This window comes from Nuphar pumila, chromosome 3 (assembly GCF_984573655.1).
Source record: "Nuphar pumila chromosome 3, dmNupPumi1.hap1.1, whole genome shotgun sequence".
NCBI lineage: Eukaryota > Viridiplantae > Streptophyta > Magnoliopsida > Nymphaeales > Nymphaeaceae > Nuphar > Nuphar pumila.
In genome coordinates this window covers 121,975,638-122,041,135 of record NC_143251.1, presented here as the reverse complement: position 1 = coordinate 122,041,135, position 65,498 = coordinate 121,975,638, and the positions used below count along the sequence as shown (strand labels likewise).

The following is a 65,498-nucleotide window of genomic DNA, read 5'->3' as shown; positions in this document are numbered from 1 at the left end:
ACTATTCTGAGGTGTTGATAATTCATGTTACACTACAAGGATGAGGATCAATAGCGATAACTCTTTTCTAACAAGAAAAAAACTCACAACTATTGATAAAACAATAACGACAATATTTTTGTCCCCGTTATTAGCTTCATCAATAACGGCGAGCCATGAATCTCATCGTTATTACTCTACTATGGCCATGAATCTCGCCACCATTAGCTTCATCAATAATTGTGAGTTGGATATCCCATGGAATGCCTTGCTCTGCACACATCTCATTGTTAAAGAAATGTATAACAACAAAAATCTCTAATCATTAGGTATTGTCATTAAAATACTTTAATAACTATATTTAACGGCCATAAGATCTTATGTCATCGTTATAGAGTGACGTCAATGTTAAAAATGTACCTCAAGGCGCAAAAAGTGTGCCTCACCTTGTGGCAAGGACCCTATCTCGCTGTTATTGATCTTTAATGACAGTATCTAATGACCAGAGAATCTCGCCATTATAAATCAATAACGGCGAGATCTGGCTTTGGCCATTATAGGATTTTACTCTATAATGACGACAACTATCAGACTTTTTTTTATATCTCTTTCTCTCTCTCTCTGTTGTCTGAATATAAAATGAAGTGAAAGAGGGAGGGTTTAACATTTCTTCAACTTCTCAGAATCTCGCTCGCATCAAGGTAAGAGAGAGAGCAAGTGTGCATTTGTATGAAGAGCTAAACCCTAATTTTTTTATTTGCATCTCTTTTGTGATATTTGTTTTTGTTTGTGATTCTCTTTGGATTGATAATGGAACCATTATTTTAGGGTCTACATATCGATTTTTCATTTTGATATTTTTGGGGCATTTTTAGGGTTTGTGTTTCTCACCTTGCTTTGCTAGCCTGCGAGCATTGTTTTTTTTTTTTACCCCTTCTCTTGATGGGTTAGATGGGATTAGGAGTGGTGAGATCGTCTCTTTTTGTTGTTGATTTTGGTTTTTTGATCAAAATGCTTGCTTTATGTGATTGAAAGTCATTTACATAATCGGTCTGGGTTGTATTTTTTATCGGAGTCTTGAGTTTCTTCTTGGGGTTGGTGTCTGCAGTCTCAATTTTATGTTCTCTACCTCTCATTTCTTTTTCGATTCATGTTTATTGGTTTCCAGTTTTAGTCACAACTTTCTTCTATTCAAATTCGGCGGGTTGGTGCTTCTCTTTCTCTCTTCTTTTTTTGAACCTGAACATTGGCTTTCTTTCACCCATGTTTCATCGAGATTAGGGATAGTGAAATGATTTGATTCCCTCTGCTTTTTCTTCTTTGTTGGTTGTTGAATCCACCATATTAGTGTTCAAGTGTACCTTCTAGGAGTACTTCTTTGGTTTCTTTTTCTTCTGTTGTTTTGTCATTTTCATTGTCGTCGATGCGAAATCATGGAAATCTAAATTTTATTGGTGGTGGAAGTGTATTATTTCAAGAAATCATACTCCTAAGTTGCGAGTATTTGTTATTTAAGAGAGTTGTGTTTAAAAAAAATTGTATTCCTAAGTATCAAGTATTCGTTGTTATTTTACTTATGAGTTATGACCTTTTAAGCAACCTTTGTTCTTTCGTAATGTTGGTGCTCCTTGTTTTGGTGGTTCTGATATGCTTGTTTTTTATGAAATTATGTTTTGCTTATATGTTTTTGGGGTTCATGTCTGATCTTTGTTCATTCACTAAGTGAGTAGAGAGGGCAAGTATAATTATGACAAAACTATCATTCCTTCTCGGGTTTCGATTTCATTCAACAGATGTAGAGTTGGTTTGTTTTACTTGAAAAGAAAGAACTATAGATTAAATATGATGTTATTTCAGAGTTTGACATCTACAAGTTTGTGCCTTGGAATCTTCTAGGTATTGGCCTTTATCCTCTTCACAATTGCATGCCTCCTTGTTTTGTTGCAATTTCATTTCATGATACAAAGATGAAGATGTTTTTGCGACTTTCTATATTTTGTTTCCAAAAGTGGTTGATTTTGTAAGTTTATGGTGCTTGTCCACTGGTGTTGTTAGTCATAATCTTGCATCTGTTAATTGATATATTTTTACAAATGGTGCAGAAAAATCTTGTCTTTAGAGCAGAGATCTTGAGTGGTATTTTTATTGCCCTTGAGACAAAAAATACGCAAATGGGCCTTGAACAAACAGGGTGACATTTGTTAATTTTTTGTTTTTATTGTTTTTGCAAGTTTATAGCCTAGATCAGCGAGATCAATGAGATCTCTATCTTATAATTATAGGCGATATTCTCGTCTCACTATTATAGCCTATAACGATGAGTCAATTCTTCCTATTATAGCCTATAACGATGAGATAGGGATCTCGTTGTTAAAACAACCACATCGTTAAATATTGTCACGTCACTATTGGTGTTTCTAGTTCTAGTGAGATTCTCAACGGTGTTGGTTCACCCTTGAACGACAAACTATAAATGTTATTGTTATTACTCAACAAAGGCCAATTTTTTTGGTGACTTGTCGGTAAAAATCCTCACCGTCATAGGACTGTAGTGGCGAGAAATAGGGCAACAACTGCAAGATATATCATTGCTATTGACCTGCATCCTTGTAGTGTTAAATCTTATTCACACTCTGTTTGTCACTCATCGTAGTCGAGGCGAGACAGTGCTGATCCAAGGTTTGACAAAAATTGATCCCTTATCTTGAGTATGTGATGTGAATGCAAAGGGTCCTCCGGGTACAACTAGTAAAGCAACTCCTCTAGCAACATCAACTACTCTCACCATAGCTATGACTCGCCCTTACAGCTATGATTAAAAGTACTATTCCTTCTAGCATCAGCAAGCTGATTTCCTTCACTATAAGCATGAAACTTGAATGGATTGAAATAGTTCAAAAGATGCATGAGTTCTAGCCATATTAGCAGCAACTTCAATAAGACAGAGGATGCAAGTACTGTCTAAAATGATTGGGCATCAAGCGTTTGCAGGTGGCTTTTCCAAGAAAGGACACCTTTAATTCAAATAATAGGAATTCAGATATAATTACCCTAAGAACATGCATGAAATAATAGGGCTTTTCTTGCTAGAAAACTAGTCAAATTACCCAACCCATACCATTTATACTTAATCTTTCCTAGCCCGAGTCTGCCCCCCTTTTTAGAGATCAAATGGATTTGGTCATATACATATGCCAGGAAGGTAGTAAGAGCCGTGTGAGATGAAAGTCTCATGCACAATTCATAGGGTTCTTTTCACTTTTTATACATGGTACATGTACGCTATTGGTCATTAAGGAATACTTTCATAGAGCTTTTCAATACCTTTGGAATGAGTTTCCATGTGCCCCATTGGACTTCAAATGAAAAAGATATGTCTAGATCAATGAAGAGAAACTAAGCTTAGATAAGTTTGACACAACTAAACCTAAGGGTGCACACAAGCTGACCTTGGGTTGTTCAAGCTCGGCTTAGCCAGAAATACCATTGCTCAATCTCGGCTCGAGCTCGGAGGCAAGCTTGAACAACAATGTCCCAGCTCGGCTCGGCTTCGAGCTCAAGTAAACTTGAACTTGATCGATATCCAAAGAATATATTTGATCATGCATATATTTTGCATTTTATTCATTCCTTTTTATGCATGATTTATCAAAAAATGGCATTAAAAACTCATTATTATCAGAGTTTTTGAGAAACTACTTTAAATTGAAAATAAAAGAAAAAATCTCATATTTCAAGTACTTCTTTGCATTTTTCAGTGTTTAGTTTTGTACAGAACTCTTTAATTCTTAGTCTAATTAGTTTAGAAGTGTTTAATTAGTATTTTATTTGGTTTAGAAGAGTTTTTTTTGTGAAATGCGTTTTTTTAGAAGTACTATTTTGAAATTTTTGAAAATTAATTGGAGTTTTCTAAAAAAAATGTGTAACCTAATTTTTTTAGTCTAAATAGTATATTTTCAGCCATGGAACACGTTTTTTGTTTTGAGAAAATGCAGGCCTCTTCTCCCTTTTTTCTTCTCTTCCTCCTTCTTTTCGTTCCCAATCAGTTCTCCCTCGTTATCTTCCTTTCTTCCCCATTTTCGTCTTGCTTTTAGCCTTTCTCTAGTGATGGTTCTTCTTACCCCCTCTTGATGGAGGCACGTGCAGCCCAAAGGTAAGACCATATTTTTTTTCTCAACCCCTCCATCAGAAATGAATCATGAGGTACGTTTCTTCTCCCCCATCTCTCTATAGTTTCGTAATTATATTCATTTTATTTTCTTCATAGAATACATACATCATATCATTGCATATAGTTTCATTCATTCATTGCATATAGTTTAGTTTAGTCTCATTTTTATCATCTGAAAATATAAAAAGAAAAAAATAAAATTGTTTAATTTAGTTTAGCCGATTTTCTTGATTTTCATGTAGAATAATATTATTTTATTCAAATCAACAGATTTAGCATAGAGTTTTCTGATATTTTAGTGATTTTAAATTCAGTTCATGTTAGATCTAGGTTAGTTTAGTTTGGATTAAATTCCTGGTTTTAATTAGATTTAATTTAGTGATATTTCTGAAATAGTCAATTTAAGGTTTTTATAGTCTTTTTAATTATTGCTAATTGTCATAATTAGATCTGAGTATTTTCTGATTATTTCTAGTAATAGATTAGTTTATTCAATGCCTAATTCATCTTCGTGATTTTTGTTAATTGCTTTAGTTCATTTTATTCAATTATTAAATTAAATTAAATTAATCAGTAGAGTAATTAGATATTGTAATTAATTTTTGTTTCCATCAAATAGGATAGTTTGATTTGTTGTCTTTCTCAATAGTTAAAGTTAGTTTTAATTCTAGAAAATTAATTTTAGTAATTAGTTTAGATAATAATTATTTTAAATTAATTATCATTTTTTATTTAATTAGATTAATTCTAGCCGATTAGATAGTTGTATTTTATTCTTTTAATTGCAGTTTTTGATTCACGTCAAATTCTATTTTTTCAGTAATTAGATTAATATTAGTTTTAGTCTAATGACTGTAGATTAATTTACTTTAATTCACCATTAGTTTAGTTAATTAACTTGTCTGATTTACTTTTTCATCTAATTATCGTTTTCTTTAATAGTCGTGTGTTTTCTTTTAATATTTTAGCTTAAGCATACTTTCTGTAGATAACGTTATTTAGACTTACTAAGTTAGATTAGATTTATTTACGTTAATCTTAGTTAGCTTTGATTTTTAATTTTGCATGTAAAGTAGAATAGTTAGCTTAAATATACATTAGCCGATTTAGATGTTAGTGCAACTATCATTTTCTTTCTAGCATAGTTAATATTTTTTTATGCAGTAGTATTAGCTGTAGAGAGGTAGTTTTTAATTCAGTTAGATCAGAATATTTAATCTACGTCAACTTAGTTCAGTTTTAATCTTGCAATTAAATTAGTTAGTTTGTTAAAAATTATTAGCCGATTTCTTGCTTTCTTTTTAATTCATAGTTTTAATTTGATTTAATTAGTTAGATAGGTTAGTAGGTTAGCTTTTATCTTATTTCCAAATTTTGTTATTATCTTATATTGATATTCCGTACAGCATATAGTTTTTGTTAAATTCATTTAGTTTGTTATTTGTTTTTTTTTTTGTCTTTTAGTAATTAGATTGTCATTAGTTTGTTGCACAAATTAGTTTCTTTCTTGTCAGTTAGTTTTGCTATTTTGGCATTTAGTGCTTTAGTTTGTTGCATGTTAGTTCATATTTGTTACATGTAGTTAGTTTGTTATTAGTAGTTAGATTCTTGTTTTTATGATTTTTCTTTGAATTAACATTGAATTTCTGTCTAGTTCTTTTGTTTTTTCTGATTCTGTCTTACAGAAAAGCGGTTGAACGTACGATAGGCTCTCAAAAAGTACCCCTGAAGAGCTCTCTAAAGTCCCCCAAAGGTCCCCTCAAAAGACCCTTTAAGCTCCTCAGGGAGCCCTCAGAAGAAAGAAAACTAGCTAAAGCATAGAAGAAGAAAGGATGGACTAGAAGCTCAAGCACTAGAGACCCTTTTTCTCTTTTCTTTTAGATTAGTGTTGTTTATTTTATTAATTTGAACTTGTAAAAGGCCTATAACTAATTATTGTTTGTTTAAGCCCTCCGCAGAGGGCCGTACTCTCCTTTGATTAATTAATTAATTATTATTTTTAAGGCAATTAAGAGCATATTTCTGTGGAATACAAAGTTTTCTCTCATTCCCTGAGTTCAACCCGGATCTCATCCTAGTGTGAGCTGGTTTTTATTATTTGGTGTCTGCCTTGCATAAATCATTTTCATCAAAAATATCCTTTAAAATTCTATTTCATAAAACTTACACCAATATTGTTTTACATTTTTCAAGAGGCGGGCTTTGAACCTACCACCTCTGAAAAGGTAGGTACAAAGCCTTATTACTGGGGTAAATTATATAAACTATACCTCATAGTTGGATTGTGGATTGTCTAAAACAACACACCTTGTCAGTGGCGGGATTTACAGAACTAGATGATTGTTAAAATCAAAACAAATTTATTTGATCCTATCATCTATTGATAAAGAGGCTATTGCCATGCCCATTAAGGTAAAAATACTTTTTATATCACATGACAAACAAATATATAAATACTACATACACTGTAAGAAATAGCACTTTTTACTGATGCTAAAATGGTGCCAGTAAAAGCCTGTTGTGCGCCAATAAAGAGTCTTATTGGTGCACACAAAGCTCCATTAGTTTCACCAGTAAAGATTGTGCCAATAAAACTTTTACAGGTGCTAATGCATAGCACCAGTAAATGTTATTTTTACTGGCACTATTTTAGTGTCAATAAAAATCATTATTTGACTGGCACACTTTTAGTGCCAGTAAAAATCACATTTACTAGTGCAATTTTAAAAAAATTTCGCTGGTGCTCGTTTAAGGCCAATAAAGACTTTCAATATATTTTTAATAATTATTATATTTATTAAAAATAATTGTTCTTGTATAAGCATACATTCATCTCTGTATAAACATACATTCATTCTTGTATAAACATACATTTATACTTGTATAAATATACATTCATATACATTATTCAACCTTGCATAAGCATACCCTCCATATACTTATTTTTTTCCCATATAAGCATACATTCACCCCTCTATAAGCATATATGTATCCCTATATAAACATACATTCATATACATTAATCGTTGCATATATTCAACGATGCATTAACACAACATTCATATACATTCAACCCTCTATAAATTTATCTTTCTTCAACCCTTCATAACGTGAGGTTAACATATTCAACATTGCAGACGATACACAACATTTACATATACATACACATAATTATCATCATTCAACCTTCTATAACTCCAACATTCACATATTCAACCTTGCATTTACATGCATTCAACCTTGAATAAGTACAAAATTCAAATACAATCACATAACCCTGGATAAGCACAACATTTACATAGATTTATGTAGGGGTAGAGATTTGAACTTAAAAGCTTATAAGATTAGGAAAAAATCATGCATACAAATAGTGTCATCAAACAAAAAAAAATGTTTTGTTTCAAATATATACAAACACTCATGAAGACAATAAAATGTTAAAGTTCATAAATTAATGAAAGAATGAAATCTCATAACGGGAGGTTCACCACACTTCTATATGAGGCATTGAATAAAATAAACAAAAGAACTACACACACATATAGGGATGCACACGAGCAGAGTTTGAGCCAAGCCTGGGCTATTCGTACTCGGCTCAATTCAAAACCACTTTGTCCAAGCTCGACTCGAGCTTAGCTTAAAAGGTGTTGTTCGAACTCGGCTCAATTCTGAGCTCGAGCCGATCTGAGCTTAAACAAGATTTATTTAAAAAAAAAATTACGAAGGAGGGATTTGATCCCCCGACCTTTTTAAGGTTAACCAAAGAACATACCATTAAGCCAAAACATGTCTTTTGATTATTATTACTGAAAATATTCTATACATACTAAAAATTCTCAGCAAAAAAAATCGTAAAAGGTGAGATTCAAACCCAACACATTCTTAATAAAGACTAACGCCCTACCCATTACAGTAACAATACAATTCTGAATTTTTTTGCAAAGATATTATATATATGGGGTTTGCAATGAACTGAGCCTTATACAAGTTGTTCAAGCTTGAATCGATAGCTCATTTGAGCTTCATACATCGGTTCAAGCTCAATTAATTTTTGAAGCGGACGAGCCCGAGCTTAGCTTTAACCGAGGGGGGCTTAAGATAGCTCGGTTCGGTGTGCATCCCTACACACATACATACACAAATATATATAAGCAAATACAAAGTCATGATCAAAATTACAGTCTTTAGTTAGTGCCAACTTACCTAATGAGCCTGATTCCTATGTTGACTTACCTAGGAAGCATTTGTTGATAATTGAACAATAAGTTAACATTACCAACAATATAGGCATTCAAAATAAGCAATGAAAGATGTAAACCAACAATAAATACTTAGGCATACTGATAAACATGTGTACACTATCACAACAAAGCATAAACATATCACTAAACAAATGAAAACTACCACTATCATGTAGACATTGTTCTCTTGGTGTGTTAAGAGTGTGCACATATGTTTTTTGCTTACATAAGTACTTGATATATATATATATATACACACCAATTGTAATAATTGATAATACATGATTAGTTAACAAATCACAATAGTATTGCATTCAAGAAGTATTATTATATGTACCTTTCAATAGGATATATCCATCGGAATGGCACTGGCCCACCCAACCTAACTTCTCATGGTAGATGAATTGATAAATGCATCATGATATCGAAAAATAAAAAGAAAAAAATCTTCTCTAGAAGACACAATATCAAAACAACACACTCTTTCAATTGTTGCAACTCATCATCCTTCATAAGCTTCGAGCACAAGTCCTTAAAGAACCCACAAAACTCAATTAATACAACATTAACCTTCTTGGATAACATCCTTCTTAGCTCCAAAGGAAGAAATCAATGCATTAACACATGACAATCATGACTCTTCAAGCCAAAAATCTTACGTTATTTCATGCGTACACATTGTGATATGTTTGTTGAATAGCCATCAAGAACTTTCATATTTTTCAACACTTTTACATAATATAGTTTTCTCCTTCTTGCTCATAGAAAAACATGCAATAGGTATGAACACTTTGGTATAATTAGTACACCTTTGTGGATGAAGTGTATGTCTTATATTCATTGTCTGCAAATCGAGCTAAGCATTGAGATGATCCTTTGACTTCCTATTAATGTTCAATAATGTTCTAATGATGTTATCACATATGTTCTTCCTAATGTGCATGACATCTAAGTTATGACGATGTAAATTATGCTCCCAATAAGGTAAAAAAAATATTTTTCTTCTTTCAATTTCACGATAAGTTCACCAACAACTGAAATAAGCAATTTTATTCTCAGGATATTGTGAGCCAAAAATAAGCACTAACAGTATCATGTAAGATTGCTTCATACACGTCCATGAAGGTAAGTTGTATGCAACAACAATTGCCCATATGTTGTAAGTGGTACTTAAAGTTATGCAAGAATTGAAACCATCACTTCTCAATTACAGTCTAACATTATGACTTTCAGCTGCAAATAATGGATGAGAAAGATCAAAAGATTTTTACATATATGAGTCTATAGGATGCCTTAAACTGCCATCTTCGATGTACCTTTCATCATGTTGTCTTATTTTGGAAGCAAACTTTGTTAACATAAACAACCTCTGCGACCTCATAATCAAAGAAAAATACCACAAAGTCTTCACAAAAACCATGGTAACTTTAATGTGAGATGTCACATCATCACTATCCCTTTCACCTTTAATTTCTCTCTATCTCGAAGTTTCACAATGCACACATTTCTTCTTTTGTTTGTTTTCTTTCCGGTATAACATGTAATTTTTGGGACATGCATCTATTTTTTTGTAACTCAATCCTAGTCTCAATGCTTTTCTTTGTGTTGTAATATGTCTAAGGCAATTGTACACCAGGATAAAAAACTCCATGCAATGACTCCAACAACATATCAAAAGACTTATAACAGACCATTAATGCATTTCAGATGGAACAAATGCATGAGAAAAAATAGTTTTATAAGCTTCAAGCATCCAGAGTATAATTCTTACATGTCAATATTTAGCATCCTAAAATACGCATCGCTCTTTGAACTTTCACCAGCAAATATCTCATCTACATGATCATCGATTGTCGAATTTTGATGTACTCCAAATGCATCCATTATCAACTTGTCCATATCATTTGAGTGTCTTCCGACATTTCAGTTGGCTAAGCATTTGCACATGATATCATAAGTTAACCGTGAAAATGTCAGTTGACAGTTTTTTAAAAATTCATTGCAAATTATATGATCGAACAATCCCTCACTGGCTGCCACAAGAGGTTGACACACTTTCGACATAGGCACCTAAGCTTTCCTTGGTACACTACTGTAACGCCCCCAAAATTTTAACCTTAATTATTGTTCAAATATTAAAATTTTGAGACCAATTTTTTTTTATAAGTATAAGTAAATCAAATCTTATAATGCAGAAGCGATTTTAAAAAATGGTTAAGACTTTGGAAGGAGTTAAACTAAAGATAACAATCAAATCAAAATGTATGAGATATACACATTTTAAACCACGTATAATATAAGACTGAAATATAAAGAGTTTTAATTTTATTTCAAATCAGAGTATAAAAACAATAGTTCAGTCTCTACATGATCAAGTACTTAAAATGAAAAGATCATGTCTACCAAGATCGCAAGGTAAAAGTGGACCCTTAAGGATACAACTCGACTAGTCTTTCCTCCAACTACTCATCATACTTTACCTGCATTACCTGTCCCCCATAAAATGGAGTCATACTCGCTAAAGATTAGTAGAGTAACCCAAACTCAAACTTAAAGAAAACATATCAAGCATTTAAATATAAAAACATAATATATTATTAATCAATCATCAAGTGACAGACAAGGGGGCAACATCTCATAAGTCATCCATTCAAGCATTTAAAAGCATTCTATTACTTAATATTTCATTCAACATGAACTCATATAATAAAGCATAATTAATATGCATTCAAGACATACAAGTCATCGCTTGAATATATACATGCATCTAAGACATTCAGGTTATTGCATCATTTTCATATGCATTCATAATTCTTATAAACAATAGGTTAAATCATATTTGACCATCTAACGTGAAACACACATACATACTTTCTAAGTAATTTTGTTAGATATTCATGATACATAGGTGTGATATATTCACTCAGACAATCATAATGCAATCATTTGCAATAAAATTATATAGGCGTGAAGTGTTATTCACTTAATAAGTCAACCTAGTCATTTGTAGGTGTGATGTATCATTTACCTATACACTAATATAAGCATCACAATTATAACCTCATATCAAGATCTAAAATTAATAAGGATCTGAGTCACACATCTGAGTTCAACATATAATCATGCTATAACAGAAAATCCAAACCTATAGAATCATAATTGGCGATCTTAACCAACTTAGAAGATCATCATAATTCATCATAATATTTTATTTAATCATATAAATATTCACATGATCTACCTCAGATCTTCTGGTCTGAGAAATGTACAACCTCACAAGGAGTTACCACCCTAGATGGATGGTCTACCTGACCTTGAACAATGCATTTCCTCACAGAAATATACCATCTTTACGGGCTACCTGCTCTTGGACAATGCACTTCTTCACATATACTTACCGCTCTAGCCGGATTACCTAATCTGGTCATGCACACCCTCACAAAAAAACTTTTCAGAATAGTTCCTCAACGGGTACCATATCTAGTTAAAACTATTGTCATACATGTATCAATATAATTGACCACTCTCAGGGTCTATAGCCACCAACACGAACACAAGCATGTATACAATTAAAATATGTCACATCACACATCACTTTATATGACATCTAAATCATAAAATCATACATTTAATCAATAAGGTTCCATGAACCATAATTCACTATTGAACTTAAATTTATTGCATGCATTCATAATTTTACATCACGTGGCATTTAGATCATATAATAAAGAAGAATATTATCCTACGCATCATATCATCACCACAAAGAACATTGTATTTCATAAATTGAACCTCGAAGCATGCGTAAACAAACATGAGTTCTATGCATGCATACATGAACATGCATATTTCATAATCGAAACAACTAAATCTCAACATACGTAGCTCCTACATAGTTCGACTTATGTACACAGGATTCAAGTCATATATACATTTTTTACCACATAAATCAATATATCACCTTAGATATAATTGCGTAAGAAAGGTAGGTCAAAATCTCATTGACCATCCCACCGTACATCATATACACATGTTTTTCAAGCAAACAAGACGTACAAGTTCAAAACAATTTATAATATTTGCATGCATTCTTCCATACATGAATAAATGAGTTCATCATATAACAAGACAATATATATAAATTCATAATATGCATCAAACACGACTTACACATATCCATAGTAGTTATATGTGCACCATGTATCAAATTCATATAAACACACAAAGCAACATAGTATGCGCAAACCAAAGTATGATGGCACACATTGCATACATATTATACATTCATAAGTGAACAAGCATTCAAACCCACAAATAGGTGCACCTACAAGCATTATCTCTGAACTACAATTACAAGAGTCTTAAATATTCACAACTAAGTAAAGTGTGTGAGCATGAAGGTGTTGCATACTATAAAATAAATTTATTCGGTGATGCATTTGCACAACGTACTTTCCATGGGCATTTACCCAATTTGCATTTCACATTGCATTGCATATGAATTATAATTCAAACCCCCTAAAATCTAAATCATACATAAAAATAGAATTTAACATGCATTCACTCTATAAATTATAAAAACAATAATTATTATACAAAACCCTTGAAATTTAAAGCATACATAAGAAAAAAAATCGAATTTAATATGCATTCACTCAATAAATTATAAAATTATGGATTATAATCCAAAACCCATAAAGTCTAAAGCATGCATAAAAAAAATCATATTTAGCATTCATCCACTCAATAAATTATAAAATTAATATTTATATTGAAAACCTCTTAAAATCTAAAGCATAATGAAAAAAAATCAAATTTAGCATACATTCACTCAATAAATTACAAAAATATATTATAATCCAAAACCCTTAAAATCTAAAGCATATATAAAAAATCGGATATAGAAAAAGGGCGTTAGAGGAATGGCGGAGGGGGGTGAGAACATCAGAATAAAAGACGCCAGAGGGGGGTGAGAACGCCAAGGGGGTTCTCTGTGGTGGTCAGAGAGGATGCTAGAGTCGATGCCACACACACACACACACACACACACACACACATATATATATATATATATATATATATATATATATATATATATATATATATATATATAGAGAGAGAGAGAGAGAGAGAGAGAGAGAGAGAGAGAGAGAGAGAGAGAGAGAGAGCCCGCGAAAGAGTAAAAAGGGGTACTTTTTTTTGAAATGTGGTCTTTCTACTGGTGCATTTTTATGTGCGCCATAAAAAATCCTTTTTTGCATCTTCTCTCTCACTACTTTGTTGCACCGAAAAAATTCATTATATTGGTGCACTTTTTATGTGTACCATAAAAGATTTATGATTATGCTTAGTACATCTAGCGTCAGTATAAGTTACTTTTTCACTTGCACTAAGTAAAATAAAGCTAATGAAAATGCTCTTTTACTGGCGTGTCAGGGGGCACACTAGTAAAAGTGTTTTTTCTTGTATTGATGCTACCTAACAAAGCATAATCGAGTTCAGCAACTTGATCAATCTTGGTTCATTTATCTAAGTCGAACTTGGTCTTATGTTCAAGCTCCACTCATTTATCTTCATGGCCAAGCTTGAGCTGAGCCCAAGCCGAGCTCAGGCTAGCTCGGCTTGTTGTGCACCCCTAACTTGTCCTGGTTCATTCACCCCAAGCTTAGTTAATGTATGGGTTTCTAAGATTTAAGTATGTCTTTGTTTTTTTGATGAGTAAGAATTAAGTTTGTTTATTTTTTGTCTAAGTAAGAATGACCTAGATAAATACATCAACATGGGTCATGAATTTGAAAACTTGTGTTCTTAATGTCTATAAAAATCCAATGGGATTGGTGTCATTGAGATTTTTTAAGCTTACATGTTTGGAAAGCTAGCCAATCAACAGAGTTTCTATAAATCCTCTCTTTTGAATTATTTGTATTATTGTTGTATGTTCTCCAAAGAATTTCCAATATACTCCCGACCCCGGTGTATCCAAGATACCATTGCAAAAGACAGCATTTCCCTTTTTGTCCCCGTAGCTGCCCCAAAAACACAAATCCAATTAATGGAAATATGATCTTTTATTTTCTAAAAACTTTTTGATCAATTTATTTTAAAATACTTATATATTAAGAGAACTGAACATATTAGGCTCTCTTTTCTCGTTCTGCCCTGTTAGGCCTCATAGTTTGAAGTGTTTTATGATAGATCTGAACCGTTAGATATGTCATGCTCTGTTTAGTAGGAATCAACTCTTGGATCATGTTTTTTCGGTGAAAAAATATATTTTTATAATCCAAAAAAATGATGCATTCATAGCCATTGATTTTGGATCACTGGAAAAACCTGTATACAAGTCAGATATCGGTGATCCAACAGCTGGTTTCCACTAAACAAAACCTATAGATCACATCTATGGTGTTATATGTGAGAAAAAAAATACAAAAACTATGATTTTTGAATGGGCCTAATGGGGCAGAGCGGGGTCACTCATAAATTAAATCTTTAATTTAATTTTAAGGTGAATAAAAATCTTAGAACCGATGGCCATTAAGCACAACTGATGATGCATGTTGAAATGAGAAACCATGCATTTTGCTTAAAATTGAACTTGGTGTTTGACTCTTTTGATTAATGTTATAATATAAAAATTTTGTATACTCAACGACCCATTTCGTTTCCTGACTCCTGGCTCCTAACTAAAAAGTGGGTATTGGATCCCCATTCAAATTTGGATATCTACAAGGCCCTAACCAGAAGACATGTAATCTGATGTTAAGAAAAATAAGTACTACATAGAATTTCTCACTTGCAAACTAAAGTGACATTTTTCAACCATTTCCCAAATTATCAGTACACTTCTGCCTATCTGGTGGATATAGTGGTTATCAATAAATTGAAAAACGAACATTTGTGAGCTTACCTATGCTTGAAATAAAATTCATAGAACCAACACCAATCAATTGAACAATTGGACAGTGAATAAAATTCATAAAACAATGAACATTGGAGCTACGGAAAAGGCACAAAAATTAACTAAAACTTAGCCAAGAATGCAATATTTAATGGACAAAAAAAAACATATGAAAAGAGATCAAAGCACAAGATACGTCCATGGAACCAACACCAATCAATTTAAATAGGCCTTAGTTGCTGGTTAAGTTAGTCCTCTTTTTAGATATAGATAATTTGGATCTAGGCCACATAAGGATTTAGATCTAGAGATTCAGATTTGACTTAAAACTCAATATTTAGTTGGATGTTTGTAGCACCATTTTACCATTGAATTTGGCATAATAATATATCACCATTATCTAATCATGGATTATGGTGAGTTGTTCTTAGAAGGGTAATATCAACTATTCATACAACACTTGGCTAGTTATGTATAGGTGAAGTTCCATTATTTTTTCCCATTATTCATTTAATTGAATGGGTTAGCAAGTAATTTAGGTTTATGCCATTGTTAGGTGAGTTTGTGCCAAGTTGGAGCATTGGATCCTGTTCAAATGAAACTCCTGGTTGGACTCTTCTGAGGCTGATCGAGTCTCACTATTTAGTTTTAGTCAAATTTTGGCCCGCAAGGACTTCGCACACCTGGCTAGTGGGCTGACTTAAGCATTCGCACACGCCAATTTCTCATGCTCGAGTCATGTGCCCTCATTTCATCCCACGCCTCGCCCAGAATGTTAGAAAAGAATGGATACACAGAGAAAAGAAAAAGCCTTTAAGGCACGTTTGGGAGTGAGAAAAAGGTAGGAAAAATGCAAGTACTAAAGAAATTTTTTGAAAGAATTTTTTTTTCTAAAAGGTATGATTTTTAACAAGAAAAATTCCTCCACGGGATCTTACTCCCACCCATCAGCATTTCAAATCTCTCTCTCTCTGGTCGAACGACCTTTCTCTAACTACTGCCCACCACCATTTTCAGATCTCTCTCTCTCTCTCTCTCTATCTATCTCTCTCTATATATATATTGTTGAACAACTGCCCACCATCATTTTCAGATCTCTCTCTCTATCTCTCTCTATATATATTGTTGAACAACTGCCCACCATCATTTTCAGATCTCTCTCTTGGGTGTGGTCGACCACCCCTCTCAATCTCTATATGGTTGAACCGCCTCTATCTAAGAATTGCCCACAATTATTTTCAAATCTCTCTCTCGCTCTCTTTGGCATGGTCGATTACCTCTCTTTGAGAGGGGGCTGATCAACTCTCTCTAAGAGGTGGTTGATCGACCCTCTCTCTCTCTCTTATTTTTTCACATTTTCTTAAGCAAAAACTTTTCATTTACAAAAGTTATCTTATCAACTTCTCGCAGACAAATAATTTTTTTATGAGTTTTTCTTGCTTCCAAGCATGCCCTAAGGGGGTGTTTGATCATGGTGTTCTGCTCATTGCACGAAACGCCGTGGTGATCAAAAGCTGGATGCGGCAGACACGCACAAGGTGCGTCCACCACATTCGTAAAACAATGAAATACCATTCCACTCCTCTCCCTGTTACGATGAGAATGGGACAGAGGGAACGATACTTAAAAAAAAAATGCTACTCGAGCGGAGGGGGATCCTCTCTCTCTCTCTCTCTCTCTTGCAGCGACTGACAGTCAGGGGGCGTAGCTAGGATTCATGTGAGGGAGGGGCAAACAGGGGTGTAGAAAAAAAAATGTATTTGTGTGATAGTCGGGGGTTTGGGGGCAGTGGCCCCGAATTTTTTTTTTGAGATAAAATAAAAAATGGCTACAATTATTAATAACAATCTATTTCATATGGACAAATCAAACTATTTGCTGCAGTCAGGGCTGGGCTGGGCTAAAAAATGGATAAAAATCTATTTCATATGGAATCAGGGCAGGGCTAGGATTGGGCTTTTAAAAAAAAAAAATTAACTGTTTGGGGAGGCAGGACTGGGCTACAGCCCAGTCCTGCCCCCCCTAGCTACGCCCCTGCTGACAGTGACATCGGCGGTGAGGCCAGCAGCTGGTTCAGAGGCTGACGGTGAGGCCGCAGCGAGGCATGTTCTCTCATTTCCCCTTCTTCATTGATCCACTCTCTCTCTCTTTTCTCCTTCTTCTCTGTTTATTTTCTCTTTGATTTTTTATTAGTTTTGTTTTGTTGATTAGGGTTTTTAATCAAATATCTTTAATTAAGGTTTTTGTTTTTTTGTTAAGTATTTTTTATTTTCATTTATTAGGTTTTTTTCTTTGATTTTCATTGATTAGGGCTTTGAATCAAATATCTTTAATTAGAGTTTTTTTGTTTTTTTATTTTATTTTATTGATTAGGGTTATTTTCTTTGATTTTCATTGATTAGGGCTTTGAATCAAATATCTTTAATTAGATTTTTTTTCATTGATTAGGTTTTTTTATTTCCATTGATTAGGGCTTTGAAACAAATATTTTTAATTAGTGTTTTTGTTATTTAATTTTATTAATGTTTTTCTTTGAATTGATTAGAAATTTTTCAATAATTTTCTTTACATTTTTTTAAACATTTTTTAGTTTTTAGATCCAATTCAAGATCAATATCCAAAGCATAAAAATCATAATAAACATGTTAAAACATCATATGGTTGAGCTGACCGAGTTGTACGATCTATAAACAAAGTTATCTCACCCATATCTATGTGTTCAAGTCCCACATAATGTAAAACTCAAACACTAGAAATAAAAAACACAACTTGTTCAATTGAAACAATGGACAAAGTACAATTATTACAGAACATGTATTTTGTCTGTTATATTCAGTTGTTCCCTCCAACACCATCAAACACACCCTAGGGGATGTTTATGCAAAGGATTGTTGTCGTGGATGGCAAGTCAATCTCTTCCATGCCCTCCACCTGAATTAGGAGGGATACAAGGATTGCTTAAGTGCATGCCTATGTGACACAAGTCTATCACATGACAACATTTTAACTGGGGCGCTGTTGCTGAGAGGCCCATGGAATGTTGTCCTGATTGGCACTTAAGGATATCGTTCCCTTGAGAATTGGGGGATTTTCTTTATTACATATCAAAAAACAACTTTTTTTTTTTTTGCTCAGTTGTGTCCAACCTAATTTTGCCTACAATTGAGCTTGGTCTTATTGGGTTCATGTTGTCTATACACTAGAACATAGATTATGATCTGACTAAATTACAAATAGGATTGTGTAGACGCCCAAATTTTGACCAAAATATTTTTTATTAAACCCCCTGCCGGAGAGTGCAGGAGTTTTAAGTTTTCTTAAATTTCAACTCCTGACTAAATTACAAATAGGATTGGATCATATTTTTGGTCAAGAAATTGATCTTTTCAAGCTTTTCACCTAAAAGATGAATTAAAATAAAGGCCATAAGGTTTTCAAAGAGCCAAAAATCATGTCAAACGGACTCTAGGATTAAAAGTTACGACCAAAACATTTTTTTTATGTTAAAACAGATATGATCCAAATCTAGATCCGACCTAAGTGGTTGCCCAAATTCGATCTGGATACAATTATCATTTGGATCATGAACCTGATCTGGATCTAATTGTTATTTGGATCATGAACCGATCTAAATCCAACTATCATTAGAATCACTGGATTTTATTCAAATTTTATTGTTGTTGGACTTGATCCTTTTTTTGTAGTAGAATGTTGGCCAGATCCAAGGACTTTGTGGGTCCCATGATTAGACAAAGTACTGAATTTCCGTGGACTAGCTTTTCTAAAATCCAAGATCTAGACCTAGATCCCATCTTCTAAATTCATTGAACATAATCATCTTTCATATTCTCTTTGAATAATTCTTATCCAACCTTTCAGAAACTCAAGATCCAGTGATTAGACCTTCCAAAACTTGAGGATAAGTCTAGTAAGCCTTATTAGAACCTCATTTTATATCCTTTAAATTAACCATCCAATCTAGCCTACTACCTCAAACCATTAGCCAATCAGAATCAAGATGTTGTGCAACAATAAGATTGGATACTCACATCTAGAACCAACAAATTAGAGTCCAAATTCTATAAAAAAACCTATAAATAAGGATTCATTTTCCCCTCTTTCAACATTTAGCATCTAGAGTCTTGAGCACATTTGTGAGAGTGACGCTGTGAGAGATCATCCTAACCCTGGGTCCTCTCCCTTTCGAGCCTATTAGACACTAAATGAAGAGTTCAAATAAAACAAAATCTTTGTAGTAGATTTGAAGGTTCATAATATATATATATATATATATATATATATATATATATATATATATATATATATATATAAAGGTATATTAGTAATTTCATTAACAGGGATCGGTGATGGGGGGCAAGAGTAAGTCCATTCCCGCACGGATTTTGATTTTCACCTCCATCCCCAATTCATTCATCTCCGTTTTCCCCGGTCCACTGCCATCCCTATAAAGCGCGCACACACATATATGCACACAGATCATTATTTACTTTCACATCTTGCAAGTTTTAGGTTTATAATTTTTACCCAGTTCACTAACCCAAAAATTCAAAGAATCAACCCCAAAAAACCAGTTGTTAAACGTTCTTAAATTTTACCGAAAGCAAGAAATTTGCGCTCGTCAAACTTGCCCTGAGTCAAGATCTTTTAAAATGTGATAGATTCCCTAGGATCAAGAACTATTGATATATCTTTGTAGGCCTCTTTTTAGATAGTCTAATTTTATAGGAAAGACCATACATGTTTGACATAAGTTATATCTCAATTGTGACTGAAAACAAAATTATGTTTAGGCCCACCATCAAGTTACTTTAGCCTGCCCCAATAACAGCGGTAATATATATATTCTCTGGCCCAAGATACCGTCACTGTAAACAATTCTTTACCACCATCACGAAGACCACTACTTAGCGGCTGAGCCAGAAATCCAAATTAGGGTGGGCATAGGTGTGTGGCAATGGACCGGCTGTGAGAGAGAGAGAGAGAGAGAGAGAGAGAGAGAGAGAGAGAGAGAGAGAGAGGCACAACATATGGGTTAGGGTGAGCACTGTCCACCCTAACGCAAACCCCCTTATTGAGAATTTGCGGGACAGATCAGTCGGTACTTGCCCGCCACCTTGGCCCATATGTAGCTCCACCCCTTCTTTATTTCCAATTTTCTATAATCACTACTTTCACTTTTTACCACCAGCACCAGCACCTACCTCTCTTCCTCGTCTTAGTTTTGAATAGTTTGTAATCCAATCATTAGTTTAGTTATAAACAAAAATTAAATACTTATAAAATATGTTTTTATTTATGCTTAAAATTATGAATAAAATCACATTCAAATAAAACATACCCCCTTGTTTGGATCACTTCATAAATTGCTCATTGCCATTTATGCTTATTTTAAAGAGAGTTTTGGTGTATGGATATTTTTTTTTTACTTTTTTTAGTGACTTTTTATAAATTTCACCTATTTTTTCAAGAGTTAGGTCAGGTCAGAGTGAGCTCTGATGGTATTCAGAGTCTCAGAGCACCTCTAGATGTCGTTGATGTCAAGATGAACAACAACCAAACCCTGTAAAGATGGGATGCCTATCACTTTGATGGGCCCTACTTTTTTTCGATGTTCGTTTGTGATTCAGGTGGACGACATCAAATGGTTTAAAATGAACAGCTTGTTGGACATTATGGGTTATGGGTCCAACCCACAATATGACCCAGTTTGACACCCATTATTGGGTCATGTTAGTGGCCACATAATGGGGTTAGTGGGTGGGAGTTACGTGAATGTGGAGAGACCACATTCACGTAACTGCCTAATCTCCCATTACATAAAGAGTTAGGGGCTATGAGGATGATGCGACGTTCATAGCATTTACCCTGCCAAAACATTTCTGCATTTGGATACAGCGGAACAGGGTCCTACTCACCGTCGACTTAAGGCCTGGGCTCATTGTGGGCGTCGACCGGCTGAGGAGAACGTTGAATTCCCTACATGCACTATGGAGAATTCAGGTACGCTTTCTGTCAGTGTTTCTTTTACAAGATTCATCAACATTGGGTTATGGGCCCACTCACGCATTTCCGTTGCGCGTGGTCGTGTAGGCTCTTTCGGTGTTTCACCCCGGTGATGTCTGAATTTTGGTTTCTGTGACATCATGTCACCGTGGGGTGACATTCTGGCAGACTGTCGCAAACAGTGATGTTTGCGATAGAAAATGGCAATGTTAATCATGTTTTCGGCAGACTGTCGCCGTGGGGTGACAACCTTCATCGACAACTGTCACCGTAGGGGCGACAACAATTTCCCAGCAGCGGTCGGCTCAGGTGATTCTCATTAAAAAAAAGAGGATCATTGTATACCTGTGGCCGTTGGAATGCAGGGAGGTTCTGCCGTCGCTGGGATCGTCGCTGGAGCCGTCGCTGGAGCCGTCGCCTGAGATCCTCTGCGTCGTCGGGTTGCAGAGTGGTCGGCCTATGCTGAGATCATCGGAGGTGTTGCCGGGGTTGAGAACGTCGGATGGCCGGCGTCTGGGGTTTGAAAACTCCCTTTTCTCTGCCTGACGTTCCATCAGACTGCAGAGTGGTCGGCCTATGCTGAGATCATCAGAGGTGTTGTCGGTGACTCCACTGGCATTCCATCAGGCTGCCAGTGGAGTCACCGTCGCCAGGGCGTCTGCGGGCGATTCCAGCCGGTAGCCAGTGCCGACAATCGCACGCCGCCGTGGGGCGACGTGGGTCGCCGGAGGAATATTGGGCATCCGTAAACAGCTGCCGTCGCCATCAAGATTAGCTGGTGCCGGGGCTGTCGCCGGATCGGACGATCGTCGTGGGGCGATGTGCCGGCTGGATCAACCGTCGGTCGTCGACGACCTTGTCGGCGCTGCTGCACCAGTCGTGCCCTTTTCTTCCTCTGCCTCTTCAGCCATCAGACGACAAAGCATCGCATCGTCGCCGTGGGGCGACGTCAATCGTCGGTGGGTTGACGCCGATCATCGGCAGGCGGCATCGGTCACCGGCAGCCGGCGTCGGTGGCCGTTTGGCAACGTGGGTCGCTGTGGAACCGAAAAGGGTGGAAACCCTTTCGGTTTCCCTGAAAATGCAAACAAAAATCGTGTTTTCTGTTTCATTTTTTTAAGGGGGTATCGGATCGGGTCCGACAGCATGACCCGATGACAGACCCGATCCAAACCCATTTTGGGTGGATCGGGTCTGCAGTTGCTTCTTGGATCCGACCCGAACCCATAATGGTTCCAGGTCTGGGTCTGATCCAGAAAGAATCGGTCTCTCTCTCGGATTGGGTTAGAACTAGGTCCATTTAGGACCGGATCTGGTCCGGATCCATTAAGAGTCAGGCCGATCCGGGACCGTTTCGGACCAGGTCTAACCTAGATCAGTTTTGGACCGGGTCCGACCCAGGTCTGTTTTGGACCGAGTCTAACCCGGGTCCTGTTCAGACCGGGTCCGACCCATATCAAGCATGGGTTGGGTCGGACCCAGATCCCATTTGAACCGGGTCAGATCCATGTTAAGCAAGATCCAGACACTATTAAGACTGAATCATATCAGGAACCTGATCTGGCCCCTTCCGGAACTGGTTCAGAGCCGTTTTTGACTGGTTCTTTCCAGCTTTTCACCGATTTCGAGATGCTAAGACTCTGTTCTCATGGATTTATGAAGATACATGGATTTTGGCATACGGTTATAGGGTTTTATGAACTTTTGTTCATATTTAGTATCGGTGCATAAGGTTTAGAACCGGTTCAGACACTTTAATGACCGGTTCGGGGCGATTTCAGACCGGTTTAGAGTATTTTTAGACCGATTCCTACTTAAGGACCCTAGGTTTTACCCATATGAGCATGCTTTTGTTATTTTTCATGCTTTACAATGTATATAATGCATGACTTATGCATGTTAATTCATGTATTTTGCGTTGGTTAAGTTGTGCATGATGGTTTTAAGCATGAATTGTAACTAAATTCATGATAATTAGTTTATGTATATTAGTTGAAGCATGAACTTATATTATGTCATGAATATACATGCATTAAAATGTGTGCATGGTCATGCTACATAATACGAATAGAATTTTCGGTAAAAGATCTTGATTGACCGATTCATGTAATCATCAAAGTGATCTGAGTCATGTTAATTAAGGATTCTTTGGACCGTATTAAGATTCGTTATTATGATTGTGTATGAATTTATGAAACATTGATTCTACCCAAAGGTAGGTCATTGTGTTCCAAATTTACACAGGGTGTGATAGTAGATGTGTATTCCAGCCCATGAAGCATGTTCGTACCCAAATGTGCAGTGCTGAATTGCCTCTGGTTACATGATCTGCTAGTTTCACCAACTGAAGTTAATTCCTTGAGAATTGAAAAGATGAAGCAACTATGAACATTGTCATTTTCACCAAAGTGGAATGATAATGGCTCAACTATGCTTGTCTCATAAAAAGGTGAAAATAAAGAGTCTCACTTTTACCTTTTCAACATAAGTCTCATCTGAGCAATAATAGTAATGTCTTTTCGTTTTCGTTCCTTATTTTTTCAAGTTCCTTCATTATTGACGGTTCTAGTAATATTCCCATTTTAGACAGATCAATTTTTTCTGATTGGAAAGAAATCATATTATTTACTTTGGGCTATATGGATTTAGATCTGGCCCTTAGAATTGATGAACCTTCCGCTCTTACATAGAAGAGTATAGCCGATCAGAAGGCTGCCTCTGAGAAGTGGGAGGGCTCGAACAGACTTAGCCTGTTGCTTTTGCAATCTCAGGTGGCTAAGAATATTTGAGGCGTCATTCCTCATTGTAGGACAATAAAGGAATTTTGAGAGTCATTGAGGCTCAGTTCGTCACTTCTAATAAGGCAAGGGCCAGTATGCTCATGTCCAAATTAGTGTCAAAGAAATATGTTGGTGACAGTCACATCCGACAACATATTTTGAAAATGAGGAATATTGCGACTCAACTGAATGACATGAAGTTCGCCATCTCTGACTCCTTCTTAGTCCATTTGATATTAACCTCGTTACCTACTGAGTATGGACCCTTTAAAATCTCCTACAACACACATAATGATGAGTGGTCTTTTAATGACCTCTTGGCCAAGTGTGTTGAAGAAGAGGAGAGATTGAAGGGTGAGAGGGTGCCAAGTGCACATATGGCCTCTCATAAGGCTAAACAGAGGTCGAGGTCAAATAAAAGCTCATTCAAAAGGAAAAATCAGAAGAGAGCCACTGGGGAGAGCTCAAACTCTCAGGCGAAAGCTAAATTTCAGTTATAAGGCCCTTCTATAAAGTGTTTCTTTTGCAAAAAGAAGGGTCATAAGAAGATGAATTGTTTGAAGTACAAGAAGTGACTCGAAAATAAAGATAATAAGTCATTCATTTCTCATGAGTGCAATCTAATTCATGTTCCATTGCATAGTTGTTGGATTGATTCTGGTGCCACGGTGCACCTTGCCAACTCTTTGCAGGCATTTCTGAACAAAAGGGAACCAACAGAGCATAAAAGAAGCATCTTCTCAGGAAATAAGATGTGTTCGCATGTCAAGAGCGTTGAGACCGGCAGAATTGTGTTGGAGTCAGGATTTATATTGGATTTGGTCGATGCAATTTATGTTTTATCTTATAGTCGGAGCCTAATTTCAATTTCAAAACTTGATAAGTTTGACTTTGTATTTAAATATGAAAAATCTGAACTTATTATTATGAAAAATTCAATGAATATAGGTTCTGCATATATGTGTGATGGTTTGTATTGATTAAGAACCAAATTCCAAATTCGAGAATCTCACTCCATTGAGAATACAATGATTGGCAATAAACGTGGCCTAAAGGATGATCAATCCTATTTGCTTTGGCATCAGAGGTTAGGACATATTTCGAAAGAGAGAGTCCAAAGACTCGTGAAAGAGGGAATCCTTAGATCCCTTGATTTTACGAATATAGAGTCATGTGTTGATTGCACAAAGGCTAAGCAGTCTAACACATATAAGAAAGATGCCAAACGCAACAATGGAAAGTTAGAAATAGTGCATACGGATGTGTGCGGTCCTTTTTCACCGTGTTATACAGGTGAAAAATATTTTGTCACCTTTATAGACGATTACTCACGGTATATGTATCTCTACTTCTTATCTGAAAAATCAAAGGTCTTTCAGGTTTTTAAGGACTTCAAGAAAGAAATAGAGAAACAAACCGGTGAAATTATTAAGGTTGTCAGGTCTGATAGAGGTGGCGAATATTATGATCGTTTCACTGAGATGGGACAAAAGGAAGGTCCATTAGCGCAGTTTCTAAAAGAGGAAGGCATTGTACCTCAGTATACCATGCCTGGTAGTGCTTACCAGAATGGTGTAGCTGAAAGAAGAAACCGTACGCTTAAAGAAATGGTTCGAGCGATGTTGAATCACTCAAACCTCCCTTTGACCTTGTGGGGTGAAGCTCTTAGGACAACAGTGCATATTCTGAATAAGGTTCCTACGAAAGCTGTTCAAAAGACTCCTTACGAGTTATGGACAGGTAGAAAACCTTTTTTATCATATATGCACATGTGAGGATGTCCAGCAGAAGCTAAATTGTATAACCCACATATAAAAGATTTTGATCCTAGGACAACTAGTGGTTTCTTCATTGGTTATCCAGAAAGATCGAAAGGCTTTATGTTTTATTGTCTATCTCATACACCACAGATAGTGGAAACAGATAAAGCAAGATTTCTTGAAAATGGTTATGTTGGGATAGATGTGTCTCAAAATATTGATTTTGAGAAAATGCAGGATTCAGGTTTCACACCTGCTAAGGATAAAGACCTGATTTTCTCTATCATTGTTCCTTCGAGTAATGTAAGAGAAAGTCCAGTCAATGAACATCAAACCCAAATAGATCCGGTTGTTGATGAGGATATACAACAACAACATGATATAGAGGCTTATTTTGAACCACCTGTAGCACCTGTATGGAGGTCCACCAGAATTAGAAAATTTGCTATCCATCCGGACTATGTGGTGTATTTACAAGAGTCAAATGATTTCATAAACATTGATGAAGATCCCTTCACATTTGCAGAAGCCATTAAAAGTGAAAGATCAACACATTGGATTAATGCCATGAAAGAAGAGCTTGACTCTATGGCAAAGAACCAAGTGTGAGATCTTGTACCTTGACCTGATGGAGTTAGACCTGTTGGTTGTAAATAGGTTTATAAAACCAAAACAGACTCTAAAGGTCATGTGGAGAGATACAAGGATAGGTTTATTACAAAAGGTTTCATACAGATAGAGGGCATTGATTATAATGAGACTTTTTCTCCTGTCTCAACTAAGGAATCATTGAGAATAATCATGACCCTTGTAGCTCATTTTGATTTAGAGCTGCATCAGATAGATGTGAAAACTGCCTTCCTGAATGGGGATATGGATGAGGAGGTATACATGCAACAACCTCCTGGTTTCAGTATAGATGACTCAAATAACTTAGTTTGCAAATTAAATAAGTCAATTTATGGACTTAAACAGGCCTCCCGCCAGTGGTATAAGAAGTTCAATTAGGTAATAATGAACTTTGAATTCACTGAAAACATTATTGATCAGTGTATTTACATTAAGACTAGTGAGAGTAAGTTCATAATTTTAGTTTTATATGTTGACGATATTCTTTTTGCAACTAATGATTTGAGTCTATTACATGAAACAAAAGATTTTCTTTCCTCTCATTTCGATATGAAAGACATGGGTGAGGCCACTTATGTCCTTGGAATTGAGATCTGTCGTAACAGAACTAAGAGTGTCCTTGGCCTCTCTCAAAAATCCTATATCCTTAAGGTTCTTAAAAGATATGGGATTGAGAATTATCCTTCTTGTTCGACACCTATAGTGAAAGGGGATAAATTGAGTTTAAAGGACTGTCCTCAGGATGATATTGCGAAGGCTCAGATGGATGTTGTCCCATATGCTTCGGCAGTTGGGAGTTTACAGTACGCGCATACCTGCACTCGACCTGATATAGCATTTGCTGTAAGAATGCTTGGTAGATATCAGTCAAATCCAGACATTGCGCACTGGAAGGCAGCGAAGAAGGCCATGCGCTATTTACAAGGAACGAAAGACTATATGTTGACCTACAGGAAAACTGACCACCTAGAGGTCGTTGGATACTCTGATGCGAACTTAGGAGGGTGTATTGACAGTAGAAAATCTACTACTGGATACATTTTCCTTCTAGCGGGTGGTGTTGTCTCATGGAGAAGTGGAAAGCAGTCTACCACTGTTGCTCATACCATAGAGACAGAATGTATTGCTCTATACGAGACTTCGTCACAGGTCATTTGGATAAGAAACTTCATTATGGGTCTTGGTATAGTGGACTCTATTGAGAGACCACTAAAGATTTTTTGTGATAATGAAGCAGCCGTATCCTTTTCAAATAACAACAAGAGCTCAACATCGTGTCGACACATGGAGTTAAAATATTTTATTGTTAAAAAACGACTGAGAATCATCTGGTATGTATTGATACAATTGGGATGAAGGAAATGACTGCGGATCCCCTTACTAAAGGGCTAGCACCGAGATTATATTCCCAACATGTAAAGGAGATGGGTCTTTTTTTTATTCCTTCTGATGTATGACAATACATTATGTGATCACATTTGTGTTTATGTTTTGATTCTCTAAGGTTTTGTGTTATTGTTGATTTTGCATAAAGAATCTCTCATATGGGTTAGAGAGAATAGCAGAATAACAATATTAAAAGGGCCAATAGAATAGGTGAGAGACCAACTTATTCATAAAGATAATTTTCTACATGCCTAAGCACTGAAGATGAATTATAGCGTAGTACATGAAAATATGACATTTCATAAAGGGTGTTCATATCCATGACTCATACGATTCATCCTTGTGATAAAGGGTGGCATGTGAACCCACATGAAGAATTAAATCGAGATAACGATATACACCTCGGTTTAGTACACTTTTGGTGTCAATGTGTTAAGTGGGAGAATGTTGGACATTATGGGTTATGGGTCCAACCCACAGTGTGACTCGGTTTGACACCCATTAGTGGGTCACGTTAGTGGCCACGTAATGGGGTTAGTGGGTGAGAGTTACGTGAATGTGGAGAGACCACATTCACGTAACTGCCTAATCTCCCATTACATAAAGGGTTAGGGGCTATGAGGATGATGAGACATTCATAACATTTACCCTGCCAAAACAGTTCTGCATTTGGATACAGCGAAACAGGGTCCTGCTCACCATCGACCTAAGGCCTGAGCTCATTATGGGCATCGACCGACTGAGGAGAACGTCGAATTCCCTACATGCACTATGGCAAATTCAGGTACGCTTCCTGTCAGTGTTTGTTTTATAGGATTCATCAACAGAGCTCACAATGAGCTTGTTCATTGTTTTGATGAGACTCATTTATTTACCATCAGAAGTGCCTCTGACGTGATCCTCTCTTTTTTTAAAAAAAAATGGGAAAAGACTGCTTTTTGAGACTTATTTTCTTCCATCCCACTTTCATCATCCTCACCACCACTACCACCATCACCCTCACCACTATTACCATCATAGGCGGCGGGGGGGGGGGCATTCCTCCCTCCCGGCCTAGTTAAAAAGAATAAATAAAATTTAAAAAACCAGTCCTCGTCCAGCCCCGATGAGGAGAGAAAAAATATCACCGGTAAAAGCAACATTACTGGGGCTATGACTTATGCAAAATAAGAAAAGTGAAAATAATAGAAGATTATAGTGAAAACATTAAAGCATATACACATTAAGAATATAAACATGAATAACAATAAAATCTATAACAATATTGTCCACAAATAGACATATATATTCAGAGGATGACCTAGTTATCCAGTTGCAGGAACTCTTAGAATCACAAAAAAAAATACCCTTGTGGTGGCACTGCAGTTGCAGAAATACCTAGTTATTCAGTTGTTCTGTCAATGCAGAAAGACATTGATGAGAAGAATAAGGAGATCGAGTATGAAAGAGATCTTAAGGACCAAGTTGTGTTAAATGTTGAAGCTAATGAAAACATAAATTATCTACAAAGAAAAAACTAATTATCAAACTGGAGATGCAAGTCAGACTTGCTTAACAATCATTCTGTGCAGAATTTGTTTCAATCAAACAACAATAATTTTGAACTATTATAAGAATACAATCAAGCAACGATAATTCTGACTACAAAAGGATTTACACTTGTGATGGCAAAATCATATGAGTAGTCAATGGTTGTGATTTCTCTGATGTTAATTAAGTATTCCCTATGAAATCTAGATAGTTTGCTGCAAATCTAGATACAATACCCACTATGCTTGTCTATTTTAGAGTACATTTTCTGTGTGTGTATGTGTGTGCAATGATCTTGTAAGGGTTTATCTCTTTATGCTTTGCAATCATGCTAGAATAGTTTACAATTTTGCAGAAGTCATCATGTTGCAGAAATCTCTGGCAATCTTTTCAGCTTTTATTCTTCTGCAAGATGGTCCTTAGGTTGAAAAAAGTTTAATTATACAGCTGAGGGAAAGAAAAAGGAAATGAGAAAAGCAAGAATTCCCAGCAACTATGAAACATTAATAACAAATAAAATTCAGCAACTATGAAACATAAATCAATAACCAAGAGTTTTCTCTCCTCATCTATGTCACATGGGTGCGGCACTTTTGTATTTTAATTTATTTTGTCATAAATAAAATTTATGCATTGTTATGAACTTCAAATTATCGCACCAGTGTTATATATTGCCATTAGATAATGTTTAAGAACTTTCCGTTGAGGTTGAGAAAAACTGGAGCAGATAGTTTGATTTGTCCATATGAAATAGATTTTTATTAATAATTGTAGCCATTTTTTATTTTATCTCGATTTTTTTTTTTGGGTGCTGCCCCCAAACCCCCCACTATCACACAATTTTTTTTTCACCGCTGTTTGCAACACCCCCCCCCCCCCCCCCCCCCACACACACACACACATGAATCCTAGCTACGCCCCTGATTACCATCTCTACCTTTGTCATCTCTGCTACATGGCACCATCACCATCATTGATGGAGGCACGATGGAGGTTAAAATTAAAACCAATGTCGGGGATGGAGGCAGGGACGAACTTACGATTTTCCCCGCCCCGCCCTACCCCATCATCGATCCCCGTTAATAAAATAACTAAAATATCTTTAGGGATGACATTAGATCATGGGCTCCACCTTGGATGAAAAATATGAAACGGGGATGAAGGTTAAAATTAAAACCCGTGCTGAAAGCAGGGATGGAGAGCATAATTTTGAGAGGGGGGAGGGGGGGTTGAAGACATTGTCCCTGGCCTCTGCCCCGGTCCACTGCTATTCCTAATGAGGACTGATTCTTTAGCCATCTTTTAACGATTTAAAAGAAATGCCATTTTGTCCCATGACGAGTATTATCCCAAGTCATCTTTTTGTAATTTAAAAGAGATCCTCTTGTCTCATGGGAGTATTTACAAAGTCATCTTTTGGCAATTTAAAAGAGATACCGTCTTGTCTCACTGGGAGTATTTTCCCACGTCAATGTCATACGAAGATTTTTTTTTCTAAAGGCAAGCTGGGGTTAGGCGGACCCCTACCATAACAACAGCCTCCCCCATGTGTCAAGAGGGATTCGATCCTGGCCTTCAACTTGACATAGGACCCCACTTACCACATGGGATACCACCCCGGTGGTGTCACATGAAGATTTGCTGATAATGAGAACAACTCCTGCAATAATAGCTAGGTCCTTAACTGGGTGGCTGTATCAAGTTACTGGCACTTGAAGACCTTCCCTTGCAATAATATTTAAGAAGTTTCGAGTGAAAAATCATTTCATCATTGGAGATGAAGGAATTTTTTATATAGTAAGCCTCTTTCTTTCTCTCTCAATTCAATTTTTTTCATGACACACAAACAAAAAAGAAAAAAATGCTTTTAACAGAAGATTTTTTTTCACTTCCAAGCATGGTCTTAGGCCAATCATGATACCACCCCCATCAAAGTTGTCAATAACCCAATTGAGCTTGTGGTCCTGTTCAAGCCAATCAATTAACCTCTCTACCAAATTGCAGTCAAGCTGAGCTAAGCCCACTGCCACTTGGGCGACCCAGGTGACAATTCAACTTTTTTCAATAATTTTTGACACCAAAAAAAGCAATAGTGGTAGTAAGAAAGTTTTGGGAGATGTTCCATACTACTTTATAGTAATACTAGCCACTAAGAACCAATTGGTAGGAGCTGTCAGTGCACGTCTCCTTGTGGTATGACATTGCAAGTTCAAAACCCAATAGTACTTTGGATAACTGGTGGGTCTGCCTAACCCCAGCTTGCCTTTAAAAAATAACACTAGCCACTAGGATAGAAATGTACTAACCAAAGTGGACCAAAGACACCTTAAGCTTTCCCTACCATTTTTTTTTTCTGTAAAGGTTTGCCACATGTCAAAGCTATGATGAGAAATATTTATTATTTGTTTATTTAACTGCAAAGGCCATTATACCTTTACCCACTGGCCAGTGGGGGTCCTGTATCAAGCTAAAGGTTCATGATCGAATCTCATTGGTGTATGGGAGCTGTTGTTGCTTTATCACTGTTGCTGAGGGTGGTCATGTCCTCAGCCCCGAGTTTTACCTGATAAAAAAGGTAGACCAATTAAGTGACCCGGTTCGGGTGAGGGTTCTCATCAAAAAAATTTGCAAAAGCAACTAATGACATTTTTTATTTTTTTGAAAGGCAAGCTAAGGTTAGGCAGACCCCTACCAGATATCTCTTAGGCTCCATGTAGCAGAGGGATTCGAACCTGGGGCCTTCAGCTAGGCACAGGACCCCGCTTACCACATGAGATACCACCTCGGTGGCATATTAAAGGTCATCAAACACCTTGGTTTCTAACATTTTTTATTAGTATGTACATCCCTTCTATTATTTTCCCGGGCTATTTTTGAACATGCACTCACAAATTGCTTTTGCATATATTCTCTGCATATGTATGGCCATTCTGATTCTCTCACTTAGTATAGTACTGCTAGATGAACAGTTGGTCATAAATAAATTTCTCTTTTCTTAAAAAAAAGGTACCTGGGTATTGGCACTACTTTTGGTGAATATTTCAAATTTTTGTTAGATTCCCTTGTACTCCTCCATCAATGCTCTTGCCATTCTGCCTCATAAAGCACCTGGTTCTAAGGCTCAGGTTGGTTAACACCACTTGGGGAATCCTCAGGTGGTCAGCCCAAATCTCAGGAATCTCACTGATTATGTGAATAAAGTTAGGGGAAAAGGCATCAGCACATAGTTTGCACCTTCATAGGAATATGAGGGTCATGATCCGAGCCATAACTACAAATATTCTAAAGCAAAAAAGGTGCAGTTGGTTTGGATATGAGAGAGCTTGACTTTGACAGCCAGTCAATAACAACATAAAAATTGGATGAAATGTGATAGTTAGGCTGATATGGTTGCATAGGAATGTAAAAGGTTCGCATTCGGAACCGATGCGGCCAATACCATATTCGACTAACCGGATGTTGGCTATACGGATTCGAATTGGAGAGCAGATCAGGTATCAACAGATCTGTTTTTTTTTTTTTACATATAAATAGATTCAGCTATCCGTGAAATTCGGATATTAGTAGGATTCGATAGCAAAAAATCAAAACCATATCTGCATTGTGTTAAGCGAGACTCCTTGTAAGTTTCAAACTCGTGACTTCTTATCAACAATGATATTCACAAGTTGGAGTGAATCTCTTGTGGGCAGGAGGGATTCAATCATATATCGACTTAGATGTTGAAAATTCGATAATAACGAGCCACACACTTCCAAACTAAAATTATGTTTTGTTGTTTTGTAATAGAGCCCCTCTTTTTTTTTTTTTTGAAAGGCAATCTAGGGTTAGGCAGATTGGGTTTTGAACCTGCAACGTCCCACCACAAGGAGACGTACACTGACAGCTCCTACCAACCACGAGGAGCCCCCATTGGTATATTTGGAAGAGCCTTGTTCAATAGAACATTTGCAAAAATAAGGCTGTCAATGGGTTCCGTATCCGATACATCAGGGTGCATCCAAACCTGCTAAAAAACATGGAATAGGTTCAAGTTATGTTGGTTCAATAAAAAATACCCCAGTCCGGATCAGGTGCCATCACATGGCACATTTTTTTGTGCCTTAGGCACCTGATCACCCTCCATCAGGTCATGGTCCCCACACCTGACAGGCCCTATCCCCAAGATGGTGGGTGATCAGATACCTAAGGCACAAAAAATTGTGCCATGTGATGGCACCTGATCCGGACTCATCGGACATTTGCAATATATTGTGTATAAAAATATAAAAGAAAACAACCCCTTCAGCTGGGTCAAGTCGGAAGTGTTCTGGTCAACACGAATAATATTTGCGTCTGTGAATCATGCTCATTCCAGGATTTCTGGCCGGTTCGAGTCAGCTTGGGTCAGGTAACCGGCGCAAACCCGGCTCATTGACAGCCCACTGGTGAGCAACAAAGATAAGCTTGTAATTGTAGATGTAGGTTAGGGTTTTAATCATGTGTTCACATTATATGCTGTGTGCGCTGCATGATGCAGCACAGTTGACAGCGAGTCTGGATCGGGTGCAATAACATGGCACAAATATTTGTGCATTAAGCACCTGATTACCCTCCATCAAGCCTTGGGCCTGTCCTAAGATGAAGGGTGATCAGGTGCTTAATGCACAAATATTTGTGCAATCATATTGCACCTGATCTTTTCACAATCTTTACATTTTTTCGAGATGGGTGCTGTCTTCATCTGCATAAATGTTGAGGTGGGTGGCTGTCAGCCGCAGCTGCATCATGCAGCCACGCTGAATAAAAAAAATGGACTCTTTAATCATATGATCCAAATATTTCATTTTCAGGTGGGGACCCATCTTTTTTTTTTTTTAAGGAAAAGAAGGGAAAAAAAAAGGAGCAACCTTTATAGAACTATAATAGTACCTTCAATAGTCTAATGTTGTTTTGGTAGCGTTAGAGTGGGTCTGTTTTAGGCAGGTTCCATTCTGGCTCCGGGTCCAGATTCATAGATATCTGCCAAGACCTAAACATAGAGGGGTCGCCCACGTGGCCAGCAAGGTGATTGTGAGGGTGCTGAGATGAAGGCACCGGATCAAACCCCACTGGCGCATAGCTTTCAAAGTTTTTTCGTCACAAAAAAAAACATCTCTAGTCCGACAAGGTATCATTTTATAAACACTTAAAGGAGGACCCTACAGAACCGATCCAATTTGATATTGGATTTTATTGAGTTTAAACGGATATGATTTTTTTTTTTTTTGTGAAAATCCAGGTGGTGGGTATGGTAACTTTGGAATTCAAATTCAAGACTATATGATACGTTTTTTTGGTTGTTCATTGAAAGACACGTGTTGCAAAAGGCGTTAGGCTAACTAGGAACGGTACTACTTTGTACGACTTTTTTGCTAGGTCATGAAAATGAAATCTCAAACCCAAATCCTTATAATTTTGGAAGTTTACTTTTATAAAAATACCTATAAATCACTCTGTTCGGGTCGGGCACTTGACAAAAAAACCAAATCGAATTGAGTACCCGATAAAGATCATAACCCAAACCCTACTCACATATTGCTCCACCAAATACTATTTGAGTCAGCACTTTTATGCTCGTACTAAAAATTCAGGTTCTGGTTAAGTCGGGTACCTGATGCAAACCCAACTACAAATTTGGTGGGGCCCGTACCAAGGTTTCCCTCGGTCCCCCATCTTTTGGAGTCAGGATCAGGTGCAATCACATGGCACAAATTTTGTGCATTAAGCACCTGATGGCCCTGGGTGATCAACTGCCCAAAGCTAAATAAAAACTATTTAGTGTTAGAGTGGAGCTTCCAGCGTTGGCGGTGCTGCCAAAGGATTTCGGTTGAGGCAGGCCAGCTTGAAGCAGCAGCACCAAGCAGACTCCCAGAAGAGAAAAGAAGAACCACCACCACCACCACCACCACCACCAATTTCTCTTCTTTTTTTCTTTGTTTTTCTAACATTTTTCAATTTATTTTTCTCATGCTAAGTAAACAAGTGAAATTTTTTCATTTAGAAAAGTTATCATGTCAAAACTTCTCGGCAAAATTTTCTTTTCCTATTAGTTTTTTTTGCTTTCAAACATAGGTATTCTTTTGTAAAAAATAAATAAATAAATTATTTTCAATAAAATTTCTTAACGATATTTTTCAGTTAAGAACTCGACAAAATAGGAAGCGACGATATTTTGGGGGAGAGAATCCGGTATAAAATGCGTCATCTCAGCTTGCAGATTCCGAGTCTCGTCTTATCCACCTGTCCTCCTCTCTTCCTCTCTTGTTTATATTGTCCCTCCCTCTCATTTCCTTCTATAGTGCCACCTTCCTTCTGCTTCATATCATCATCATCATCTCTGTTTCTCTCTCTCTCTCTCTCTCTGACGTGTCGAAGTCAAAGAGATGTCTCTGAAGCTGCAGATTTCCGGCGAAATCGGCCGGTCTTCGTTCCTCGACTCCTTCTCCGGCGTCTCCTTCCACGATTCCACCAAAGGAATTCCCCAGAGAGCAGCTAACGGTGACAGTCCTTTCCTTCCCTTTTTCTTTATTCCTTTGTTTGGTTTGCTCTGCTGTTCAATTGAAGTTGGATTCTGATGCATTTTTTCTTTTCTTTCCCCAGATTCGGTCTTTTCGTTGCGTTGTTGGGGTTACATTCATGCAATTGAGTGGGAATTGTGTTTTTTTGCATTAGATTTCTGGTTTTCCCTTTCGATTTTGATTTTTCAAAGTTATTTGTTTGATAATTAAAGGCCCTTCTTTCCGTTTATACAGAAAAGGTTGCGTTTCTCTGTTGTTTTTTAAGTTATTTTCGATGCGATGCAAATTTCCTTCTCTTCTTCTTCTTCTTCTATTTTAAATATTCTTAGAATTTAACTAAATTTAACTAGCGATTCTTTTTATTTTTGGGAATTATGTTTCTTGGAACCTTTTTTCTTTCTTTTTTTTAAATCTCACTTCGTTTCAAAACTAGTACGTTTTTATACATAATAGTATCTTTATCTTTACACATGATTTTTTTTTTAGAATTATATTTCTTTGATTTCCTTTGTTGAATTCTCGCTTCCATTTCAATTCCCCTACGTTTTTCACTTACAGTAGTATCTTTACGTTGTACGGTTCAAGTGCTTTTGCATCTGTTGAGTTCGATCGTTCTTTAACTATTCAGTAGCTCGATTTGATTCTTAATCCTTTTTCCTTTCGTATTCTCCTGATTCTAAGAAAATGCAGATGAAGAATTCGTTAAGCTCATCCCTTTGTTGGCACTCGTGACATATTAAAAAAAAATCATTCTTTTTCTTTTAAATTCATCTTTCCACGTCAAAGAGGATTCAGATTTAACATTGTGATCAGTATCTATGATTGTTGTTGAATTCTGAATTTCTCTTTAATTTACAGTCGGGGTCGGTTTTAAGAGGAAGGTCTATCAGTTTAGCACCAGAAGGGTCCATTGCTCAGTGCAGGCACCACCGCCTGCGTGGCCTGGAAGAGCTGTTATTGACGAGAGCAAGAACAAATGGAGTGGTCCGAAGCCCATTTCTATTGTTGGCTCCACTGGTTCAATTGGTACTCAGGTTAGCAAATCTGGTTGACGTGGAAATTGATTTATAATTGTTGCATTTATAAACAGCATAGTGTTTTCCTCCCGTGATTGGATTTTGTATTTAGAGAGAATGACATTATATCATTGCTCATGGATTTCCTTTTTCAAATGTAAGCTTGTTTGGTGCTTTTTCATTGATGTTTTTCATGCATATTAAGATCCACACATATAATAATGATCATATAGTGGATACCTGATCTCTTTGTTTTCATTTCGAGCTGTTTTCTGAGTTTGTGTTTGCCTTCTGCTTTTGCTCCCAAACTTACGTTTATGAGAACTTTATCATACCCATAATGTAGTTGTTAATACGACCAGCCTAAACTAGCTCCTTTTTAGATCATAATCTGTCTTGAAAAGATTAGCCTGGAACTCTGTTTTCTGCGACACAGGGCTGATCTGTGGACTATATAGCCGAGGAGCGGTTTAAATTGGTCACTTGAAAGGGCTTGGGCTTAGACGTTATGGACTCTGTCAAGTCCATTGTGTCCTTTCAGGCTGTTAGAGACTTTTGCACCATTCTGCTTGCCTTCATGTGAAGGATGAAAATGATATTGTATGAAGGCTGTCAAGTTTGCTTGCGGCCATGTGGAAGGCTGAGACCCATGCCTTCTACCTGGCTGCATCCAATCCTTTACATGGGAACAAGCAATCTGCAGCCCCTTTTCTGTCTTGTAAAATGTAGTTTTCTTAATTTAGAGCAGAACCCCTTATTTATTTATCTATTCAACTTTTGTTATTGATGTTTTATCTTATGATTGGCTGTTGGTATAACCCCTTATTTATTTATCTATTCAACTTTTGTTATTGATGTTTTATCTTATGATTGGCTGTTGGTATAACCTTGGGTTCCTTCCCCACTCAAGTGTGACCATACAAAACAACCTTATACCTTTGATGTCGCTTCAGCCAGGGCCAACCAAGTCAAAGTTATTTTTTCTAACTGATTGTAGCACAGAATTTACCTTAATGTGCCTTGATGTATGGTACCTTTGGATGCACCTAAATGTTGCAATATTATGAATAATTGGGTGATATTGCCATGTTGCTCCATTTTTCGTCAATTTTGACATGTGGGTTACCAGTTTTTGGTGGATTATCATAACGTGAACAAGGTAAGTTTTTGTTATGTTGAAATATTTAGGTGAAACCTGAATATTGGAAATGCAATGTTGCTATACAAAAACCCCTTAAAGTAGAAGACTTTGCATTAAATAAGCAATATACTTACCTTTGAAGCTACAAAAATCCCAACCTCAGAATATTGATATATTCAAGATTATAAAAATGCTGCATAGTCTTTTATTTCAACTATGATTTCCATGCGCTCATACCCAAAAAATTATTGGAATATTTCAGACATCTCTGCCTTCTGTTTTTTTGTGTGTAGCATTTGACATGCTTGTGACCTATTTGCATGCGTTTTATGAAAATGATTCTCAGGCAGTTCTGTTTGAAATTTCAGACATTGGATATAGTTGCTGAGAACCCAGATAAGTTTCAGGTTGTTGCTCTGGCAGCTGGTTCAAATGTCACTCTTCTGGCAGACCAGGTGATTATACAGCTTTTCTATCCAGAGAGGCTGGCAGCATTAATAGTTTACTGTACTTTGGCTTTTAAAAAACTTCTCTGTTGAACTTGGGTAATTTTCAATATTTGTGATCCAGGTGAAAGAATTCAAACCTAAATTGGTTGCTGTTAGAAATGAATCTCTAATTGATGAACTTAAAGATGCATTAGCTAACTTTGAGCACAAGCCTGAGATCATTCCTGGAGAGGAGGGTGTTATAGAGGTAGTATTCCACTTTTTGAATCATCCCGTTGCCTGGAGTTAAGGCTTATGCTTTCACTGTATGGTGTTAATTTTCCTCTTTCTCTATATTTTTCATGTTTTTCTTTGTTTTTCAATCTTTAGGTTGCTCGTCATCCAGATGCTGTTACTGTAGTTACTGGAATAGTAGGATGTGCAGGTTTGAAGGTAAATCATGCATTGCTTTATAAAAGGCCTTGTTCTCTTTTAGTTGTTATGTTTATCATGTCTTCACTAGATCAACCAAGTTCAGATACGTGGTTTTACTTTTTCTTATGCTATCTAGATGTTTTGGTTCTCGTGAAATTCATGTCATGAATTGAGCAATCTATCATGGATAGACTAGTATGATATTGATGTTTGTTTCATATACATGAGGTTAGTTGTAAGCTAAAGAGATCATGTCACACCACGCAGATTTTTTCTTAGATGTGAAATAATATGGTTAATGTTTGCATGGTAATCATGCACATGCTAAATCTGAACTTGAGGTCATGGATGTCCATCTGTTAGTTTACCTCATGCATGAGTATGGTGAGGAGAGGTTGAAGCTGTGAGTAAGGTTGCTGAAAGTTTGACTAGATCGTGTACTTTGTTATTTATTGTGTGATTGTTGGTGAGGTCAAGACTATTATTTGGGCCCTGTGGTGGGTGCAAATTCATAATTTGCACACACACACACAGAGAGAGAGAGAGAGAGAGAGAGAGAGAGAGAGAGAGAGAGAGAGAGAGAGAGAGAGAGAGAGGGAGGTTGTAGACCACATAACATATTAGCAGTTGGTCATTTATCCAAATGGATAATCTAGGGATGAGGGTAAATCATGAAAAATGTCAAGTAGGGAGGACACCAATCTTCAAAAGCCATTTCCATCTGTCACTCTTTTGTTGTTTGATAAGCTTCTTTTTACAGACGGATTTAGAATGGCTACTGGTGATATTTTCTGGTTCTCTTCATAAGATATTATGAAACATATCACTATCAGTATATGACAGTCTTTACTTGTTGAGGCAATTATGTATTCTTTTACAGAGATTTTTCTACAATGCTTTAGCATAGGAAAGTTTATATGCTATATAGATATCCGTGATTGGATATCTTAACATTGTTTGGCCGCATTACCCCCCACAAGTAATGATTATGTCATTAGCATGGTGGAATGCCTGTGATGAAAACACAGATAGGTTATATTTTACAGCAAGAGTAGATTTATCCTTAAGCATTTCAAGGTTTTGAACCTAAGACAAGGAATTATGTACATTTTTGGGTCATATAGATTAATGCATACAAATAAGCAAGTAATTTTTGGGGCATATAGATTAATGCATACAAATAAGCAAGTAATCTTCTGAAAGAAAACTCGCTCAAGGTATACAAACAAAGAATAGGTAAAAGAAATTAGAGAACTGTTGCAAAGAGTACTTCTCAAATGTGGCCCTATAAAATGAACTGCTTAAAAGGGATGAGATGTGTGCCACCAAACATCAAGCTGAAGATGGTAAAAGCGGGCATGGGGTATGATCTCATTGGAAAAGCATGAGGTAACATTGTGCTTAAAGTTTATATCTCAGAATGAAATGTAAAAACATTAGTCATCATGGTGATTGAGACAGTGGCCACTACTAGATGCTTTAGAACCCAATCAAGAAATGACAGTCATTGTTAAATGTTAAGGCTCATCCAAAATTTTTCTGACAGAATGAGGTAATTTTAGGCTCACAATATGTTCAATGTATGATTTGAATTTGGAATCTGTTAAAATGTAAATTGTAATACATATATATTATTTAATATTATTATTATATTTTCCCTTTTATTATTTCCTTTTTCTATTTCCCTTTATTTTCTTTTTTTAGCATCTAGTTCAATAGGAACTAGATATTTGATCCTTGGAACTTGACTGCAAATAGCTGTTGGACTCGAGCCATTGGACTAGAGTCCAACGTCTCTTTTGGAGAGCTCAAAATGAGCTCTCCTCTCTCTTCCACTTTTTTGTATATATAGGGGTGAACCCCTTCAATGTAAATAACAATGCTTCTTAAGCATTTTGTGCATGAATAAAGTATTATTTATTTTTCAAGTATTCTTCCTTTTATACCCTTTCAAGGGTCATGCTTGTAGTGTCTCCAATAGACACTTGTTTGTGAGTTATTCATGTATTTGTTGAAGACCATCATTTCATTACATGGTATCATAACTTCATAGGAATGATGGTGATCTTATCATTGTCATCCATCTTTTACAAGGGTAAGAGAGGAATAGATAAAAAAAAAAGAGTAGACAAGTGAATAAGAGAGAGGATACAAAACCAAAATTTTTTGTAGCACAAGTCCGCCTTTCTTCAAACAAATCTTCTGGAGCCAAGAACAAGGTAATGAAACACCTTTTGTAAATGTGGCACAAAAATCGAGGTGGAAGCACTTCAAGATCTAAGGATTCTGTAGATTTGATACCATGTAATGAAATGGTGGTTTTCAATAAAGGATACTATAGAAAAGCTCACTATGGAGGAAAATAGACTTAAAAAAAGTACTCCAAAAGTTGTTGATGATTCAGTTTTAGCTATGTCTAGGTCGATGAATCATACTCGTACTTACAAATTGCCTCATTTTGGAAGGCAAAACGATGAATTTGATAAAAGAAAAGTCATTTGTCATCATTGTCATAAACCGGGGCACTATAGGTCTTAATGTCCAAAGTTAAAAATAAGAGAAGAAAAAAGAGTTGCATCTGTTGAATCCGAGTTAAAAGATCAAGATGCACCTGTATCTATGGCTCAACTGATGGAAATCTTTCAACTTCTTTTCAAAGGAGTATCTTCCTCAACTGAAGCCTCAACTGGAGCGGTCGTTGCATCTTTTTTTGGTCCAGGTAACTTTCCTTGACTTTTAGATTCTGGTGTTTCTTTTCACATGACCCAAAATGTTAATAGTCTATCCGCATGTCTTAAAAATAACTCAAGTGTGTCAAAGGTTTTTACAGCCTATGACACATCTCTTGAAGTGAAATGAATAAGATGTTTTGAAAATCTTCAAAAATCAAAAAAAAATTTTATCCCAGAAGTTAGATATATCCCTAAACTTAATTTGAATCTCTTATCTGTCTTGCAAATATCTGACTATGGATGTAATATCTCATTCTCTTCTCATGGTTGTTGGGTACAGGATCGCCAGTCAGGGAAGCTGATTGAGGAAGGCCACAAAGAAAGATGATTTTATTACATGGACTTTTTGGAATTACCCAAAAATGCATTTTGTTATAATGTTCAGAAATTAGAATTGGATTTATGGCACAAAAGACTTGGTCATCCTCATATGTCTAAAATTCAATATTTTTCAAGTTTGGAAAAATTTTGTAATTCTGAAAATTTTTCTTGTAAAGACTGCATTCTTGGCAAAATAAAAAGGTTACCATTTCTTAGTAGAACTTTTGTTTCTTCACGACCACTTGAGTTAATACATTCGGATGTTTGGAGCCCCGCACCAGTTATTTTCAAAGGTGGTTATACATATTATGTCATTTTTGTTGATGACTTTTATAGACATACTTGGATTTATTTTCTTAAACATAAATCTGAAGTCTTTGCTAACTTTCAAATATTTCATAAAATGGTTAAAAATAAGTTTCAAAATGATATTTTCATTTTTCTCACTGATTCAGGAGGAGAGTTTATGTCCAAAGAATTCAAAGATTATCTCAATTTACATGGTATTACGCATTAAATATCATGTCCACACACTCCACAGCAGAATGGCCTAGCCGAACACAAATATCAATACATTATGGAAACTACTAGGACATTGCTAATTGCAAATCAGGTTCCAAAAAGTTTTTGGGTTGAGGCGATCCTAACTGCCACCTACCTCATCAATATGATGCCATCTTCCTTATTAAAGAATACAACTTCAATATAAAAACTTGTTAATTTAACTACAGATTATTCTAGATTAAGAGTCTTTGGATGCAAATATTTTTTTTTCACCAACAAAAATGAAAAACTTTCTCCTCGAGAAATCCCATGTGCCTTTTTAGGATATGCTGATAACAAAAAAGGCTACAGGTGTTTCGATTTTCTAAATGACCAATTATATGTGTTAATAAATGTATCCTTTTTGGAAAAAGAAAGCTTATTTGAATTTGAAAAATCCAAGGATGATACTGAATACTAGTTTTTAATTGATCCAACTTCAAAATCCAATGAATGTGATTTTGGATGTGACCTTGACAATGATCAAAGTCCTATTGCAGTTGAAAATGATGATAAGGAAGAGCAAATCCATAGGGATGTTAGTCTATAATATTCAAGACGTAGAGAGCAAAATATTTCATGTGCATTATAAAAATACTCCAAAGTTCCACCCAGAAGAACGTCTAGAATCTCTAGACCTCCGGGAAAATTTGTGTCTTACAAATCTTTTTCACCCACATATAGGTCTGTCATTACATTAATACAATCACATGTTGAACCATCATCCTATTCTCAAGCCAAAAATCATATAGAATGGATAGAAGTCATGAAAATAGAATTGGATGCACTAGAAAAGGCTAACACTTGGACGATCCAAGATATCCCTCCAGGTAAGAAACCTATAGACTGTAGGTGGGTATACAAAGTCAAAACCAAAAGTGATGGGACCCTGGAAATGTATAAAGCCCGTTTAGTTGCAAAAGGATATGCCCAAAAGTATTGTAATGAAGTGCCAAATGAGAGAGGCGAAATCTTCAAGAGAAAGCACGGAAGCACACACATACACAAGAGGCCACTAATGGGCAAAATAAACCACAAAAAGTGGTCAAACACACAAGAGGTAAAAAAATATATTTCACTCATAAAATGCTTCATAAGAAGCTTGAAGAATACATGGGGCCATGCCCCTTATTTATACACAGCAAGGAACCCAAGGAGGGGCTCCCATAGAGTCGTTGGAGCCCCTCCAACGGTCATAAAGAGCCCCTCCAACGGTCATATTTATGACCGTTGGAGGGGTCCAACAACTCTATGTGGACCCCTCTTCAAACAATAAAAAAAAGAAAAAGTAAAAAAAGAAAAAAGAATAAAAGGAAAAAGTAAAAGAAAGCATATCTAGGATATGCGTGTACAAGTGAAATGACAGAATTACCCCTATCGGGTATTACAAAATAAATATATATATTTATATATGTAGATAGACACATAGACATATATATGATAATATATATGTGTATGTGTCGTAATATATATATATATATATATATATATATATACACACACACATCATATTTTAACACCCCCTCTCAAACACACGGTGAAATCACCGAGAGTTTGCTAAGGAGGAAGTAGAAGCGAGGCGATGGCAAAGCTTTGGTGAAGAAGTCCGCCAACTGATATTCGGTAGGAACATATGGGAGTTGAATGGTGCCCCGTAAGAACTCATCACGAACATAATGACAGTCCATCTCAATGTGCTTTGTTCGTTCATGAAAGGTGTGATTGCTAGCAATATAGATAGAGCTCTTGTTGTCGCAACACAACTTTGAAGGAGTTAAGAATGAGACACCCATATCTTTAAGTAAGCTTCTTAACCATACAATCTCAGTTGTGGTAGTGGCCATCACACGATATTCTGCTTCGGTAGATGAGAGAGATACTTTATGCTGCTTCTTACACCTCCAGGAGATAAGTGACTCACCAAGAAACACACAATAACCTATGGTAGAAATACGATCATCAGGGTTACCCCCCAATCGGAGTCAGTATACGCAAGTAAAGTAAGAGGTGAAGAAGAGGATAAGAATACTCCCTTAGTTATGAAATTTTTTAAGTATCTGATAATCCTCATTACTGCTGCCATGTGAATAATAGAAGGAGCAGTCTGAAATTGGATTGCACTATGAACTGCATGTGAAATGTCGGGCCTGGTGATAGATAAATATGTTAGAGATCCAATCAATTGACGGTAAGGCGTGGGGTCTGCTAAAGGAGTGTCATCACTGGCTCTCATCTTGGCATTGATCACTTCTGGAGTCTCCACCCTTTTGTCATCTGTCAGCCCAGACCTAGCAATAATGTCAGAGGCAAGCTTCATCTGAGATAGGACATACCCCTTGGGGGAGTATGCAACTTCAATTCCTAAGAAATACCTTAGAAAACCCAGGTCAGACATATCAAAATTTTTCTTAAGAATATTTTTAATAAGGTCAATACCTTTCTTATCATTACCTGTGATAATCATGTCATCAACATATAGCAACAAAATTGTTATGTATTCATTAGAAGATTTAACAAACAAAGCAGTATCTGTGTAACATGAGGAAAAACCATTATCAAGAACTACTTTGCTAAAAAGATCATACCAAGCTTTTGGTGCTTGTTTAAGACCATAGAGAGCTTTGTTCAATTTTAGAATATTTTCTTTCCCAATTTCAAGACCCGGCGGAGGATCCATAAGAACTTTTTCACACAGAGTTCCATTTAGGAACGCATTTTTAACATCAAGTTGATATATCGGTCATTGCTTGATGGAGGCTAAAGCAATTAAGGTTCGTACACTAGTCATTCTGGCTACAGGAGCAAAGGTTTCTTCATAATCAATCCCATATTCTTGGGCGTAGCCTTTTGCAACTAAGCGAGCTTTGTATATATTCTAGAGACCCATCACATTTGGTTTTGACTTTATATACCCATCTACACCCAATTGCCTTTTTCCCTAAAGGTTGAGGAATAATGCTCCAGGTTTGGGCTTTGTTAAGAGTCTCTAATTCGATTTTCATAGCTTCAATCCAATGTGGATGATCTTTAGCTTCCTTGAATGAGGTAGGCTCATGATACGAATGTATTAACATGAGACAAGTCCTATAATTCAGAGAAAAGGATTCATAAGACACAAATTTTTGTGGTGGCCTACTAGTACGAGAAGATCTCCTAGGTGGATTGTTGTCAATAGATTCTTCTAAAGAGAAGTCTCGAGAGTATCTGTCAATAGTAGGTTGATGTTCATTTCCTAACCGTCGGGTATATATATTTATATCATTAAGATTTTCATTTTGGGAAACATTATCATGTTGTCCTATATTATTATAATGTAAGATGCCATCACAAGTAGTATCACAAATAATTGCCTCAGGGGACTCAATTCTAGGAGCTAAGTCAAATAGAAAAGAATAATCGATGTCTTCCCTAGATGTGTGGATATCGAAACCATTTTGTTCTTTAATAAAGTTTACATTTCTCGACACATACAGTTTATTGTTTCGAACATCATAGCATCTATAGCCTTTTTTATTCTCACCATAGCTAATGAACACACATTCAAGAGCTTTAGGTGACAATTTATCTTGTCCTTGACTAAGTACAAAACATTTGCATCCAAAGATTCTTAGTCTATTAAAATCTGGAGTAATTTTAAATAATTTTTCAAAAGGTGAAACATTTTTTAAAGAAGAAGAGGGCATACAATTTATAAGATATGTCGCAGTAAGAAGAGCTTCGGCCCAAAAGTTTTTAGGAACATTTTTAGACACAAGAAGAGTTCTTGTGGTTTCGATTAAATGTCTATGTTTCCTTTCTGCAAGACCATTTTGTTGCGGAGTTTTAGGACAAGATCGTTGGTGCAAAATTCCATTTGTTTTAAAATAATTTTGAAAATCTTTAGACATGTACTCACCTCCCGAGTCAGATCTAAATATGGCTATATTGTGTTGAAATTGATTTTGAACAAGAACTTGAAATTCTTTAAAATTAGTGAAGACATCAGATTTATTCTTAATAATGTAAACCCATGCGTATCTAGTAAAGTCATCGATAAAAGAAACATAGTAAGAATAGCCCCCTTTAGACATAACGGGTGCCGGTCCCCATACATCAGAATGCACAAGTTCAAAAGGCCTTTTTGACACGAAATTATTATGTGAATATGGAAGAGAGTGAATTTTCCCAAGAATACAATCATTGCATGTAAATGTATTTGTATTACAAAATTTTTCCAAAAATGGAAAGAGGTACAACTTGGAAATACTAGAGTGTCCAAGTTGTAAAAGTATCTTCAACAAGATACTTTAGTCGATAACACAACAACCTTAAGAATAAATGTGTGAACATACACACCCAAGAACACTTGTGCACAACAAACACAATACACCGAATCACAAATGTGCACTTGCACCCATAAGTTTCATAAACACTAAAGAGGTTGGGCTATAATCCCAAATCCCTTGAAGAAATACAAGAGGAGCTGCCCATATATATAGGGCTTTGGAGGAGGCCTTGGGAGGGGCTCCACATAGTCGTTGGAGCCCCTCCAACGGTCACAAATGTGACCGTTGGAGGGGTCCAACGACTAGTGGGTTGGGCCCCTCCCAATGCATGTACAATGCATTAAATGAAAATACAAAAATAAATAAAGAAAAAAGAAAAAAGGAAAATACAAAAAAACATATTCTTGAAAAAGAATGTGTAAAATTCCTAAACTACCCTTACTATGACTATATATATTTTATATATATAATTGGTAAATACATATACATATATTATATATACGTATATGTATTACCTTATATATATAAAATATATATATGAAATTACAAGTTTGATTACATAATTTAACACCCCCCCTCAAACTTAGGGCAAGATGACCGATAGTTTGCCAAGAAGAAAGTTGAACCGCGGAGCGCACAAGGCTTTAGTAAAGAAATCTGCCAACTGATATTCGGATGTGACATAAGGAAGATCGATAACTCCTCGGAGATATGCTTCACGAACATAGTGACAGTCCATTTCGATGTGTTTTGTCCGTTCATGAAAGGTGTGGTTCTTTGCAATGTAGATTGCACTTTTGTTGTCGCAGCATAGCTTGGTGGGTCCTTCAATTTTGATCCCCATGTCTTCTAGCAGTTGGTGAATCCAAACAATCTCCATAGTAGTAGTGGCAATGGCACGATATTCAGCTTCAGTTGAGGAGAGCGACACCTTTTGTTGCTTCTTGCATCTCCACGAAATTAGTGAGTCTCCTAAGAACACACAAAAACCAGTGGTGGAGTGACGGTTATTTGGATCACCTCCCCAATCAGAGTCAGTATAAGCAATCAATTTTAAGTCAGAGGAAGAGGACAGAAAAACTCCCTTATTTAGAGTACCCTTTATGTATCTTACGACCCGTAAGATGGCACTCATGTGAACGGATGTAGGCGCATGCTGAAACTGACTTGCAGTATGGACTGCATGGGATATATCTGGTCTGGTAATACTCAGATACATCAGAGATCCTACAAGCTGTCTGTAGGGTGTAGGATCCAACAGGGGAACTCCATCATCAATTTTCATCTTTCCTCCTACAACCGCAGGAGTTTCACACAGCTTCTCATCTGTAATACCTGACCTGTCAATGATCTCAGAAGCAAGCTTAGTTTGAGATAAGAAATATCCTCTAAGAGAGTATGCCACTTCAATTCCCAAAAAATAAGTTAAAAAACCCAAGTCAGACATTTCAAATTTATCTTTTAAGATAGATTTTATACTTTTAACCCCGTTAGAATCACTCCCAGTTATGAGCATGTCATCAACATACAGAAGTAAAATTACAATCCCTGCATTGGATTTTCTAACAAATAGAGCAGTGTCAGTAAAACAAGAGGAAAAACCATTCTCAATCATAACAGAGTTAAATCTATCATACCAAGCCTTGGGAGCTTGTTTTAGGCCATAGAGTGCTTTCTGAAGACGAAGCACCTTTCCCTTAAGAGTCTCCATTCCAGGAGGAGCATCCATGTAGACTTCTTCGCTTAAATCGCCATTTAAAAAGGCATTTTTCACATCCATTTGATAGATGTTCCATTTGTTGATAGAGGCAACGGTTATAAGACATCGAACAGTGACCATACGAGCTACATGAGCAAAAGTTTCTTCATAGTCAATACCATATTCTTGACTATATCCTTTTGCAACCAAGCGAGCTTTATACCTTTCAAGGGATCCATCACTTTTAGTTTTTACTTTGAAAACCCATCTGCACCCTATTGTTTTCTTGCCTTTAGGAAGATTTTGGAATTCCCAGGTTTTGGCTCTTCTCAGAGCCTCAAGTTCATTGTTCATGGCATTAATCCATTCAGGGCATTTACGTGCTTCTTCAAAATTTCTAGGTTCTATATAAGAGTGGATGGCACTAAGGCAGGCTCTATATCTTGGGGAAAAAGAGTCATAGGAAATGAACCTAGAAGGAGGCCTTCTACTTCTCTCAGTTCTACGAGGGATCACTTCATTTTGAGAGGCACTGGGACTGGCATCATTATATCTGTCAAGAGCACTCCTAAAGTTGTTTTGATCTCTATGAGAGTAGGTGATAGGGTCTCTAGGTAATTCAATAGGTTGATGTGACGAAGGAGACAAGGAGATGTTTTCCTCGGTTTCAAGTTCATTTGGGTTACTTTGATCTGACTCATTATCACTAGTATCATCGTCCTTATCCAATAAATCAAATAAAAAAGAATAATCCATATTTTCATTATGGGGGTCACAACGTTCAAATCCACTAACATTTTCCAAAAAACTCACGTTCCTGGAAACATACAATTTATCACTTTTGATATCATAACAACGAAACCCCTTTTGGGTTTCAGAATAGCCAAGAAAGGCACAAGGAATGGCTTTTGGAGAAAGTTTGTCATTCTTATCAGTAAGAACAAAACACTTACACCCAAAGACCCTTAACCTGCTATAATCAGGTTCCTTATCATACAGTTTTTCAAAGGGAGAAATTTTGTTTAAATTTTTCGATGGAAGTCGGTTTATGAGATAGACAGAGGTAAGAGCTGCCTCAGCCCAAAGATTTTTTGAAATGTTTTGAGAAATGAGCAAAGTCCTAGTTGTTTCAATGATGTGCCTGTGTTTTCGTTCGGCTAACCCATTTTGTTGAGGGGTTTTTGGACATGATTTTTGGTGAAGAATTCCAAAATTTTCAAGATAACCCTTAAATTCATTTGAGAGGTATTCTCCTCCAGAGTCAGACCTAAAATTTTTTAAAGATCCATTGAATTGATTTGAAATCATCATGTGAAAATTTTTAAAGGTTGAAAAAACTTCATGTTTATGTTTAAGGAAATAGATCCAACAAAACCTAGAATAGTCATCCACAAAGATTACATAATATGAAAAACCTCCTTTAGACATTACCGGAGCCGGTCCCCATACATCGGAATGGACAATTTCAAATGGTTTTGTCGTAAACATGGATCTTTGAGGAAAGGGCAAACATTTCATTTTCCCAAGAATGCATTCATTACACAAAAAGTCACTTTTACAAAGATGTTTAACAAAAGGCAAGTACGAGATTTTAACAATATTGGGATGATCCAATCTCTTATGCCATACATGAATGTCTTTGTTTTGGACGACGTTGCAAAATTGACTCTTGGGAACTTGAAGAAAATCTACGTAGTAGAGATCTCCTCTTCTAGAGCCTTCCCCAATCAATCTCCCGGACTGGCGATCCTGTATCCAACATTTATTAGAAGAAAATTTTATATCGCACCCATGGTCCGAGAGTTGGGAAACGGAAAGAAGATTTAGGTTAAGGTTTGGGATAAAACGAATTTTTGGAACAAAGAAGTCTTGTTTTTCAAAACTACCTATTCCTTTAATCTCAAGAGATGTACCGTCCGCGGTTGATACAAAGGATGGAAAAGCACTTTTAGAAAAATTTGAAAGAGTGCAATAACTAGGGGTCATGTGAAAGGATGCCCCGGAATCTAAAAGCCAAGATGTCTTACCGGGGGAAGAGGATGACATAGCGGCTCCGGAAGTACCTCCCTTGAGAAGAGGTTGAAGGGCTTCCACGATTTGTTGAAGAGAAAGAGACTCACTTGATAAAGGGGGTCGTTCTTCAACTTGAGATGCCATAGCCGTTGCAATCAATTTCTTCCATTTAGGACACAGGGGTTTGATATGTCCGGGTTCTTTACAATGATAGCAAGTTACTTTGCTATAGTCTCTTTTGCCATACCGATCATTTCCTCCTTGACCTTGATTCTTGAAATGAGGAGGTCTATAGGTCCTCATGTTATTTCCCGGTCTTGACACGGCATTAGCCATTTCACCATCTTCTTGAGTAGAAGAAGTAACAAGAATGCTAGGATTATTTTTGCCAATTCCCATACGGGTTTCTTCACCACTTAGCTTGGTGATAACATCTTCGAGTGAGGGGGATGTGAAGGCGGAGAGAAGAGAGGACCGAACTTGTTCAAATTCGGGTCTAAGGCCATTTAAAAAATTGAAGAACCGGTCTTCTTCAAGTTGTTTGTGCATTAATTCGATAGCCTCACCACTCCATTTAGGTTCAAGAATTGCGAGCTCGTCCCAAATAGAGGATAATTCGGCAAAGTACTCCCGAATGGTCATGTCATTTTGTTGGAGAGTCAAAGCCCTCTTTTGAAGAAAGTACTTGTGGGATAGATCTCTTGAGGTGTACATTTTCTCAAGATATACCCAAGCTTCAGAAGCCCTTTTAAATTTGATGATGTTGGCATTTATCTTGGTCTCAACGGATGAGAAAATCCAAGATAATATCTTGAAGTTCTTCATTTCCCAATCATCATGTTTCTTAGAATACTCTTCAAGGGCCTTTTGTCTTTCATCCCCTTCAAGAATCTTAATATCACCTCCTTCAACAATGGTAATTTTGGGTTCCGGTTTCGGTATGGATCCATAAACGTAACCCCAAAGCCCCTTTCCTTTAATATGGGCTTCCATATTACCGGCCCAAACATGATAGTTTGAGCCATTAAGCTTAAACCCAAGAGAGAAATGGGAGTCTTTTTCGCCCATTAGAGAGGAAAGAATGCAAGAGATAGTATGTACCTTAATTACTTTTTGCGTCTTTCTTGACAAAAGGAGCTCCTAAAATATTGCTCGAAGAAGATGATCCTCTTTGATTTCAAAAAACTTGAAGGCACGCTTTCCGAGGAATGCAAAAGAAGTCGAGTCGCAATTCTTCTTCTTCAACAAGGCTCTGATACCATGTAAAAGTATCTTCAACAAGATACTTTAGTCGATAACACAACAACCTTAAGAATAAATGTGTGAACATACACACCCAAGAACACTTGTGCACAACAAACACAATACACCGAATCACAAATGTGCACTTGCACCCATAAGTTTCATAAACACTAAAGAGGTTGGGCTATAATCCCAAATCCCTTGAAGAAATACAAGAGGAGCTGCCCATATATATAGGGCTTTGGAGGAGGCCTTGGGAGGGGCTCCACATAGTCGTTGGAGCCCCTCCAACGGTCACAAATGTGACCGTTGGAGGGGTCCAACGACTAGTGGGTTGGGCCCCTCCCAATGCATGTACAATGCATTAAATGAAAATACAAAAATAAATAAAGAAAAAAGAAAAAAGGAAAATACAAAAAAACATATTCTTGAAAAAGAATATGTGTAAAATTCCTAAACTACCCTTACTATGACTATATATATTTTATATATATAATTGGTAAATACATATACATATATTATATATACGTATATGTATTACCTTATATATATAAAATATATATATGAAATTACAAGTTTGATTACATAATTTAACACAAGTCTCTTATGCCAAGTCTTAATATCTTTAGATTGAACATGATTACAAAATGATTTGGATGACAAAGACAAAAAATCCATATAATAAAGGTCCCATCTTCTATGGCCTTGCCCAATCCGCTTCCCGGACCAGAGATCCTGCACATAGCAATGGGTTGGTGAAAAAGAGACATTACAATCAAAATCGATAATTTGAGAAACGAAAAAAAGATTTAGATTAAGTTTTGGAATAATTCTGATTTTGGGAACAAAAAATTCTTTGTTTTAGTCATAAGTTTTCTCAAGATTTCCAATGCCTTCAACATTCAAGGATGTTCCATCGGCGGTGGATACATATGATTTGAATTTATTGAGACTTGGTTTTGACAAAAGTGATGCATTTGGAGTCATATGGAAAGAGGCACCCGAGTCAAGAATCCAAGAAGTCATACCTGGAAAGGAGGAGATGGCGGCACCGGAAGTGGAAGGTGAAGAGGATGATGTAGAGGAGTTCATGTTTATAAATTGTTGAAGAGTTTCGGTTAGATGAGCGATGGACTCCTTTATGTCACCATTCTTCTTTGAATCTTCATTGATGATTGGAGGAGTTTCACCCACGGAAGCCACCTTCTTTTTGAATTTAGGGCAATCCGGACGAATATGGCCCGGTTCATTACAATTATGACAAATGATTTTTCTTCCTCCACCACCATTATTCTTCCAAAAATGTGGTGGTTTATATGATCTTACATTGTTGCCGGGTCTAGACACGGCATGTACTTCATCAACATCTCTTTTCAAGGCCAAACGGGTTTCTTCTTGACATAAGTCGGCCAAAATATCACTTAGAGGAGTAGAGGCCCTATGAAGAAGAGATCCTCTAAGTTGCTCAAATTCGGGACGAAGCCCATGAATAAATTGAAAGAACCTCTCTTTTTTCATTTGCTCTTGTCTCATGGCAATAGCATTTCCTTTCTATTGCGGTTCGAGAAGAACAAGCTCATCCCATAAAGAGGATAGAGCACTATATTAGTCCCTAATACTCATATCACCTTGCTTGGTAGCTCTTACCTTTTCTTGTAGAAAAAAGTGCCTAGCAAGGTCTCTTTGGGTGTACATGCCTTTCATAAAAAACCAAGCTTCATTAGCCTTCTTGAAATTTGCAAGATTTGCACAAATCTTTAATTCGACATTATTCATGAACCATGCTAAGATTTTAGTATGCTCACTTTCCCAATCTTCCATTTTAGAAGAGTAATCAAGAATAGCCTTTTCTTTTTCTTCTTCGTTCAATGCTTTTTCCTCATCTCCTTCAAACTTAGTTAACTTCAATTGTGGTTCCGGAATGGTTCCACATACGTAACTCCAAAGTTTTTTACCTTTGAGATTATTTTCCATAGCGGCCGCTCACATGCGGTAATTGGTCCCATCCAATTTGAATGAGAGATCGATTTTTGCATCTTTGTTGGCCATTTATAGAAAAAGAATTTTGAAGACAAGAGAGAGGAGATATATTACTTGTCAAGAGAGGATCCGATGAAGCCTTCTCAACCAAGGCTCTGATACCATGTAATGAAGTGCCAAATGAGAGAGGCGAAATCTCCAAGAGAAAGCACGGAAGCATGTATATACACAAGAGGCCACTAATGGGCAAAATAAACCACAAAAAGTGGTCAAACATACAAAGAGGTAAAAAAATATATTTCACTCATAAAATGCTTCATAAGAAGCTTGAAGAATACATGGGGCCATGCCCCTTATTTATACACAGCAAGGGACCCAAGGAGGGGCTCCCATAGAGTCGTTGGAGCCCCTCCAACGGTCATATTTATGATCGTTGGAGGGGTCCAACGACTCTATGTGGACCCTTCTTCAAACAATAAAAAAAAGAAAAAGTAAAAAAAGAAAAAAGAATAAAAGGAAAAAGTAAAAGAAAGCATATCTAGGATATGCGTGTACAAGTGAAATGATAGAATTACCTCTATCGGGTATTACAAAATAAATATATATATTTATATATGTAGATAGACACATAGACATATATATGATAATATATATGTGTATGTGTCGTAATCTATATATATATATATATACATCATATTTTAATAAGTATGACATCGATTATGAAGAAACATTTGCTCTTGTGGCCTGTATGACCACTGTTAGAACTTTAATAGCCTTGACCTTCATTAAAAAATGGCCTATCTTTTAATTGGATGTCAAAAATGCTTTCCTGAATGAGAATCTTGTTGAAGAAGTATACATCGAAGCCTCGCCTGGTATTAGTATCCTTAAAGATAAAGCTCTTTATCTAGAAAAGACTCTTTATGGTTTTAAACAGGCTCCAAAAGTCTGGTATGACCAATTTAGTCATGTTATGCTTGATATTGGTTTTGTTAAGAAATCTGATGTAGGCATCATTATTATTATTCTCTATATGAATGATATTATCATCACCGGAGGTGATAAATAGGGAGTTGCAAATATCAAATCTCTTCTTAGAACTCATTTTGAAATGATTGACTTAGGTTTATTAAGATATTTTTTAGGCATTGAAGTCGCTTATTCCCCTCCGGGGTATTTGATATCTCAATCTAAATTTGCTCAAGTGGACACTCCAGAAGTTGTCAATGTTAAAATGAAAATTGATGATGGAGAACTTCTTGATAATCCTACTTCTTATAGACATCTTATTGGAGCTTTTTCTTATCTTTCCATTACTAGGCCAGATATAGCTCATACGGTTCATACAATCAGTCAGTTTCAGCATGCTACCACCTCTATGCATATGAGAGCAGTTTTGTGTATTATTAGTTACTTAAAATCCTTTTTTTCACGAGGACTCTTCTTGTCTGCTTCATTTTCATTAAATTTAATTACATATACTGATGTTGACTGGGGAGGTAATTCCAATAATAGGCACTCAACTACTGGTTTTTGTGTGTACCTAGGTGAAACCTTAATTTCGTGGATGTGCAAGAAGCAACAAAATGTCTCTATTTCCTCTACCGAAGCTGAATACAAAGTCATGACAACCACCACTATGGAGGTTGTTTGACTCAGACGATTGCTAGCGGATATGGGAGCTGAAGCAATGCAAGCTTCAAAGATGTGCTGTAACAACAAAAGTGTGATCTACATTGCAAGCAATTGGACATTCCATGAGCACACTAAACACATTTAGATGGACTGTCACTATGTCAGAGATGAATACTTATATGGAACTATTGATCTGTCATATGTTACATCAGAATATCAATTAGCCGACTTCTTCACCAAGCCTCTCGCTGCTCTCAGATTTCACTTCCTCTTAGACAAACTTTCACTCATTATATCGTAAGTTTGAGAGGGAGTGTTAAAATATAAATTGTAATACATATATATTATTTAATATTATTATTATATTTTTTCTTTTATTATTTTCCTTTTTTTTAGCATCTAGTTCAATAAGAACTAGATATTTGGGAACTTGACTGGGCAAATAGCTGTTGGACTCTTTTGGAGAGCTCAAAATGAGCTATCCTCTCTCTTCCACTTTTTTGTATATATAGGGGTGAACCCCTTCAATGTAAATAACAATGCTTAAGCATTTTGTGCATGAATAAAATATTATTTATTTTTCAAGTGTTCTTCCTTTTATACACTTTCAAGGGTCATGCTTGTAGTGTCTTCAATAGACACTTGTTTGTGAGTTATTCGTGCATTTGTTGAAGACCACCATTTCATTACATAATCAACTTCTCTACTAATTTCCATGGTCTTGATGCATTGTTTTTTAATCATCTAAGGAAATCCTTTAGTTGTTTACTATCCAATAAGCTATCTAAGGATGTCTTATTAGATCCTTACATACAGAATCATGTTGATGCTGATTTTTTTATTCTTTGTTCATCAGTCCTCATTGAGGATGTATTGGGTGCTTGACTTTGAAGACCACTGATTATGCTTGGATATTTCGAACCTGTAGAGGACTGTTTATTGATGTATGAATTTTTCTATCTCCAGCCCACCGTAGCTGCCATAAAGGCAGGAAAGGATATAGCATTGGCAAATAAAGAGACACTTATTGCTGGAGGGCCTTTTGTTCTTCCTCTTGCACATAAACATCAAGTTAAAATACTACCTGCAGACTCTGAACATTCTGCAATATTCCAGGTAAAATAGCTTGTTGGCATTTTGTGTGGTGTTGTTCATATGGGAGAGTTGCACCATTCATTCCACCCTCACTAGGCAATAGCAGTTGGGTGGATTCACTCTCATCCTTTTACACAAGAACAGGATTTCAACTTATCTTGCATCCAAAATGTTTATTGCAGCTTCTAAGAAGTTTCAAATTATGCAGTGTATTCAGGGATTGCCAGAAAATGCACTTCGGCGCATCATTTTGACAGCATCTGGAGGTGCCTTCCGGTATGAATTATTGATAATCTCTAAGACACTGATATTTGTTTATATGCCATCTCACTCTATGCTTTAAGCTTCAGGGAAAAATATTTGTCTGAATAATGAATTCGTTCTCAAGTTGATAAAAATTTCGAAAATGGATTGCTGTGCTCAAATTTGCCCAAATCCTGATTGTTTTCTTGATGGACATAATTGGTAGAGACTGGCCTGTTGAAAAATTGAAAGAAGTGAAAGTTGCTGATGCTTTAAAGCACCCTAACTGGAATATGGGGAAGAAAATCACAGTGGACTCTGCTACTTTATTCAACAAGGCATTGTCTTCCTCTATTTAGCTCTCTTGAATTTACTCCACTTTGTGTCAGATTATTGCTTGTTGCAATTTTGTACTCTATTACATTTTCTTTTAATTGTTTTGGACCCTTAACTAATATTTGTTCACTTAATAGGGGCTTGAAGTTATTGAAGCACACTACCTTTTTGGAGCCGAGTATGATGACATTGAAATTGTAATCCATCCGCAGTCGATTATACATTCAATGATTGAAACACAGGTTTGACTTGTATCTCCACATAAGTCATTCTTCTTGCTTTTATGTGATTTTGATAGAAACAAAGTAGTAATTTTCTAGTTTCTTTTAAAAAATAGGACTCTTCGGTTCTGGCTCAATTGGGATGGCCAGATATGCGCCTGCCAATCCTATACACATTATCATGGCCAGACAGAATATATTGCTCGGAGATCACCTGGCCTCGTCTTGATCTTTGCAAGTATGTTCCACTTGCTCTAACATCCCTTTCAATTTAACTTTCTTTTTGTTCTATATTTTAAAAGGATATGTGCTGTTGTTTACTATTCTTATTGGAGTTGAATGGTTGTTTATGTCTGAGCAAAACGTTTCTAGTTTCTACCTATGGCACTAAAATTATACCAAAGTAATCAATAAATCCTTAAGGACACAAACACAGAAGAACACACGAGGAAGTTATGTTTCTGCTTATTGTCTATGGTATAGATTTACAAGTGTGTTGCTTATCCACAATTTGGTTGCTAACTAGTTCTTGTAATATTATGCACAGTTGCTCACACTTCTAGGGATAGGACAATCAAGTTTTGCCCCATTTGTGATACCTATTCCTAGGAACTTCTAAATAATGCAAGGCATGGGGCCTAGCAACAATAATTTAGTGGTGGTGGTTATGGTTCAACTCTTACAGTTGTTGATGGTGGTAGCAGCAATATCAGTACAGAAGAAATTGTAGTTTCAGTGGCAGCTTACTTTTTCTCTTCTAGTTTTTTGTACATCATCATTATTCATGATATTTGTTTTATAGCCTTCAAGATGGTGAAGCAGTTGATCCATTTAATGCAGATTGGGCTCACTTACTTTTAAAGCTCCAGATAACGTGAAATATCCTTCTATGGATCTTGCTTATGCTGCTGGTCGTGCTGGGGGCACCATGACTGGTGTTCTTAGTGCTGCAAATGAACAGGCAGTTGAGATGTTTATTAATGAAAGGTATGAGTTTGTCTATTTGGAGACTTGGATTTCTTATTTTCTATATTGGTTTTAAGATGTCATCTTATTAGCAAAAATATTGACCCAACAGGACTGAACATTTATCTTAAGAATACATTGAAGATCCTGATCTATTAAAATCATGCAGCTGGATGGTTTGGTTGTACTATCATTACCAGTGAATTTTGGATTTGATTCCCACAGGGTTATCCCCCAGCTTAACTACCCTGAAAAAAAGGAAAAAACATACACAATCCCTCCAGAATTTTATGAACGAATGAAAATAACCCTGCTTGTGATGAATATCATAATGCTGATAATAATTGAATGTTTGTTTGCGGCTTGACTAGGCTTTGAGTGCATGCCATCTTGGACCTGGTATCTTCATTCAGTCGGCCATAGAAATGGCTCTGCAGTTGCCATCGCCAAGTCTGAGAGTTACTGCTTTTGGTGCCAATTAACATATCTTACATTTCATGGCATAGATGCATCCCTTCTGACATCTTTTAGTAGGTTATTGCGTAACACCTGCAGTTACTTCCTTTTTGAAAATGCTGCCTGTTTAGAAGAAGAAATCACATTTAGGCATTTCATTTTCTTCCATTTTGAAACTGCTGCCTGCTTAGAAAAATGAAAAATTACTTACTAGCAAGATATTTGAGATGAGGGTCTTTAGTGGGCCTTGGCATAGAATTACAGTTGGACATTGATTAGCATCTTCACAAACATTGCAATTGAAGCATGCAGCTTGTCTATTTAAGGTTGGTGTGTGCGGTTGTGGTATGCGTTTTAACAGAAGTTTGATACATTACTGTTTTCTTCTCCACCATTGAATTGCAGAATTAGCTACTTGGACATATTCAAGGTTGTGGAGATGACATGCGAGAAACACCAGGAGGAGTTGGTGCAGAGTCCTTCCCTGGAGGAGATCATACATTACGACCTGTGGGCCAGAAAGTATTCAGCTGCTTTTCAACTGTCAGGCAAGACTCCTGTTGTAGTATAGATCCGTTTTGCAGGGAGGATTGTCTTAATAAGATGGTTCAAACTTGGTGTGGGTGTCCATCTCCTCCCCTTCCTTAATGGGCGAGACCCACTTGCTTATGGTCTCTCAATTGTATTATTTGTAACAGCTTTTAGCTGAGAGACAGAGAGATGTCGTGGTTGTGTTGTCATCCAAACAATAATCATGTATCAAAGCTTTAGCAAAATATCTACCTTATTACTTTGTTACTTAGAAATTTTGAGAATCTCATGAAGATGCTCTTGAAACTCCCCAACGATTCCTTATAATGCTGAAACTTCTATGGTGTCGGCAAAAAGATATTCCTTGGCAAGTTGGATGCTTTGGTTCATACACGTATTGGCATGCGTGACATTATGATGCGTAAAATTAAGGGTAAAAAAAAAATGTAGGTGATACCATTAGGTATTCTATACAAATAACATATGCCATGTTTCTTGCTCTACTAGGAGTTTCAATTGATTCTGTGGTTTTGCTCGAGGCGTGGTTATGTGTTTGGGGTCAGATACTTTATAATTATTCTGCCCTTTTAGTTGGGGTAGTATCAAGGTTGCCAGACTAGAAAGTGGAAGCGTATAACAAGCGGAAGAGAGAAGCGATGCATTTAAAAATGTATAGGAAGCAAAAAGCAAGGAATTAAAAAAAATCAATATAAGAATTGAGTGAAAATCAAAATGAAAAACAAATAAAAACTACAATAAAAGTGACTTATTAAAATTTCATGATTTTTTCAACAACAACAACAACAATGCCTTCATCCCAAAACAATTGGCGTCGGCGATATGAACCAAAAAAGAAAATCATTCTGGGTCTTCCACATGAATCCTTCTCCTCCAGATCATTTCTATCCAATGTCATGTCCTCGGTGAGGTTCAAAGCATTCATATCCTTTCCTATCATCTCCATCCATGTCTTCCTAGGCCTATCCTGACCTCTTTTAACTAATATATTTTCCCATTTCTCCATCCTTCTAACTAGAGCATCATTAGGCCTTCGCCGAATATGTTCAAACCACCGTAAACGATTCTTTCTCATCTTATTTTCAATGGGTGCAACACCTACCTTCTTACGTATCTCCTCGTTCCGAATCTTATCTTTTATTGTATTTCCACACATCTATCTCAGCATACGCATCTCAGCTAGACTCATCTTTTGAATATGATGTCTCTTGGCAACCCAACATTCCGTACCATATAGTAGAGCGGGCCTAATAGTCGTCCTATAAAACTTTTCCTTCAACTACAATGGCATTCTACGATCGCACAACACTCAAGTTGCACTTTTCCATTTCATCTACCCAACCTTTATCCTATGATTTACATCTCCATCAATTTCTCTATACTTTTGAATGATAGATCCCAAATATTTGAAACAATCATCCACCGGTATTTCTTGCTCACCAAGCTTCACTACACTCCCATCACTACTTCGTTGCTTACTAAACCGACATTCCATATATTTTGTCTTACTCTTACTCAACTTAAAACCTCTTGCTTCCAATGTCTGTTTCCAAAATTCTAACTTAGCATTAACCTCATCTTTAGACTCATCAATCAAAACAATATCATCAGTAAACAACATACACTACGACACATTTTCTTGAATTGATCTCGTAAGCTCATTCATCACTATTGCAAATAGGAAAGGGCTTAACGCAGATCCTTGATGTAACCCAACCGTTATAGGAAAATTGGTTGTCACCCCTCCACAAGTGCGGACATTGGTTACTACTCTTTCGTACATATCTTTAATTATACTAATGTACTTAAGAGAAACACCGTTCTTCATCATTGTCTACCAGAGAACATCCCTAGGTACTCTATCATATGCCTTCTCCAAATCAATAAAAACCATATGCAAATCTTTGTTCCTCTCTCTAAATCTCTCAATAAGTTGTTTAAGAAGATATATAGCTTTCATAGTTGATCTTCCAGACATAAAACCAAATTGATTCTTCGATATCATGACAACCTTCCTCAAGCTATACTCAATCACCCTCTCCCAAAGTTTCATAGTATGACTCCTGAATTTTATACCACGATAGTTTGCGCAATCTTGTATATCACCCTTATTCTTATATAGAGACACCAAAGTACTCTTCCTCCACTCATTAGGCATCTTATTTGTCCACCAAATCTTGTTAAAAAGATTTGTCAACCATTCTAAACCTTTCTCTCTCAAGCATTTTCAAGCCTCGATAGGTATACCATCTGGGCCAACTGCCCTTCTTGATTTCATTTTCTTTAAAGCCTCTGCAATTTCTTTCTTTTGAATCTTGCGCATGAAGTCACGATTCATCTCATGAAAAGGAATAGACAAGTCTCCAAGATCCTAAGCATGACTTTCATTAAATAGCTTATCAAAATAATCTTTCCATCTCTCCTTAATCTCTTCATCTTTGACTAAAACCCTTTGCGTTTTATCTTTGATTTTTTAGTGGAAGAATTAATTTTTTAACAAAATTTAAAAATGATGATTGTCAATTTAAAGAAAATACATGAAAATGAGTGAGAAGCATAGGAGGAAACACAAAAAGACAAGAAAAGTAGAGTAAGAGAACATATAAGAAGAATAGGTGAAGCATGTGGAAAGCATAGAACATGAGAAAATCGAGATTCTCATAAAGTGAAGAGTATTGCACATCCGAAGCGAGTTTTCAGGAAGCGAGCTTCGCACCTATCTAAGAAGCTTTTGATAACTGCGAGGCCCTCTTTAATAAGGAGGCACCCCTTCTTTTATAGGGGAAACTATAAAAGAAGTCAGAGACCTTATAAGGTGTTCTGCCTCATAGACTGGATCTGCTCCTGTTTTGCTCGAGTGGGTTAAGAATAGATTTTTGACTGCCTTTTTCTTTTTTAAGAAAAACATTTCATTGGTAACTATGGCAGATCTTACAAGAACAACAGCCGATGAGGAATCAGCTACCAGACTCAAAAAGATCTTTAGAACATCTGAAGATTTGCTTGAGCCAAGATGGGAAAGTATTTGGTTCTCTCATGGGCAAAGAACCCTCTAGTTGGAATTCAAAGTGGAATGTTGTTTTGGCCAATTTAACCCCATATATGTTTTAGCATGGACAAAATAGTGGGAATCGGCTCTTGGATTATATATTTTTGACGTAAATATATGATTTTATGAGGGTTGAAACTTTGGTGCATACACGATGGGATAACGTGATCCAATCACTGATTTCTATTAACTCAAACATGTAGATCACATTTGGAGGGTCAGATGTGCAAAAAAACATTAAAAATTTAATAATGTTCCAGTTTTTTTACTAGGGTTTCCTTCCAGTAATCTAGTTCAAATGGATTAAAGTTCATGGAATAATCCTAATCTTAGGCTCTCTCTCTTCCTAATGAAGATCAATTGCCAATAGATTATGAACCCCATCCGGGTTTATTATGTCAGCCCTGAACCACGTCCGGGATCGGAAACATAGGAGATGACTCTCACCCAGCTGTTTATCCTATAATCTCTGTTTAGTTTTTTTTATCAAGAATTATGATCTTTTAAATTTTAGATTTTAATTTCTTGTCTTGTCCTTTATGAACCGGTTTGACTTAGGGTAATTTTAATATCACCGAGGAACATAATTCACCCACTCAATGTGTTCTAAAAACATCACAAGCAACAGCAAAGGCGAGCATCAGACTGGTCCAGTCTTGCCTAGACCGGGTAAGGCACTACCCACTAGGTTAACCTACCCCTGATAGGCGGTAGCACAGTCATTGTTGGGCTGGGTTCAAGCACAAAGCTAGTACAATGGGCCTCAGTTAGATCCGCTCTGCAAGATAACCGGGTCAAGTAAAATGAAAAACAAGTGAATAAACTGGAGGAATTGGTAGGTATGCCTGGTTAGAGTGTGCCTATGTGTCCACAACCCCTCTAGGGATATCAACAGGTCAGATCTGACATCTAACCCATATCTGAACCCGAATAGCAATTGGATCTGGATTCTATATTGAATTTTGCATCTGAACCCATCCCAAACCAATTAGATCTGAATCTAAATACATGTAAATGTCAGATTTTAAGCCAGTAAGACCTGGATTTGGTTTTAGCCAATCTCATCCGAATTCTTATCCAAATTAAGTCAAACTCGGTACGGATTAGATCTGACCCAAGTCCAACCTGTTTACACCCCTTTACCACTCACACTCAATCTCACCTTTTAGATGTGTTCAACATGGTTTGCTTACTAAGGACCATACCTTGAGGTTATTTATTTATTTGTTTGTTTATTTATGTATTTGTTGAAGCAAAACCACATTTTTTAGTCATAAAATTTTGGTGCATCGTGGGTTGTTGATTTTTAAAGCACCTCAAAATTCTTCTTAAACATCCTAATTACATGATTCAAATTTCAAAACCAGTTTTCGCTGAGCAAAACTATGCAGATCATGCATTTAGGTTTTTTTTCAACCGTCCGGTTATTTAATTGGACAATTGAAGGTTGGTACAATGGGTGCATATCAAAACTTGGGGCACACCTAGGGCTGGGTGGCACGCGGGTGGCCCGTGGCCCGGCCCGAACAGTGGGCCTAGTTTTTAGAAGAAGGTCAGACCCGACAAAATCTCGGGTTGGGTCAAGCCGGCCCTCAGGCTAATAACCGGCTACCTGCGGTAGGGATGTCAACGGGTCGGATTCGGATGGAAAAAGATAAAACTTAATTGGATCTGATTTAATTGAAGTCGGATGAAAAAAGATAAAATCAAATCTGGATCCGACTAGTCTAAAATTTCATATTTACACTTAAACCAGATTCAGATCTTATTCGGATTCGGGTTTTAATTGGATTCAGATTTAGATTTCAACAAAAAATTAATACAGAATCCGAATCTAATTTCTAATCAAATCCAGATTTGGCTACCTAATCCAACTAATTGGATTCAGATATAGGGTTACATCTGACGCCCCTACACCCACCTAGTAGAAACCATAGGTGTAGGTTGCATCTTCTCAATTAGACTGCACAGAGTCATTCAACATGGTTTATTTGATAAGAATCATGTCTTGGACTTTTTTTTTGGGATAAAAATAAGAATTTTTAAGTAATCAGTTTTCGGTTTGGCATAGTGAGATGGGGGCCTAGGCTGCTAAGCAAACGGTCTAGGCTCAAATCCCATGGGCATCATCCCTTGTGACGGCTCCTTGTGGGCAAGGGGTAAGCCCACAGACATTGATCATAAGTATGGCAGGCAGAGCCGGCTAGGTCTATGATCCTGAGGGTGGTTTCTTCATGTAAATATTAAATAAAAACAGAAAGAAACTCAAAATTATTTTTTTGTTTTAGGTTTGATAGGTGTGCCTAGGGCTGGACAATGGGCATACCCAGGCTGGGCTGACCCATTTAGTAGACGGGCTTGGGTGGGTCACATGATCCAAAACTCATTTTCTACTAAAAAAATGCATGGAGATCATATCTATAGAGCCTGATCAACAAAAAACTCTAAAAATTTGAAAAATTATATATATATATATATATATATATATATATATATGTGTGTGTGTGTTATATCTGCGCAACCCTTAGGTGTGCAACTACCAGCAATGACAAAAGTCGCCGCTAAAAGTGTTTTGGCAAAACAATATCAGCGTCTTCTTGTTCCTGTTGCGCTCCTAGTAATTGTGTTGCTACCACCCAGTTAGTCTCTCTCTCTCTCTCTCTCTCTATATATATATATATATATATATATATATAAAGTGGTAGCTGCGCAACCCTTAGGTACGCAACTACCAGCGTGATGATGCTGAGTATCCATCGCGCCGCATGATGGACGCGTTTTTGCTTCACAAAAAAACTTTTAGTAGCAACAAAAGTTGGGGTTAAGTATTTGATTCAAAAAATCAATCCATCGCAAATCCTATTTATTTTTTTGCATTTTTTAAATTTTTGTTAAAAGAACCTACAAATTCAAGAAAACAAATGAGAAATGTTGATGACTCGCAAACTGCTCCGAATTAGGCTCATGAGCCTAATGGGCAAGCAGGTAGCTTCGTGTTAGACCTAGGCCCAGCCCGAACCAGCCCTAGGCCTGACCTAATTAGTCAATGAATTGAGCTTGACCAGGCCTGGCCCAACCAAGCCCGTCTACTAAATGTGCCAGCCCAGCCCTGGTGTGCCCATTGTCTAACCCTATGCATACCTATCAATTTTTCAACAAACCTAAAACAAAAACGGTTCTTTGGTTTTTTTT

The 65,498-nt window shown here is 36.6% G+C and overlaps 1 protein-coding gene across 1 annotated transcript; it reads left to right on the top strand.

Annotated features, from left to right (window-relative positions):
- Positions 1–35,645: 35,645 nt before the first annotated feature.
- On the top strand, positions 35,646–59,484 carry LOC149843557 (1-deoxy-D-xylulose 5-phosphate reductoisomerase, chloroplastic-like). Its single transcript, XM_089999898.1, has 12 exons — positions 35,646–35,921; positions 36,800–36,975; positions 38,467–38,553; positions 38,669–38,794; positions 38,917–38,979; positions 56,358–56,507; positions 56,695–56,762; positions 56,956–57,067; positions 57,203–57,307; positions 57,403–57,524; positions 58,127–58,273; positions 59,114–59,484. The coding sequence occupies exons 1-12, from the start codon at positions 35,807–35,809 to the stop codon at positions 59,277–59,279; spliced, it is 1,437 nt and encodes a 478-aa protein (XP_089856024.1). The 5' UTR covers positions 35,646–35,806; the 3' UTR covers positions 59,280–59,484.
- The last annotated feature ends 6,014 nt before the right edge of the window (positions 59,485–65,498 follow it).

Bases quoted from the DNA above. Each gene is read 5' to 3' on its own strand.
- LOC149843557 (XM_089999898.1), top strand. From the start codon at position 35,807: ATGTCTCTGAAGCTGCAGATTTCCGGCGAAATCGGCCGGTCTTCGTTC. The intron at 38,795-38,916 runs GTAGTATTCCAC...TTCAATCTTTAG, and splicing joins GAGAGGAGGGTGTTATAGAG to GTTGCTCGTCATCCAGATGC. The intron at 57,068-57,202 runs GCATTGTCTTCC...TTCACTTAATAG, and splicing joins CTGCTACTTTATTCAACAAG to GGGCTTGAAGTTATTGAAGC.